The sequence below is a fragment of the Camellia sinensis genome, chromosome 7, assembly GCF_055761805.1.
Source record: "Camellia sinensis isolate YWXY chromosome 7, ASM5576180v1, whole genome shotgun sequence".
Taxonomy (NCBI): Eukaryota; Viridiplantae; Streptophyta; class Magnoliopsida; order Ericales; family Theaceae; genus Camellia; species Camellia sinensis.
The window spans coordinates 87,146,311-87,218,399 of record NC_138967.1 but is presented as its reverse complement, the minus strand read 5'-3'; the positions used below and the strand labels follow the sequence as shown (position 1 = coordinate 87,218,399).

Below are 72,089 nucleotides of genomic sequence, written 5' to 3'. Positions count from 1 at the left end.
AGTATGAATTGGGCCCAAGGCCGTTTGGAGCATGTTGATCTACGTATTGTTATGTAACTGTTATATTTGATATTATTCACTGGGCTATCGCTCACGCTCATTCATGTATTTGTAGGTGAGCCAAGGGAAGTCCAAACCCAGCCCCAGTGAAGTCTGCTAGGAACAACAGGAGTTTTGGGAGAGTCAGCCTTGTGCCTCGCGCATGAGACCATCCTTGCCCTTTTACTATGTACCTATGTTTTGTCTTGTTGGCAAGGACCTAGTGCATGTCTGTACATAGTCTGTTATAGGTTGAATCGTTTTGGACGATCCTGTCTGTAATGAATTTTGTGAAACTGTACTTTTGATGTGAGTTATTAACGTATCTGAATATGGTTTGTTTGATGTGCATATAAGCACGGCTCTATGGACAAAGTTTTTAATTTTGCTTCCGTTTGGCCCCCATTAACTCTGTTAGAATACGTTTAGAACAGTTTGAGGCCGTAGGTAATCTCATGATTACTGGCCGGTTACGTCCTTAACCCACGGGGGCGGGTTCGGGTCGTGACAATACCTGTGCATGGAGCCATATATCATGTAGACCCACTAGTTGCACATGTTTTGTGCCAACTTCCTTGAAATTAAAACCAATCAAGACAAACGAAGAAAAAATGTGACAAACCCTTGGTTGTCATTGATAGCACACAAGCTCACATATAAAGATAACATAAAATCATAATGTTCGACTAGCATTAGAAGCAAGTAATAAATGACAAATTACAGACTGCAGAATAAGCACGCTGGATCGTAGTTAGCATGTTGGACTAAATAACAAAGAAAACATATTACTGCTAGGCATATATTAAAAAAAAAAACAAAAAAAAAAAAGAAAGAAAAAAAAGGAAGCCATGAACAACTACACTAATATCAAAGCTAACAACCAAAAAGATTTGATACCTGATGGTCAGTCAGTGCTCCATATGATGCATTATGAGAATAACCCCATCGCCCATGTGGATATTGTTCCCAACCTATTGTCCTTGATATGTAGCTTTTTGGACGATTAGCCCTACCATCATTGTTCGAAACAGGTCAGACGTTTCACAAGATTTACAAAAGAATTTATATAATGCAGGATACCGTAAGTAGTGTTAAAACTATTTTCATGTTGCCTACCAAAATATTGGCCTAACATCTTCTTTAACACGGAAAACATTTGCAGGGCGTCTCCACGGTAAGGGCCTTGAAATTTTGGTTTCTTCAATCAGTCCAAGATTCTGTCAAGGTAAGTCTATCCAGTAAGGCACAACTACAGATATAGACATAGTTTATACAAACAATACTGTTGACTTTTCGAGAGAAGATATTTTTATATTGTTATCGGGAGATAAGAATAAACCATTAATATTGCCAATGCTGATTTTTCCATGTTTAACGTGTAAATATGCAATGTCTTGATTCCGTTAGCCATTATCTTCTTGCACATTTCAGTTCCGAGGTGAATTCCATAAGCTCTAACAGCTTCTTCATTGTCCTTGATAGGCTCCAAGGCAGCAGTAACCTCAGCTGGTATCTGCCAATACAATTAAATACAAGTGCATTTGTAATAAAATGGCAGGATAAACCTAAACAACCTCCATGATGCCACATCAATAACAAAATACACTTAAAAAAATGAAAGTTTTACATTTGTGGGAAGAAAATAACAAGTAGATTTGGGGAGCACATTCAAATGTCGGTTCTCCAGATGAGGCTCTAATATTTAAGCATCAGCCTTAAGATTCTCTCTGAAATTTGACAGACTAATGTTTCAATATGCTTGCCTAAATCAATGTGTGATGTATGACCATTTTTTAAAAAAAAAAAAATTATTATGTGATGTATGATCATTAGGAGGTGGTAAAAAGGCTGGTTGATGATACTTGATAATAAAGCTGAAAATGGTAGTCTAGAAGGTTTAACACCGCACTTAAATGTGCTCAATGGTGCAGATTGATGCTTTAACCATTCACTGATGGAATTGCCAGTAAACGCTTGTTGTTACCGATGATAAAATAGAGAATCTACAAATTGAGTGAATTCTTTTAACCTCGCCATATATAAAAAACACAACATGATGCAATTGCAAATAAATGTTCATATAATACTTCCCAAGTGATCAAGTATTTTGCAAATTTGATCTCAATGGTCAATACTAAATTAAAATTTTCCTCTAGCTCATTGGTCCATTAATTTAAGTTCATTATTAACAAACGTCTATCTAGTAGTAAACACATGGTAGATTAAATTTCAAAATTTGTTAGAAGATTAAGCACTGCAAGGCGGGAAGGCCAAAATTAGAAATAAATCAAGAAAGAAATAATTTATGAATTAATGCATAAATAATGTTGGAAGTAGCATACCTTAGTTCTGCAAAAACCGGTCATGCGGATGAAGCCCTTATAGTTATTAATGGGCATAATACCCGGAACGATGGGACAATTTATTCCAATTTGACGGCAATCATTCACAAACTTGAGGAAGATATCAGTATCGTAGAAAAGTTGAGTGATAATAAGATCAGCTCCAGCATCAACCTGTAAAATGAACACAATATTAATGAGACAAGTCTTAAGAGGAGGAGCATATATTTTTTTCAAATAATAACAAACAATACCTTTCTCTTAAGGTATTCAAGGTCGTTCTGATATGCCTCCGGTGTGGCCAACCCATCACTTTGGATGACATCAGGATGTCCCTCTGAAAAGAAAATAAATTATTATCAACATTTATTTACAGCTCTTTTTTTTTAAGAATTAAATAATATGAAAAAGAAAGCACTAGAAAGAAATTTAAAATTAAAAAAAATTACGAAAAAAAAAAAACCTGGATAACCAGCAACGGTTATGCCGAAGTAGTCACCATATTTGGATCGAATATGTTTAACCTGTTAAAAATAAAAGAAAAACTCTATTCATTCTATGGTACATATGCACCATATAAAATGGCATAACTCTATATTTTTGAATCATTATTAAAAAAATAAATAAATAAAATTATAGGATAAATTACAAACACACCCATGAGGTTTACTTAAATTATAAATTATCCTGTGATTCTAAAAATTACATTATGCCCCCTAAGGTTTCTAATTTCATAACAAATAAATCCTTTTATTAATAAATCATCAATTAACAATTTTTAATAATATTAAAATTTTATTTCAATTAATAATTCAGATAATTTTATTATTGTATAGATGAATAGGTAGAAATTTTATTTTTTCAATTAATTTATGTTAAATAAAAATTTCTGACAGATTACATGGAGTGTAAATTTAGTAACAGTAACAATGAAAGCAGAGGAGAAGTGAAGATTGAGAACCAAGAACTGTCTATGAGTGAACATTTTCGTTATTTAGGGTCGATTATCACAACAGCGGGAGAGATTGATACAGATGTGGCCCATAGGATTAAGGCGGGATTGTGTAAATGGAGAAGTGCATCTGGGGTATTGTGCGATAAACGAATACCCATTAGACTAAAAGGTAAGTTTTATAGAACGGCTATTAGACCAGCTATGTTGTATGGGACGGAGTGTTGGGAAACCAAGAAACAACATGTAAATAAGATAAGTGTGGCTGAGATGAAGATGCTAAGGTGGATGTGTGGTAAGACTAGACAAGACAGGATTAGGAATGAGTATATTCGGGAATGGGTAGGAGTAGCACCGATAGAAGATAAGTTGAGAGAGAATCGTTTGAGATGGTTTGATTATATTCAACGGTAACCAACAGATGCAGTAGTGAAAAGATGCGATACTGTAACGGTAGATGGAAGTGTTAGGGGACGGGATAGGCCTAGATTAACGTTGACTAGCGTTATAAATAGTGATATGAATCTACTTAATTTAACTAATGAAATGGCCTTTGATAGGGCCTCGTGGAGAAGAAGGATTCATGTAGCCGACCCCATTTGATGGGACTTAAGGCTTGGTTTAGTTTGATACATACAATAATTCATATTTTAAACAAATCTCAAAGTGTATTTGGAATTTACCCTAAATTATAACTAAACACAAAAAAAAATATAACCAAATATCAAAATAATATAATAACTTAAAAAGAGAATTTGCATAACTAAATCTGCATATAATGTGTGTGATATGTGGAGGTATATAATAGAATTCTCATTCATTCATATATAAAATTCATACAACCCAAAAAAAAAAAAAAAACACGAGAATGTGCTAGTGTCATTTTTGTAAATATAAGTAATCTTTAAAGTGTTTCTGGATCTGCAAAATTTTTAATTTGTATATCATTAATCAAAATTAAAATTAACACACAAACAAAAGCAGAGTAGAGTAGAGTAGCATCAAAAATAGAAATGAAATTTAAGCATATTCCAACAAGATAGCCAAAGATCAAATAGTGCAAGAATAGAATAGAACAGACCAGATCGAGGGCACAGGCGAAGCCGCCTTGGACTTGGACGAACTTGTCCTGGCCGTGAGGAGGGTCGCCGCGGAGGGCGAGGACGTTCTGGATGCCGTTCGATTTGATGGAATCGAGGGCGTGGTCGATCTTCTCAACGGGCATGTTGGTACAGGTGAGATGCATCATGGTCTCCACGCACACCATGTTCTGCATTCTGTTGGATATCTCCAGAGTCAGATCTGCTGTGGATCCACCTGCTCCCCATGTTATGTCGCAGAATGATGGATTATGAATCACCATTCTCTCCATCCTCTCGAACAGATTCTCCACCCCATCTTCCGTCTTCGGCGGAAAGAACTCGAACGAGAACACCACTTTGTCTGCTTTTTCAGCCTCTCTCATCTTCTCTATCACCTTCATTTTCGATCCCCGATGATCTACCCACTCAAATCAAATGCTCCACCAGATCAAGAACAAGGATTGGATTGGATTGGATTGGATAGGATAATTGCTTGCACAAATAAATAATAATGTTGATTACGCTGGCCTGGCCTGCCCTGTTTATATGCTTGGCTACAAGGGTAAACGATGGAGATCTACTTCGCGGATCCTGAGCTCTCCTCTCACTCAACAACCCCCAGAAAGTGACACGTCTAACACAGACAGAGTAAACTCCACCAACACCTAAATCAACTCTTTTTATTTTTCAAAAAAATAATTAATTACATGATATTCTTATTTTTGTAACTAGGGCACCTCTCTCGGGTTTTATTAAATTATAGATATTTTTTTTAAATTTTAAAAATTATATCTCGCCTTTTGAAATTTATATTTTCATAACAATTTATCTCATAAGTTTTATATTTTATAACAAATTATTTTTTAATTTATTATGTAAATATAACATTCAAAGAAAATTTATAATTTCTCAAATTTTAAAAGTATCTATAATTTAACTAAAGCTGTAGGAGTATATGTAATTTGCCCTAATATTTAAGGCACTCAGCGCAGAAAGTCTACTCCCTCACCAACTCAATTTGGGTTATTTACGCTCACATCCTTCATGTTTACAAAAAAAATAAATAAAATAAAAATAAGACAAATGTGTTTAGTTGGAAATTTAAAAAGAAAAAGATAATAAATAAGTGATTTTTGAATAAAATATATTTATATTTCACTTAATTTTATATATCTTTTTTAAATTTCTTCAAATTTTATTTTGATCCATAGTATTTTAATTTGAACACATTTGTCTTTTAAATATTGTTTGTTGGTGTCAAATAAGGATAATTATGGATGAAAATTAAGTTTTTAAATGGAAAATGATCACATGTATTGCATATGACCATTTTTTAAGGGCAAAATAATCTTTTTGTCTTTCCCTCTATGTAATTCATCATCTTTCTTTTTTCTACCATCACCACCCACAACTACCAACCACCACCTCCAAACATTATCACTCTATGCATAGCTACCAATGACCAACAAAACGCCTCATCTTCCACACCACCACCTCATCAAAGTAACTTTAAACCAGCAAAAAATTCAATCCAAACCAGTAGCAAATCTCATTATTCTACCAATCCAAAATTCACCTCCCACCATCCTTGAACCACTATCAGAGCATCACTATCAAACTCTCTTCTCCCAGCCTGTAAGGCCCCAGTGTCCCACATCTGGAATGATGGGGGAGTTCTTGGGTTATAAAAGTAAAAATCTGGACCTTTATATAGCATCGAGGCCTTTTCCCAGGTGGTGAAATCCCTACTAGAGCTCCCCAGTTAAACGTGCTTAGGCTGGAGTAGCTCTGGGATGGATGACCCACTGGGAAGAACAAATCCGTGCGAGCGTGGCCCAAAACGGACAATATCGATGACATGTGAAGGGTTGGGGCGTTACAAATGGTATCAGAGCCGACTCTCCGAAGTACCAAGTGTGGGCCCCTGGCGTCTCTCAGTGTATGTAGGCGGGCTTGCGAGCTGGCAGGCTACTGCACGGGGACGTGCAGCCTTATGGAGGTGGATTGTAAGGCCCAGTGTCCCACATCGGGAATGGAGGGGGAGTTCCTGGGCTATAAAAGTAAAAACCTGGACCCTTATATAGCATCAAGGCCTTTTCCCAGGTGGTGAAATCCCTATTAGAACTCCCCAGTTAAGCGTGCTTAGGCTGGGGTAGTTCTAGTATAGGTGACCCACTGGAAAGAACAAATCCGTACGGGCGTGACCCAAAGCGAACAATATCGATGACATGTGAAGAGTTGGGGCGTTACACTGCCACTCTCACTACCCTAAATCCAACTTCAAATCCTCTCATTGAAATCTGACTCTTCAACAAAGCAAACTATTGAATCCACTCTAGCAACTTGTAGTGAAAAACTTTTACATACACACAAATATATACAGATTGAAATGGGTTTGACCAATATGCTTTATTCTTTTGCTTGTCTCATATAAACACACAACATATATATATTGAATTTGTGGGGAAGAATTATGGGTTTTGTGCAATTATTTTGCTTTTGTTTCATATATATTTACACAGCGCGCGCGCGCACACACATATATATACATGTAAATTTGAATTGAATTTATGGGTTAGAATGATAGGTTTTATGCAATTACATGTAGAAATAGTTTATAAGAGCTTTAACAATTAGGTTTTAGTGGTTGATGGTAGGATCTTAGTGAAGATAACAATAGAGCAATTAGAGTCTTTCTCTCGCTGTTTCAATCGATATATACATATATATATATACACACACACACACACACATAACTCAATCCCATAATCTCAATTGATTAGAAACCAAATTTCTACCAATTTCAGCATAATATATTATGCTTGAAAAGGGGTAGTCTGCGTAAGGAGGTGGGTAGAGTGATTTGTGAATAAAGTGGTTGTGTAATGGTGTACGCAGGAAGGAGATGAAGAGTGGTTTGAGTAAGAGTGAAAAGAAATTGATGGACAATAGTTTGATCTAAGAAAGAAAGAGAGGGGAAAGTGAGGTTGTAGGTGAAAGAGATGGAACGAGGAATATGTGTTGTTGTGTTGTCATGTGAACTGGTAAATCTGGTGGTGATATGGGGTTAGTAGGTAAGCAAGGTGAGTGAGTCAATTCAATAAGTGACAAAAAGTGAATGAACTCAATAGGCCATTGTATATTTTCATTTTTGTCCTTAAAAGATTGTCATGTGCAATGCACGTGACCATTTTTCATCCAAAAAAGTTAACTTTCATTCATAATTGTCCTTATTTGACACAAAAATAAAACTTGAAGGACAAATATGTTCAAATTGAAACATCAAGGTGTAATTTGTCCAAAAAAATACCATAAATCTTATAATTTTTATGTAATTACATTAACCTCCTTTTCAATATAATTAAAGAGATCAGGATTAATATCAATAATAAGTAAATTATATAACTAACAATTATAGATGGAACTGCCTAAAGTATTATATGAATTAAAATCTTGAAGAAAATTAGTGTAAATATATCAAAAGTGTAGGATTAACTATATTTTATTTAAATATCAAGGAAAGTAAGTGTAATTTATCTAATCAATTAAGAAAATAAAAAAACTATACTATGTACTATATATATAACCAAATGTAGTTGGTATGTCAAAAGGTTTCAAAACTTGAATCTTAAATTCTCATAATTTTGAAGAGAAAAAAAATTACATGGCACATTCCTTCTCACTATTCAATTATTCTCACTCACTCTCCCTATATAAAATACAAAATAAAAATAAAATAATAAAGTATTCATTTATATTCATCACTCACTATAATATTTATCTCACTCTCAATTTAATATCACGTTATTCAAAACAAAAATAAAAAGAAATCCACAACTCCTACAACTCCCATTCATCATCGACAATAATATCGATCTCACTCTCAATTTAATATCATGTTATTAAAAACAAAAATTAAAAGAAAAAAAAGAAACTCACAATTCCTACACCATCCATCACCCACAATAATATCTATCCACTCTCAATTTAGTATCACGTTATTAAAAACAAACAGAAAAAGAAACTAAAACTCCCACAACTCTTATACACATGTTTCTCTATTCAGTTTATTATAATCAAAGTCAATTATGCTCTCTCATCTACCAATATTTTCTCAGAATAATTTATTTTCTCCATTATCACATTTTATAAGATCAATATAATATTATTTCTTACTTTAGATGCATTTTTTCAGTATTTGCTACTGTTACAATATCTAAAAGAGATTAAAAAAAATATATCATATCATGTGTATGTTCAATATTGTGTATTTCTTACAATACAATGAAGGCTCAAACTAACTAATTTATTTTTCACAATTCAAATCAAATGTGCTTACAAATTATATGTAAACTTAATTAATAATTACTCCTAAAAATGCTAGAAAAATAATATTTAATTTGATATTTTGATGTAGTTGTTTAATTTTTATTTGGGATTATAGTTTTATTTTAATTTTCTTATTCTTTTCTCTTTTTCAATAGGTTGGGTGGGTTTTTTTTTAATGCAAATTGAATTTGCTAAATTATAAAATAACACGACCAATTTTTATTTATTTTTTATTTTTTATTTTTGAGTTTGTAACAATTTTCCCCATGTCTTAAATGTGTAAGTAAATTTTAATATATAATTTTAGTGATTATATATGCAAACATAGTTTTTGTCAATAAGAAGAAGTCACCACCGAAACAGAAAAAAAAAAAACCATATTTTACTTTCCTAAAAATTAAGAAAAAAAAATCATATCCAAGTTACCACCAAACTCATCCAAAATTTCACTACTTTGTCGACTTTAAATTGAAATCTGAAGAACTCACCTTCGCTAGTTAAGATAGAAAATTGAGATTGAGGTAGTCGTCTAGTGTGAAACAAATGCATTATCCAGCGTTGGCTTTTGAATTGTGAAAGAGATTTGATGCCAAATCTTAAAATTTTGAACTCAATGGTAGGGAAGGTAAGGCGATAATGCAAAACTAGTAAGACAAATATCAAATCTAAGGCCCCGTTTGGGGACTTACTTTTTTAGCCAATTAGTCAAAAAGTTATTAAATTAGTTAAAAAGCCAACAACTCATATCAAAAAGTCAAAGATTCTCTTTTCTCTCTACTTTTTGCACATCTTTTCGTAATTAGCCAAAAAGTCATCCCAAACATACAAGTTTTTTTTACCTACTTTTTTAGCCAAATAGCCAAGAAGTTACTAAATTAACCTGTTCCCAAACGAGGCCTAAGTTAAGGACCAGATCTAGAGGATGATAGAAGGGGAAAACCACAACTGTCTCTCTTTTCCCTTACAGGAAAATTTAAATAGAAGAACTTTTTTTAATGATTATGTATTATAATCTTATATATTCTTAAAAAATAAATGAAAAAAATGTATATGTATGAATCGCATTTATCTAGTTATGGCTCGAATTACATTACTTTTAAATCTATATTATACATTTTCAAAAGTAAAATTTTGAATATTTTTTAAAAAAAAAGAAGCTTTTATACATAAAAGACCTTAATTCAAATATTTCCCCTCAAACCCCAAGGATCAAACAGCCAGTCCCTCATTAAAAAAAAAAAAAAAATAGAACTGAGATTTTAGTCACGTGTTTATAGAAGTTCTGGTTTCATTTTTAAAATCTTAAAACTCATGTGCCATTAGTGTTACAATATATGTTGGTGCCAAAGGGACCTTACCAAAAATAAGGGGTAGGTGTGTTCAACGCTGAGACGTGACATATTATAAGGGGTAGGTGTGTTCAACGTTGAGACGTGACGTATTATATTGCAAACGCTAGTTTTTTAAAGGTGGGAAGGAAGTGGGGAGCTTATTTTCACACCGTCATTTTCTCTCTATTAAAATTATTTCATTTATTTTGATATTAATTATTAAATAAATAATATCAAGTCCTCAAGTAGTTTTGTTCAGTAATTGATATTTAAATTATTAATTTTTTGTTCAATAATTGATATGTCAACAAATAAGGCAGTCTTGGGTTCCTAATTTTCTTTAAATTTCAAGACTGCTCAAAATTTTTTAATTCATTGACCGTGTTTGATTTGCAAGACTAATAGTAAAAAGATTGATAATCCAATCAAATTAGTATGGTATTCACTATCTAATTGGATTAGTAAGATAAATTATCTCACTATCCATTATTTGATATGCATTGAATTAATAGGTAAAAGAGTATTTATTTTATTTCCCAACCACCCCTACCCCCATTAGATTAATAATCTTGAAACAAATTTTCAAAACAAACACAGGATTATTAGGCTCACGGATTAATAATCTTAATCATATGCTCTAATTTTATCAATCAAACATACCCTTACAGTATTAATAAATTTAAAAATAAAAAGCTCAAACCAATTAATTTAACTTCACAAACCATATTAAATGTCCTTACAAATTATATGTAAATTTAATTAGTAATTTTACTCTTTAAAATGTCAGAAAATTAATATTTAATTTGATATTCTGATGCGGTTGTTTAATTTTTATTTACTCTTCTTATTTTTTTTCAATAGATTGGGTGAAATTTTTTTAATTGTAGATTTTGCTAAATTATAAAATAACAAGACCAAAATTATTGTTTTTGAATTTGTAATAATTTTCTTCGTGTCTTAATATATCTAAGTAAATTATAATATATAATTTTAATGATTATACATATAAGTAAATTTTGTGTGAGTACTAGTAAAATATATATGTATATATATTTACCATTTTACGCATAATTTTTTTTAATGATTATGTATGCAATAAGTTTATATATTCTTAAAAAATAAGTCAAAAATATGGATCACATTCATCTCATTATAACTCCTATAACATTAATTTTAAATTTATATTATACATTTTCAAAGTAAAATTTTGAATATATTTTTTTTTAAAAAAAAACTTTTGTGCGTAAAAGGCTTAATTCTAGATTTCCCCTAAACCCTCAAGGATCTGACGGCCAGGCTTGCCAGCGAGAAATGAGAATTTTTGCACCTATTACAAATTAGCATAATTTTATCACAAAATTTTATAATATCATTTATAAAATATATAATCTCGTCACAAACTAATATAATAAAATATACAAATTTTTGTGGTGCATGTTATAAAAGTTTGTGACTTTTTATTAAGTCAATTTGTGATAAGATTACGAATTTTTTAATTGATGTCACACATTTTTGTAATAAAATTACGTCAATTTATGATAGGATACATATGATATGTACTCCTTTTAGCGTTGCGCACCACCATAGAGTTTCCCACTAACCTTCGATCTCATTTTAAATTCTTAAAACTCATGTGCCATCGAATTTTAGTAGTGTTATAATAAATGTTGTGGGTTTGGGTTAGTGGTCTTGTAACCACACCTTGAGGTGTGGTGAGGGAAAAGTCATGAGTAATAACAACCTATTAAAAAAAAAATACCTTAGCAAAAATATTGAGATGTGGCATATTATTATATTCTTTCTTTTTTCTTTTTATTTAAAATATTATAATTTTTAGGGCCTCGATCTATAAATTCAATTTTAAATTTTTTGCTTAAAGGTCTACACTCTAAAATACTTTATCCATAAGAATAACCTCTTGTAAAATGATCAAACTATCCATATGTTTATATGTTACAAACAGTGAAAAGTTTAAACAAAACCAAACTTCTCTCTCCCATCATCATCATCATCTCTCTCTCTCTCTCTCTCCCTTCAATACCATGTCGTCGCCTCGTCATCTTTGTTTTCTACTGTCGCGACCACTGCTGCTGTAATAACCCGACCCTCATATCTGTTTCTAGTATATTTTCGATCTGTTATTCTGTATATTTACTTGCTTTCTGTGAAAAGTGATTTATATCTGTGGCATTTTTATTAGTGTATTTGGAACCTCCCTATTTTATTTTGGGGTATTGATTGTGGTGGTAATATGATGATGAGGTAAGATTGGACCAAAAACTTTAATTCGACCAAATCGTCTACGATCAGCTGTTACTCTTTTGCCCTTTTCTTTTTTCACATTTAGAATTTGGATGTGAGGTTAGAACCATTGGAAAGCTTGTTTTCGGGGCTACAATTTGGACACAAGAATGACCTTAAACGGAGTCCGGATGAGAGAGTTACGCCTGTTTGAAGTTTTCATATCTGTGCTGGAAGCAGGACCGCACGTGCGGGAAATGCGGCGCACGTGCGGCGATGTGCGAGGCAGCAGCTCAAAAACGTGATTTTTGAGTCATTTCTTAGATTTTCTTTTCCTCTCTTCTTCTTCCCTCTTCCATGTCCGAAACCCTAGCTCCCAAAACCTTGATTTCCTCCACTTTTCTCAACAAATCAACCATGGATCTTGCATCAAGGATGGAGAATAAGAGGAGATCACCACTTTCTACCGAATGAAATTTCAAATTTTTTGAGGTATGTTAGGATTCTATTATGGGGTTTAGAGTATGGTTTATGGGTTATGGACCTAGGGTGCCTAATAAATGGGAAGATTTGAAATAAAAAGTAATGGGTTAAGAAGATTTAAATTTTATTTGAAATTTGTAAATTTCTTAGAAACCCTAGGTTGATTTTTTATGATAATCCATGATTTGGCCCAAATTGATAGTTGAATCATGAAAGTGGTAGGTTGAATTAGATGTGTTCAAATTTAATTGGAATTTGGTTATGTTTGAAAATTATGTTTAAACTTTGCGATTGAGCTTTGTTAAATGCATTGTGAATTATGTTTTAATAAAGGGGAAATTTGGGGGAAAAGATTTATTGATAATGTGGATGATATAAATTCGATTATGGAATGTTGAAGTGGAATTTAAGAATTCCTTTTGAGATATGTTGAATTGTGATGATTATGTGGGATGGTATTAACTATGTTGATATTAATTTTTGTGACCTAAAATGTGAAGTTTTCAAGAATGGTTTTAATCTCAAATCATTTTACTAAATATTTGTGGGCTTGCTTAATTATTAAATCAAGAGAATGATTTAATAGGATTTCTTATGGGGATGGGGAAATGTTTGGTTTTTAGTGGAAACACTAGAAATTTAAGGAGTTTTGGGGAACATGGAAATGTTCATAAAAATCCTTTCTTTCTTTGAATAGAAGAGGAATGGGTATAAATTCCATAATGTATTTTGTAAGACTAGTAATCTTTTATATATATATATATTGAGTTGGAGAAGTAGGTTTGAAACTTCATGCTGCAAAATATTGTTTGCTCTGTTTTACGTGCTTAACCCTCTAGTATTTCTGGAATTTGTGTTTGATGCCCTTAATGTATAAGTTGCTTACATGTGTAGGGCATAACCTGAGAAGGACAAGCACACCGTTATAGCACTGTGAGTAGTATTACCATTATCTGCTTCATATATATAGCTAATGATTGTCATTAACACCTTGTTTATACACGATATGTAATTACGTTATGTTTTGATGTGTGTATATAAAGAAATGAGGAAAAATGAAGTGTTTTCATTCTTTAAGATTATGGGCCTTTGGCCATACGATGGAAGTAACTACGTTATGAAACAAAGTGCTACACGGGACTAAGTGCTACATTGTGAGTCACCGCTAGAACCCGTGTGAGACACCTCTTGAGTTCATACAAGAATTTACAAAGGCATTCTTAATGCCAATTTACAAGGGCTTAACGCCAATTTACAAGGGCATTCTTAATGCCAATTTGCAAGGGCTTTATGCCACCTTCCAAGGGCTTTATGCCAATGTTTAAGGGCCTTATGCCACCTTTCAAGGGCTTTATGCCAATGTTTAAGGGCTTATGCCACACCATTCAAGGGCTTTAAGCCAACCATTATGTTCAAGCTGATATGTTTCAAGAAAGGGCCTATAAAGTGAAACAGACTCAGACAAATCATGTGGACTTTGCATTGTATGCTTAACTATATGTTTTAAAGTTTGATAAGCATATGTTTTAAAGATTGATAAGTATATGTTTTAAAGTTTGGTAAGCATATGTTTAAAGATTGATAGGTATATGTTCTGAAGCTTAGTAAGTATGTGTTTTGAAGCTTAGTAAGTATATGTTTTGAAGCTTGGTAAGTATCTAAGGGCCTTGCGCCACTATGTTAGTGGGCTTCGTGCCACCATGATTAAGGGTTTGTGCCACATTATACAAGGATATTAATCCAAACCATTATATTCAAGCCAATATGTTTCATGATAAGATCTAAGTCTATAATGAATAAGAACAGATTCAAACTCGCATTATGAATGTTGTATTAGTATACGAAAGTACATGTTTGAAGCTTTGAATACCAGGTTGGAACTTTACTTGGCATTGTAGAATTTCAGAAATTGCATGGTCCGCTCAAGCGGAGACCCATTTTCAGGAACATTTGAAAAGTTGCATTTAGTTCGTATGTCTATCTTCACTTATTTCCAAAGCATATTAGACACAATTTATGGTTCAATAAATATTGAGATGTTACGAATCCATGTGTATTTCTATTATACAATGTTTCAAGTTAAGCAGTATTTTATTTATGTATTACTATTCACTGAGCTTGGCTCACCCTCCGTATGTCTGTTCCTGTAGGTAACCAACCAGGACGTTCGTCCCTTTTTGTCAACCTTTATGAGTCCAGGCACTAAGCGAGATCACTCAGTTTTATGAAGCTTTATTAAGACATTGTCTTGTTTTTTTTGATTACTCATTTAAGGTTAAATGTACATGACTTCAATGTTTTTGCATATGCCCAATCTTAGGGCTGGGGTTGTATATGTATATCTATATGACTGATGCTCACAGTATAATTTTGGCCTGTGACTGGTTATTATAATGTATATGATGCATGTGATCCTGGCATATTAGAGGTAGCTCAATGGAGTTTGTTATTATGTTAAATTTTAGTGATTTCGCCAAGGCCCCATATATTACGTATAGCAGGTTAAGTGTCCGTTTCTGTATGGGTCATGGCCGAACTTTTAGGGGCGAGTTTGGGGCGTGACAACTACCACCACCTTTGTCTCCGCTGACTAATCACCACCTTCTTCGTTGTCGCATTTTCTCTATCATTTTGTCCTCTTTTCATCTCCATCGCCACCGATTGACTACCACTACCGTGGCTATTGTCGTTGATCTGAATAGATATGTCACTGATCTTCACTGATTGTCCATTGAATTTGTCACCGGCCATAGAAGTGTGATAGCGGTTGAGTATATTCGATCGTCGTCGTCGTCGTCGTCGTCATCGTCTCTTTCTATCTCTCAGCAAAACCCTAGCTTGTTTTACCACTAATCATCGCTACCACAACATCACCGTCTTACTGTATCCTTTCTCTCTTTCTTTCTCTCTCTCTCTCTCTCTCTATATCTCTTTCTCTCCATGTATTCTCATAGCTGTGTGTTGTTAGAATTGGCAAACCCTTTATATAGTGATATATTTATATCTATTGTATTGTTAGAATTGATATATGTACTCTGCTACCGATTTGTGTGTTGTATATTGATGTATGGATTTAAGTTTTAAAAAATTGTTAGTGTGAACTCTCTTTCAAATCTCTCTCAGATCTATCTCAAAATCACAGATAGAGGTCCTCTGCTCCTGGCACTAGCAATCGAGTTTTTGAAATCAAATTATGTGAAAGAACTGCAAGAATAATATTGAAGATGGAGGTGATGATGTGGTCGAGGCACTATCTGTTGAAAAACAATAGATCTGTGTTTGTTATTATTATTATTATTAATTTTATTATTTTGATGTGTATGTGTTTAATTTTGAACAGATAATTTTCTTTGTCATTGTTAACAAATAATTTTGTTTTTGTTGAATAACATTTGTTTATATATCTGTGAGTGTGTGTGCATAAGAGTTTCATATAGTTAGAAAGCATTTTGAACAGATAAAATTATAAGACCCCCCTTGTCTCTGTCTTTGTATATGTATGAGAATTTGAACATATAAAGATAAAAATTTGAATAGATAGAAAAAAAAAAATTTGAACATGTAAATTTTTTGAATAGAGAAAAAATTAAACAGATAATATTTTTTAAAGAGATAAAATATTTGAATAGATAGATTTATAAGTTAAAAAATTGAATGGAGAATAAAATTTAGACAAATATTTGAACACATAAGGAATATCAACTGATAGATATTCCAACAGATAGATACAGATTTGACAAATAGTCAAAAAATTAAATAGATAAAAATATTTAAATAGATAGTCAAAAAAATTAATCAGATAAAATATTTAAATGGATAGTTAAAAAAATTAAACATATAGTTAAAAAAAATTAAATAGGTAGATTAAGGGATAAAATTGAAAACAAAATGTCCTCTAAAGTAATAAATGAACTTCTCGCCAAACTATGGATGGATCTCTCACCTATAAAAAAATATCCACTGAATCTAATACCTTAGACAATTGTTAAATTGAATTTTTCGACAAAATTTTCTCTAATTTTTTTTATTATACTATAAAATTTATTTTTGGAATATGCAAATTAAAGGGACTTGATAGGACAAAATATGAGTGTTGCTACATTTTTTCTTTAACCCATTCATTTTTTTTAATTATAATTTTATTTTAATATTGATAATACAGTTACGATACAACGGGTTCCAGGTAAAACAGGTTGGACCGATCCACACTTCTCGAGTCGGTAATGAAGGATGACCAAATCCACCGGAGAACCTGCACAAAAGTTCAACGGGGAACGGGGAGTCCCCCAGCGAATCCTCCGACGAGCAAGTTAGAGAGAGAGAGAGAGATGGAATGTGGAGATATGGGTTAGAGATAGAAAAGCTTAACCTTCTTCTTGTCTTTAACGTATGCTTATATCTTCTAGTAGTCATTTCGTTGTCCCTTCCGACCTGCCACATTGGCCGAAAGTCTATGCTTTATCTTACCTTGTTCGTGGTGAAGGCGTTCTGCCCCAGCGGAGAGGGCTTGTCGCAATAAATGCTGTGAGGGGCTTCATTAATGGCGATGTGCAGTGGCAATAACTTTGCAGATCTTTGTCTGCTTATGTGTCTTGTCCTTCTCTTCACATGTGTCTTGATGCCATTGGTTCTTATTGTTACATGGAACTTCGGCAGTGTTGGGTTTCATTAATTGAACTATGTATTGGGCCCTAAGTAGTGGGTTGTAGCCTTTATGGGCCTATCCATGTCAGTAGTCCCCCATTTCCAAGTGCAGCTTTAGTCCAACGAAGGGAATAATGAAGAAAATGAAGGTGTGAGAGATTTGCAAGAGGGGGCCGACCGATAGGAGTGATCGAGTGTAGGGGCCGAGTAGGAGGAGAGGCCAATCGAGTGAGGAGACCAGCCACGAGGAAGGCCGACCGCGAAGGGTAGCCGAGTGGAGTGGCCGACCATGAGGAGGGCCGACCGCGAAGGGTAGCCGAGTGAAGTGGCCAGCCATGTGGAGGGTCGATCGCGAAGGGTAGCTGAGTGGAGTGGCCGACCATAAGGATGGTCGGGCCGACCGTGAAGGGTAGGCGAGTGGAGTGGCCGACCATGAGGAGGGCCGACCGTGAAGGGTAGTCGAGTGAAATGGCCGACCATGAGAGGAGCTGACCGTGAAGGGTAGCCGAGTGGAGTGGCCGACCATGAGGAGGGTCGACCATGAAGGGTAGGCGAATGGAGTGGCTGACCATGAGGAGGGCCGACCGCGAAGGGTGAAGAGTAGGGGCGGGGCTCGAGAGGTGGCGAGTCACGTGGTGACTGGAAGTAGAAAAAACAGGGTAGGGGAAGGGTGTAGTGAATCGTGGTCGTACGCGTGGCATCATCTCGCGGTGGAGGAGGTTAGGCGTTGGGCCAGAAGTGAGACAATAGATCATAATGGGTGTTAAAAAGAAAGTTTTGGCGGATGGTTGGAAATTTTTCAGACTGTCGGCAATTAATTGTGACCCCTGGAATACAGACAAGCCTTGGGCTTTTGGGATTATACGTTTTACCTACCTTGTTTCAAAAAATCAAAACACTCCAAGCTTAGACTCCTTCATTGCAAGTAATACACCCTTGCGACATTTCTGGAATTTTCTCGCGCCTGCATCTGAAGCTATTCAAAGATATACAAGAGAGATGGCACAAGAGGAAACAAACACCGCAAAGGTTGATCCCCTAGGGGATGATGACGTGGTTGACCTGGTGGAACAATATAGGAGGAAGAGGCAAGTGGAGAAGTCGGGGGAGCCAGCGGTTTTACCTCGTCCGTTGACCATGATAGCGGCTCCTAAGCCAATTAGCCAGGCTGAGCCAGATCACTGGCATACGAAGGCCGACAAGTCAACCGTGACGGCAGAGAAGTTGAAGGGTATGCGGAAAAAATACTAGGTGCCTAAAGAAATAGAGTTACTGTTGCCGATAACAGCGAAGAGGCCATCCGACGCCCGGCCGGAGGAGTTTGCCCTTTACGATGAGGCGTTGAAGGGAGGGTTGAGGTTGCCGCTTCCACAGGTGGTAGTGGATGTCCTCAACCGATTGGAAATGACGCCAGGCCAGTTAATGCCAAACGCATGGAAGAGTGTACTGGCTTGTGCGAGTGCATGGCCGCAGGCGAACGAGGGGGCGGCTATGACGGTGGACGAGTTTTTTGCCTGGAACAAGGCCTTGGGTCAACAAGAAACTTGGGTCACTCTACAGGCGGCGACAGAAAGGGGTTCAGTAGCGGGGTTGCCGTCCTCAATTAAGGGATGGAGGTCGCGGTGGTTCTACGTATCCGCGAACGGTGGGGTTGGAGTATACACGGTGTGGAGAGTACCCACCAAGTCTATGGAGCCAAAGCTGGGGGCCGCAACGGAGGAGAGGGTCAAAAAGGTAAAGGCATGAAGGGAGAAAGAGGGCGTCAAGTGGGACGACCTCGTCCAGCCGTCTGTATTGTTTGCCGTGAGACTGGGCCCTCAGCCAACCGGTGGGGATCTAGCCCCGGCAGAACTAGAAGCGAGAAGAAAGGCGCAGGAGGTGGAGGATCGAACCATTTTTGCCAGAGCCCAAAAATTCAAGGAGGCCCAATTAGGTCCACCACCAAAATCAGTCACGATGAAGAGAATCCGACCACGCCCCGAGCCACTGGGGGAAAAAGACTTGGGTAGTTTTAAGCCACGACCGCTCCTTGTGGATCCGGTGAAGGAAAGGGCAAACAGGGAGGCAGAGGCTTTGAAGAAGAATAAGAAGATGAGGGTTCGTCCTAAGGGGGCCTCAGGTGAGCCTGGGTTGAAAAGGGTGAGGGTTGGGGAGGAGGTTGCCCCCATGGTGGAGGAGTTGACTGTAACAAGGGAGAAGGGAGTGAAGGCGATCCCAGAAAATATGGTTGTCCCAGACATGGAAGGAGAGAAAGGCCAAGGAGGCCAGGAGGAAGAAGAGTAGCTGAGTGCCATGGCTAAAGTGCCAGTGGAGAGTGCGCCAGCTGGTCCTAAGGAAGTGATGGTGCAACAGCCAAATGAGGGCCCTGTGCCCCAAGGAGAAGGGGCCAGGCTGACGACTGCTATCTACCACGCTCGTGCAGTATCTGTGCGGCTGGAGGGAGAATAAGGCCCAGCCAGAGCGGCTACAGATCGCCTTGTGGGGATTGTGGACGACGCAGTCGTGCGCTCGGTGGCCAGGTTCAATGAGGCTGAGCTGCTAAGGGGGTTGTGCTCTGCCCAAATGGAGGTAACCACCTTAGCAGGAGCTCTGCTGAGAAAGGCGACGACTGCGAAAGTCAAGTCGGAGGAGGCTACGGCCTAGCTTGCCAGGTTCAAGAGGGAGAGTGCAGGTTGGAAGAAGGCTGCACGAAGTTCGTGTGCCAAGGGTTGGCAGGAGGCTGAGAAGGCGAAGAAGAGGGAAGTGTTGGCGATCGTGTAGCGCAATGTTACCGATCAAACCCACGCCGAGCTGCTCGCGGTCCAGTTGGAGCTAGAGGACGAACGTCGCAAGGTAGTGTCGCTCGAGTTCTAATTGGCTGGCGAGCAGAAGAAGCTGAAGGATGCTTAAAATGCCTGCACGGTCGCCAACAAGCGGTTTGAAGAGGCTATGACTAGCAATGAAGATCTGTGCGCCCAGCAGATCAAAGAAAAAGAGGAAGCAGATTTGAAGATTGCTGGGCTGCAGAAGGAGCTGGAAGATGAGCGTGCGAGGGCCACGGAGGAGAATGAGAGGCTGGAGAAGGAGTTGGCAGAGGAAAGAACCAAGGCAGCCTCTGAAAGGGTAGCATACCCTGATCTGGTCGTCGCAGCAGTGGAGTTTGCTGAATTTCAGATGGCAGTGGATGCCGCGGTCGCCAGCCACTTGGCAAGGGAGGTGTCTGGGGGGCGGGCCCGTCGGGAACGACCGCTGGGGGCAGGACTGAAGTAGAAATTATTGAGAGCTTCCAGCGGTCGGACTTCTACAAACACGAAATAGCTGAGTTCTGGGACAGTGGCTGGAAGATGTTTAAGCAGAAGGCAGAAGAACTGTTCCCAGACTTAGACCTGAGTGGTATAAGGATTGAGGAAGACGACGTAGCCCAGACCCCCCTAGATGAGGGCGTAGAAGAAGAGGACCTTGCTTCAAGTAAGGAAGAGTGATGAGGGTGAACCAAACCTGTACTTAGGAAGAGTGATGGTTGGCACAAGTTTTTTGTTTTTTTTTTTTTGAATTGATGTAATGAACTGATGTACAAGTTTGTGAATAAATAAAATTTAAGTTTTGTTTTCAGTCCTTTGTTTTTGCTTGTGTATCTGGGATGAATGAAAATGTTGACTTGAAACTCAATGCACAGCCAAGGATGAAATAAACAAAAACTGAATATAAAGTAAAGTTAAGATAACGTAATGCTAAGTGAAATTGAACTTATAAGAAAAATTTCATGCAAAGTGAAGTTAAAAATGGAATAAAATTATAAGTTTGTGTTTGGCACACTGCTGTCTTTATGTTGGTGGGTCTGAAGTGAGCGAGGAGGGGCTGATTTAAGTTAGGTTTGATTTGTAAGGAAATAGTAAGAAAATAATCTGACTTATAAAGGAAACATATAAGAATGTCAAAGATGTGGAGTTTCAAATTATTCCCAAAAATGGAGTTGTAAATCATGTTGCAAGAGTTTTGGAATTTGACTAAGTGTAGAGTGGTGTAATAGCATGGACCTGGAATGTTGACCAGGTGTGTCTACTAATGTCACAAGCATGAATTCTACATAGATGGCATTGACCGAGTTCGGCATACGTGCTAAGTTGGTGTCAAGCTATGATTGACTGACTTAGCAAGTAATTTAGTAGCGTGAAGTAACTCAGTCTAGCTGAGGCTGTGTAGGCTCATGTTGACCGAGGCTTTGTATGCTCGGTCTGAAGCTGGTCACGCTTAGTCTGGCTAAGGCTTTTATGCTCAGTCTGGCTAAGGCTTTGCATGCTCGGTCTGGTTGAGGCTTTTATGCTCAGTCTGGCTGAGGCTTTGTATGCTCGGTCTGGTCGAGGCTTTTATGCTTAGTCTGGCTGAGGCTTGTCATGCTCGGTCTGGTCGAGGCTTTTATGCTCAGTTTGGCTGAGGTTTATTATGCTCGGTCTGGCCAAGGCTTTTATGCTTAGTCTGGCTGAGGCTTGTCATGCTCGGTCTGACCGAGGCTTTTATGCTCAGTCTGGCTGAGGCTTGTCATACTCGGTCTGGCCGAGGCTTTTATGCTCAGTCTGGCTGAGGCTTGTCATGCTCGGTCTGGCCGAGGCTTTTATGCTCAGTCTGGCTGAGGCTTGTCATGCTCGGTCTGGCCGAGGCTTTTATGCTCAGTTTGGCTGGGGCATTGTATGCTCGGTCTGGTCGAGGCTGCAATTAAAGCATTATTTGGAAAATCACACATGTATTTGGAATATAAGCTTGTCATCATTAAAGTGTAACCCATTTGACCAAAAATTTACATCACGGAAGATAATGATGAGAGCAATGAGGTGTGCAAGTTGTCAAATGGAAATATAGCAAAAGATTGATACAAGAATTGAACTTTTATTGAAAATAGCGCTTCAAATGTTCGGCGTTCCATGGGTGGGGGAGATCGCGGCCTTCCATGTCCTGAAGCCGGTAAGTGCCTGGACGAGGTCTAGCAGTGACGATATAAGGTCCTTCCCATTTGGCCGCCAGTTTACCTTCAGTCGGGTTCTTGGTGGCGAGGGTTACTTCGCGCAAAACAAGGTCCCCTATGGCGAATTCCCTTGGTTGGACTCTGCGATTGTAATGTGCTCTCATTTGCTGTTGGTATGAGGCCCGTCTGACTGCAGTTGTTTCTCGGAGCTCTTCGATCAGGTCTAGGTCTGCCCGACGCAGCTCTTTAGTGAGTTTTGGATTTGGATGTAGAACCCTGGGGGTAGGAAGACCGATCTCCACTGGGATGACCGCCTCAGCGCCGTATGTTAAGCGAAAAAGGGGTTTCCCCAGTGGGAGTTCGAGCGGCAGTGCGGTAAGCACAGACTACATTCGGTAATTCTTCAGCCCAGAGTCCCTTAGCAACTTCCAGGTTAGTTTTGATAATCTTGAGGAGAGAACGGTTGGTGATCTCCACTTGGCCATTGGCTTGAGGATGGCCTGGGGAGGAGAAACATGGCTAGATTTTGAGCTCTTCGCAGAATTTCCTGAATTTGTCATTGTCAAATTGTTTGCCGTTGTCAAAGACGATGGCTTGGGGATGTCAAATCTGCAGACGATCAACTGCCAGATGAATCTGGTTGTGTTCCGCTCGGTAATGGTGGCAAGGGGTTCTGTTTCAACCCATTTGGTGAAGTAATCGATGGCGACAATGACAAATTTGGTTTGGCCTCGGCCAGTGGGCAGTGGACTGACCAGGTCGATCCCCCATTTGGCAAAGGGGTAGGGACTGCAGAGTGTGATCAATTCTATAGGAGGGGCGTGGGGGATGTTGGCAAAGCGTTGGCACTTGTCACATTTGAGCACAAAGTCTGTCGCATCTTGATTGAGAGTAGGCCAAAAATAACCAGTGCGAAGTATTTTGTGGGCTAGGGACCTGCCGCCTAAATGATTGCCACATATGCCCTCATGGACTTCACTCATTACGTAGGTCGCCTGAGCAGGATTGAGGCAACTCAGGTATGGGTGTGTGAAGCCCTTTTTGTATAAGAGTCCGCTGACCAGAGTGTAATTAGCCGATCGGGCCCTGACTTTGCTGGCTTGTTGCTTGTCGTCTGGAAGTCCCCCTGTGGTTAGATACAGGAAGATGTCTACTGCCCAAGGGATGGGTTCATTTTGGAGGAACTGGACTTCTTGCTGATTGGGGGAAATGACAGGGTGGGCTAGGTAGTCAAGGCGGACACCATGGTTGAGGTCGGACTGGTCTGCAGAAGCCAGCTGAGCCATTTCATCCGCTTTAGCGTTTTCCGTCCGAGGGACGTGCTGGATGTGGAAGGTGTTGAAGAGGCCAACAAAGGGGAGTGCTATATCCCTGTAAGCTCGCATTGTGTCCTCCTTGGCATCGAATTCCCCCGTAATTTGGCCGACAATGAGCTTAGAATCGCTGAACACCCGGATGTAGTTAACACCAATATCCCTGGCTAGGCGGAGTCCTGCTATCAATGCCTCATACTCGGCCTTGTTGTTGCTGGCTTCGAACAGGAAACGGAGAGTACATTTGAAATAACCACCCTCAGGGGCGGTGAGGATGAGACCAGCCCCGTTGCCTTCCCTGCGGGATGACCCGTCGACGTTGAGAGTCCAAGAGTGAGGGTCTTTTGGATCGGTAGGGGTTGGTGGGGGTGGAGGGGCCATGGTTGGGGTAGGTTTAGTGAACTCCAGGATGAAATCGGTGACATCTTGCCCCTTAATCGCCGTTCAAGGTCGGTAGAAGATGTCAAACTGGCTGAGTTCCACTGACCACTGCATGAGTCTGCCTAAAGAGTTTTGGTTGCTACATTACCTTCTTCAAAGGTTGGTCGGTGAGGACCACTATGTAATGGGCTTGGAAGTAAAGACGAAGTCGTCTGGAGGCGGTGATCAAGGCCAGGGACAATTTTTCTAATAGTGGGTAATTCTGCTCTGCTCTCCTAAGAGCCCTACTGATGTAGTAGACCGGCCGTTGGACAGAGTCGTCTTCCCTGATAAGAGCTGCACTGATTGCGGTGCTTGACACGGCTAAATAGAGGAAAATGGGTTAGCCCGTGATTGCCTGTGAAATGAGGGGGGTTGGCCATACACTGCTTTAACTGTTGAAAAGCCTTTTCGGATTCGGTCGTCCATTCAAAAGTTTGCCGAAGAACTTTGAAAAATGGGAGGCACTTATCCGTTGCGCGGGAAATAAAGTGGTTGAGGGCGGCAACTCAGCCAGTGAGTCTTTGAACCACCTTAACCATTCTGGGTGATTGCATTTCAATCAAGGCTTTGATCTTTTCAGGGTTGACTTCAATGCCCCGCTGACTGACCATGAAACCCAAAAACTTCCCATATCCTACGCCGAATGCGCACTTTTCTGGGTTGAGCTTCATTTGGTACTTTCGTAGGGTGGCGAAGGTCTCTTACAGGTCGGTTAGATGATCAGCAGAGAGTTTGCTCTTGACTAGCATGTCGTCGACATATACTTCCATATTCCGACCTATTTAATGATGAAAGACGGCATTGACCAACCGTTGGTAGGTGGCCCCAGCATTTTTCAGTCCAAATTGCATCACACGGTAGTGCTAGGTACCCCGGTTGGTAATGAATGATGTGTGTTTACGATCAGATGGGTGCATCAGAATTTGGTTATACCCGGAGAAGGCATCCATGAAGCTGAGCATTTGATGACCGGCGGTGGCGTCAACCACCAGATTTATAGGGGGGAGTGGATAGCTATCTTTGGGGCAAGCTCGGTTGAGGTCGGAGTACTCGACACAGAGTCGCCATTTACCATTGTTCTTATGGACCAGGACGACGTTAGATAACCATCTAGGGTAGTCCACGTTTTTGATGAATTGTGCCTTAAGGAGCTTGTCGACCTCTGTGGCAATGAGAGTGTTGCGTTCCGGATGAAAAATGCGCTACTTCTGCCGGTAAGGTCGGAAGTGGGGTTCAATGCTGAGGCGGTGGGTAATAAACGAGGGGTCAATACCCGGCATATCTGAGTGGATCCAGGCAAACACATTGTTGTGCTCGATCAGGAGGGCAGTAAGATCGGCCTTTGCTTGGGGGGTAGTTCACTGCTGATTTTGGCAATTTTGGTAGGGTTGTTGGGGTCGATGGGAACCTCAACGAGCTCCTCCACAGTCTCCCCTCTGACCAGCTCGTCCTCATCTCCGACGTCAAGCCCTTCAATGATCATTGCCTCATTCAGCTTGACTTCTTTGAGTGATGTGACATAACACTCCCTGGCAACTGTCTGCTCTCCCCTCACTGTCCCAACCCCCAGCTCGGTGGGAAACTTAATAGCAAGATGGTAAGTTGAGGTGATAATTTGAAAAGCATTTAGGGCGGTGCGACCAAGGATGATGTTGTAGGCGAAGGGGCAGTCGACAACAAAGAAGGTGAGCAACTTTGTGGTCTGCCGCGGGCATTCGCCGATTGTGATAGGAAGATCGATGGAGCCAATGGAGGTCACCCGGTCACCAGTGAAACCGACCAAGGGGGTTTGGAGAGGAGAAAGACTTTCCTCCCAAATCTTGAGCTAGCGAAAGCAGTTGAGGAAGATGATGTCTGAAGAACTGCCATTGTTGATGAGAACTCGCCTGACCTTGTAGTTGGAGAGGAGGACAGAAATGACAAAAGGGTCATCATGAGGGTAACGGATGCCTGCACAGTCGGCGTCCATGAAGGTGATAGGCTCGGTCCACTACTTGGGCTGTTTGGAGGGTCGATTCACCGTGACAACTGCTTTGTTTGAGCCATGCCTTATCTTTCTAAGCTCTTCTTTCTGAGCGGAGTGGGATGGTCCCCCATAAGCAAGGCCGTCTGAAATAACTCTGATTTCTCCGACAGGTGGGGGAGTTACCTTGCGGTCGAGGTTGCTGGGAGGGCGATCAGGGCCTGGATTAGGTTGGGCTGGCTGCCGGGGAGGGGTGCGCTGGCGGTTGTTTCCGAGGGGCTCATTCCTTTGCCTCTGCTGAGAGCGGGTGTCGATGAACCGGCTGAGACGTCCCTGACGTATTAAGGTCTTGACCTGATTTTTGAGGTTGATGCACTCGTCGGTATTATGGCCGTGGTCCTGGTGGAAGCGGCAATATTTGGACTGGTCTTTCCGATTGGAAGGGATACGTGATGGTTGGGGCCATTTTAGGGGGTAATCCTGCTGGATCTGATGGAGGACTTGTTCCATGGGGGAGTTAAGGAGCGTGTACCGCTCAAACCGACTGGGCGGTCGACCTGGTGCCGACCGGTCGATTCGGGGGGGTCGGTCTGTATAGTGGGGTGTTTGGTTATTGTACTGGGTGTTTCTAGTTTCTGAGTCTTTTCGCTTTTCTCGGGGGGTCAGGTTTTTTGCTGGAGGGTCTTGACGAGCGGGTAGGGAATCCTCTGCATTCATATATTTTGGGGCTTTGGAGAGTAGGGCTGCCATAGAGGTGGAGTGGATTTTTAGAGAGGGAGAAGAGGAAATCAGATGACCGTAGTCTGGCCATGAAGGCCGTTAGAATGACCTTATTATCATTTTCCGCCACTTGTAAAGCTTCGGTGTTGAAACGGGTAACGAAACTGCGCAGAGACTCCCCCTCGGTCTGGCGGATATTGAGGAGTTGGGTTGCCGGACGACGTTGACGTTGGGCTCCAATGAAATGGCTGAGGAAAGAGTCACTGAGATGCTAAAAAGTGGAGACAGAGTCTGCTGGCAACTGGCTAAACCACAGCCGAGCTGACCCCTTTAATGTCACGGGGAAAACTCAACACATGATCTCGTCATGGAATGCATAGAGGATCATGAGGGTTCTGTAGGTCTCCAGATGGTCGACCGGCTCCGTCGTACCGTCAAAAGAGTCGATGGTGGGCATTTTGAACTTGGGGGGTAGAGGTTTGTCCCGGATGGAAGCGACGAATAGTGAGTTTGCTGTGGTAGAGGGTTTATGCTGGATGTTCTGTATGACCCCTTGGAGTTGGAGCTTCATGACTGGGAGCTCCGTATCCCAGAGAGGGATGTTATCACCACCAGAAGGCAGTGGGGGTTGGACGCTACTGGCCTCCCCTTTAGGGGCTGGTATCATGAGCGATGGATGCGGGGGCCGGGGTGGTGGACTCATATTAGGAGGAGGAGGTTGCAAGCCTTCCAAGTTGGGTGGATGAGGCTGCGGGATAGTATGGCTCGGGGCTCGTTCTTGGTTGGGCGGAATATCGGGAGGTGGTAGAGGGGGCATAAGAAGGTTCCTTTGGAGTAGGGCATTTATCAAGGCTTGGTTTTGCTCGGTCATGCGGTTAATGCTGTTGGTAAGCTCGATGAAATACTGTGGTGGGTTGTTTGGATTGGGGGGGTTGGCTTGGTGGTCGGGAGCATTATAGTGAGAAGCCATGGATCTAGTTGTGACCATACACTTTGATGGGTAGTAAGAAAAAGGTTAATGGGACAGGGTCTCCGACAATGAGCACAACTGGCGCGCGGAGCAAGGCGTTCCCACAGACGGCGCCAACTGATAATACAGTTACGATACAACGGGTTCCAGGTAGAACGGGTCGGACCGATCCACACTTCTCGAGTCGGCAATGAATGATGGCCAAACTCACCGGAGAACCTGCACAAAAGTTCAACGGGGAACGGGGAGTCCCCCAGCGAACCCTCCGACGAGCAAGTTAAAGAGAGAGAGAGATGGAATGTGGAGATATGGGTCAAAGATAGAAAAGCTTAACCTTCTTCTTGTTTTTAACATCTGCTTATATCTTCTGGTAATCATTTCGTTGTCCCTTCCGACTTGCCACCTTGGCCGAAAGTCTATGCTTTAGCTTATCTTGTTCGTGGTGAAGGCGTTCTGCCCCGACGGAGAGGGCTTGTCGCAATAAATGCTGTGAGGGGTTTCATTAATGGCGATGTGCAGTGGCAATAACTTTGCAGATCTTTGTCTGCTTATGTGGCTTGCCCTTCTCTTGACATGTGTCTTGATGCCATTGGTTCTTATTGTTACATGGGACTTCGACAGTGTTGGGTTTCATTAATTGAACTATGTATTGGGCCCTAAGTGGTGGGCTGTAACCTTTATAGGCCTACCCATGTCAAATATAAAATTGTAATTCTACATTTATCCTTAACCTTTTTAGTCCTAATCCTAATAGTAAAGTCATTCACTACCAACTAATCCAATCACCTCTCCCAGCCCTTTCTTTAGCCTTTTTTTGCTGCCCTTTATACTCGTGACATCCAGCACATACATTCCACCTTCGCGATCCCCACTCTACGACCATCGCAACCCTTACCTTCTGGCTTATTCTTTTTCTTCTTATTATTCGATCTCTCTCTCTCTCTCTCTCTCTCTCTCTCTCTCTCCTATTTACATAATTATAGGGTTTCGTAAAGCAAAATCGTAGGGAGACAATAAGCTATTAGGGTTATGCAAGTGAGAGAAAGACGTGTGGTAGTGGTGCATAACAAAGAGATAAGGCACTAAAAGTAGCGCTAAAGTATCTCTCTTCTTTATGTAATTATAGGGTTTCATAAAAACAACATCGTAAGGAGACGATGAGCTATTGGGGTTGTGCAAGTGAGAGAAAAACGTGTGGTGGTGGTGCATAACTGTAACAACCCTCATACTGTTTACCGACTACTGACTGATTGATTACCGATAAACACCGATTACCGTTAAACTGAATTGATTATGACTGATAATTGGACTGATTAAAGTACTGAACTGACTGATTGAAATTGGAAACCAGATTGATTGAGTATATGTTAGTTAAATTGCATTTTATCTGTTTGACCGTATGATTATCTGTTCATGCTTATATGTTTAAACTGCTAATTGAAGGCCATATCGGCGGCCGAATTAGAAATTGATTGATGTTTTATGATCCACATAATTAATGTGATTTTATGGTATATTTATCTGAAAACTGATTAGGTATGATTAAATTAGATAAAATAAGCTAATTAAAGAGTTTGGTTTATTTACCATATTGCCACCCTTAGTGGCCCACTCAACATACATGTTTGAGCCTCATTACACCTTGTATCAAAAACACATTTCCATCAGCCATTTCTCCCGAGCTTAGCCGACCTTGAGAGGAGAGTTAGAGAGAGAGAGAATTGTTCTTGTTGATTTGGCTTGAATTGCTTGGAATTGAAGTGTAGATTGCTATATTGAACCTCTAGACTTGCATTCGAGGAACCTAGGTATGAATTTCATCTTTTGATTTTGTCTTTAAGTTGATTCATGCATGGTTCATGCCTCATTTGTAGAGCTAAGTCATGATTTGGTTCATTAATGGTGGATTGAAGCTCAATCTTTGCATGCATGTTAGTATTGTTGAAGTTTTGAGGTTGTAGTTCATAATGCCTCACATGCATGTCCATCTTTTGGTCATACTCCATGAGTTCATCTTGTTTTTGAAGGCTTGAGTTCTTTTGAAACAGCATTAAAGCTTTGAAAATGATTTAAAGATCATGCATGTCATGTTTGAGGATTGTCCTTGGAAAAATGGTTTAAATTGAGTTTGAATTAAACACCCTTGGGCTTTGATTTCTTAAAATTGAGCTTTGAAACATGATATTCTATGTGTTTATAAATGTTTTCCAGAAAATGGGCCCAAGAGGATTGGCTTTGATGCTTTTGAGCTTGGTTTTGAACCTGGAGCTCGAATCTGGGATTTCCAGATTTCAGTCGTCCGCTCGAGCGGGGGAAGTGCCGCTCGAGCGGGAAAATCGAGCTTCCAGCATCTTGCACTGTTTTACAGTCCGCTCGAGCGGAGGATTGGGCGCTCGAGCGGAGTCATGTCTCAAGCTCGAGCGGGCGTCGAACGGGGATTTCACCCATCCAGTACTTTACAGTACGCTCGAGCGGGAAAATTTACGCTCGAGCGTGTACCTTTGTTGCATGACCGCTCGAGCGGGGAAACCTGAGCTCGAGCGGGACTCTGTTTTACTGAAAATTCTGTAACTGTTTTCTGATCGCATTTTTGCATCCTCATCCCATCCTAGGCATTTTTAGGCCTAGTTTAAGACATCTTGATGAGGATATCGTGGTAGAACACACCAAGGCAAATTAGGGATTAAGTTATGATGTTTCCCAACTGTGTAGCTTAGTGTGTTCAACCTGTTAACTGTGTAGGGTTGGCAACTGGGGAGACACGCTCTAGCATACTGTAGCCCAGAACTCTGTGAGTAACAATTGTGTAAAGATATGTTCAACTGACTATCTTTTGAATACTGAACTGAACTGTTTACTGAACTGGTATTATTTACTGAATGAATGTATGTCCTTTATTTCTGAACTGTACTGTGGCATCCTTAGTACCTACTGTTTACTGTTACTGTTACTGCGACAGAATTCTCTGTCGGTTCCCTCGTGGAGCCACTACTGTTTACTGACTGATGGCCATCATTACTGTTCGGTCTTTTAAGACCTACTGTTACTGTTATACTAATGGATGTACCACATATGACTGTTTACTGTACTGAACAACTGAAATACTGATTGAATTGAACTGTTTTCATTACTGTAAGGACATTCATCTTAAACCCCTTTACGCTTTATGTTATTCACTGGGCTTTAGCTCACTGCTCATATATATATGTAGGTGTACAGGCGCCAGATCGGAGCTAGGAGCGTCAGGGTTAGACTCCAGTTTTGTCAAGCCAGCCTTTGTGCCTCACTGCGAGGTTCCGAGTTGCCATGCTATGGCTTGGGGGTGTTTTGTCTGTTTTTTTTCCCCCTTCTGTACTGTTTTACTGTTTTGGTTAGACCGTACTGTTTTGTACAGACGGAACGTTTTCTGTACTGTTCTGTAGGATTGAGTCCCTAGTTGAATGGACGTGAATATTGTACATACTGTTCTGTACTGTTTATGTGTGAATATATGAAAAGCCTTTTCGCATACAGACTGTCACAGCTCAATGGACACTATTTATTTACTGTATTGGCTTCCGCCAGGCCCTGTACTCTGTCTTACTGTATTACTGTTCTGCAGGCCTTCGGTAATCTCGGATTACTGGCCGGTTACGGTGCTAAACCCATAGGGCCGGGTTTGGGTCGTGACAATAACAAAGAGAAAAGACACGTTTGTTTTGGTGGATATGGGTTTAGAAAGGTATTAATAGTCTAATAAAATTATTAATCTGATGTTTGGTTAAATGATTAAAGTACGGACTAATAATTTATTCGGATACGGTATTTCACACATGATGGACTATTCAATTCCACAGAGTGAGATATAAATTGGAGGACTAAGCCTCCAAACGGACTATTCAATCCCACAGGGTGGGATATAAATTGGAGGACTAAGCATCTAAACATATGATAGGATACACAATCTAAAGGGATTCGTAGTTTTATGACTATTAGCGATAGAAACACTAATCTAACTTAATCTAGTCTGCCAAATAAACATGACCTAAAGTTAGCGCCAAAGATGGGCTAAAGTACTGGGGGCATTGGGAAGGAGGGGGGCTAGGGAAGGATTGTAATAAGGGCAAGGTTCATTGGAATGATAATGGAGGGTGGCCGGAGATGGGGGATGAGAGGACTGTTGGATAAATGATGTTGTAGGGTTGTGGGCCCAAAGAAAAGGTACAGTTAGGATTATAATGGGTGCTCAAATAAAGAAAAAATAATGCAGAGGAATTTTGGTATGGGTAAAGAAAAAATGTGGAGATTATAAAAAGATCTAAACTTAAACAAGTTTATAAAATAGGACTTGTCACTAAATCTTTTTTTAAAAAATTGGATAAATTACACTAATCTTCCTTTAGATTTGGAAAGAAAAAAAAAAGAAGTGAATACTATGAATTTGTTATAATTACACTTCTTTAAGACTTTAATTTGCTCTGTACAACTGAGACACTTCCATCCTACAGTCTGGTAGATGAAGACTAATTGAGAGTAAAATGTCCATATTGTGAAAACTTCATTTTTTTTTTACCGATTCTAATTAGGGTTGGGCGTAGGGTTATTCGAACCGCCCAAATCACCCTATCCAACCCAAACCGTGCACGTATGGGCAGTTTTACAAACACATTGGGTAGAGTGCGGTTTGAATTTTATCAAATTTTCGGATTACGGACCTGCACTCGCCCAACCCACCCGAATAATATATATACTCCCTCCGTCTCAAAATATTGGTCCCTTTTGGGGAATCCAACTTTTTTTGATAGTACACTTATTGCATTTGAAAAAAGTTGGTTTTCCAAAATTATCCTTTTGATAGTACATTTTTTGGGAATATCAATGTCGTAATTGTACTTTTTAAATTGTTTATTAATTTAAAAGAAGGGCAAAATAGGAAATTTACATTATTTTTGTACTTGATTTATAAAGAGGGACTAATATTTTGGGACAATGAAAAATAGAATAAGGGACTAATATTTTGAGACGGAGGGAGTATATTTTTTTTCCAAAGCTGACCGTTCAAAAAAAAAAAAAACCTTTTTTTTCCTTCAAATCTGACCGTTCAAAAACCAAAACCATAATCAATCGTTATCTATCTCTCATCTCAAACTCAAAGACAAAACAGAACTCACTCACTCACTCTCACTCTCACTCTCACTCTCACTCTCGCGATTCTCATCTACACTGCATGCACCCACTGATCGACCTCATCGCACACCTCACAGGTAAGCCCCTCTCTGAATCTCAGTCTCTATCTATGTCTCTTTCTCCTCGATCTTGAATCTTTATATCTCTGATCTGTCTCCCTCACTCTCTCATCTCACAGTCTCTCACTCTCTGGTTTTGCATCTACACCGATCGACTCTCTCTCATCGCAAAATCGGCCGATCGACCGACTCTCGCATCGCACCGATCGACCTCACAGGTAAGCCTCTCTCTCTTTCTCTCTCTCTCTCGCCCCGATCTTTGATTTATTTTGCAACATATCAGATCTGTTAAATCTATGTACATAACCTTGAATCTGTGTTAAATCTGTGTGCATAACCTTGAGTTTTTGAATCTGTGTTGAATCTGTGTACATAACCTTGAGTTTTTGAATCTGTGTACATAACCTTTCTTTTGAATGCATTTGTTTTAAATAAATACTGAAGTTCCTTTTTATTCTAGCAGTTTGGATGACTGAGTGGATTTGACTCAACAATGGAGCTTAGTTTTGTTAATCTCAATGCAGGTTTGGGACGTATTGCTGGAATTTTATCTCTTGAAGTAGAGGATGGGAATACCACACTGGATTCTCTCCAGCATGTTGGGTCAGAACTAGCAATGCATGTAGTTGCTACTAAGCCATTGTTTCTGAGAAAGGATCTTGTGTCTTCAGATGCATTGGAGAATGAACGTAAGATTCTTAAGTCTCAGGTACTTATTAATGGCATTATTTAAGTTTTAACCATGCGTTTTATGTTATATTTATTGTGAAGTTTCCCTGGATTGAAGTCTGGACTCTCTGCCTTGTGACTTATGGTTTTCAATTATATTTGTTTTGGGAATCTTTAATAGAAGTATTATCCATTACAAGTTGAAGTCTGTTTTTTGGTTTCCAGATTCTAAAGAAAGAAATAGAGTACAGAGAATGGCGATTACTACGGTTATTTTATAAGTGCTTTATAAGTTTTAATTAATTAATTATTAATGTTAGAGCATTTTAGAAAATGGGAGGAAAAAGGTCTAAAAGAAATATTGACAAAATGGGGAAAAAAAAAGGGTTTAAAAACAACATATCTGTGCAGATGCAACCACTAGAATCAAAACAAATGGCAATCATAAATCAAGGTTCTAAATTATATTTGGTCTGGCCGTGAATGAAGGAAACTAAAACAAACTTTTCAAATACAATTAGCTCTTAAATTGTAACAATAAAGTAACATACAAGTGGTGATATGTTTTGGTAACAAATGAAATACAAAATCAAACATGTCTGATAGTTTGAAATTTAAATTCCAATTTTTTGTTTGTGATGAGCTAAAATAACTCATCATATACTACAATAGTCAACAAAATAAAACACTCATTACATTACTCTTTTTATTTTTTTACACGTGTTTTTATTATTCCCAAACGATACCATGTAATAAATAAATAAATAAATCGGATCTATATCTAAGCCATAGTTTGAATAGTTTTTATTTTTATAATCTGTAACTTGAGAAGTTAACTATATACAGGAATTGATTGTTTTTAGAGAAATACTGTTTAGCACTGTCTTTTCCATTACATCGTCCTTTTTTACTCACTTGATTTCGGTGAACATAGGCCAATTCCATTGACGTATCCTGATTGTTAAATCATGAAAGAGTGAACGGATGTGAAACAAGCGAAAATCTTAAAATTCAAGGAAAATGAACAAATCGTAGTTTTACTTACCATGAAATGTTGGTGAATTTGAATATGCTCCTTCAGAATCCATAGCTATGAAATCAACAATTAATCATCACTATATAACACCAATGACACATCTATATATCCGTACATATATATATCATGTATTTATGTTTGTGTATATGTGATGAACTCATATCACATCATAACAATTAATCATCACAGTGAATGGATGTGAAACAAGCGAAAAACTTAAAATTCAAGGAAAATGAACAAATCGTACTATTACTTACCATGAAATGTTGGTGAAATCGAATCATCTCCTTCAGAATCCATACCTATCAAATCAACAATTAATCATCACTATATAACACCAATGACACATCCATATATCCATACATATATATGTATATATATCATGTATTTACGTTCGTATATAAGTGATGAACTCATCACCATAACACATCCATATATCATAACAGTCTAACAGATCCATATAGTATTACTTTGCAGTTGCTGTGTTTTAGTTTTGCGAGAGAGAGAATATGTGTGTGTTTGGTTTTGAAATGCTTTTGAATGATAAACTCATAATACCACATTATAACAGTCTAACAGATCCATATAGCATTATCTTGAAATTGTTGTGTTTTGGTTTCGCGCGCACACGAGGGAGAGAGAAAGTATGTGTGTGTGTTTGGTTTTGAAATGCTTTTGAATGATAAACTCATAATACCACATCATAACAATCTAACAGATCCATATAGCATTACCTTGAAGTTGCTGTGTTTTGGTTTCGCACGCCCGTGTGAGAGAGAGAGAAAGTATGTGTGTGTGTTTGGTTTTGAAATGCTTTTGAATGATAAATCCATAATACCACATTATAACAATCTAACAAATCCATATAGCATTGCCTTGAAGTTGCTGTGTTTTGGTTTTGAGAGAGAGAGAGTATGTGTGTGTGTTTGGTTTTGAAATGCCATTGAATTGAATTCTAAAGCGCGAGGGGTTTATAAGGCAGTTTCTATTTTTTTATTTTATATTTTTTTTATCGAAGTTTTTAGCACAACACCAATCCCATGGGAGTGGTGTGTGGCAGCTGTTGGTTGGTTATATGTGTTTGCCATCATGGTTTTAGATGCCATATATACTGTACAACAGGTACTTAACAGCTTTCTGAGGTGCCGAATGGGATACATTTCATGTGAACCGATTTCCCCCCTCGTATCGGCCAGTTTTTTTTTTTTTTTTTATCAGTCAGTTCTCGTATCGGCTAGTTTACTGTAACAATTACAAATTAATATGTAATGAGAACTGACTGATAAAAATAAAAACTGGAAAAAAAACTGGCCGATTCGAGGGGGAAATCGGTTCACACGAAATGTATCCCATTCGGCACCTCAAAAAGCTGTTGAGTACATGCTGTATAGTATATATGGCATCTAAAACCATGATGGCAAACACATGCAACCAACCAACAGCTGCCACACACCACTCCCATGGGGTTGGTGCTATGCCAGAAACTTTGATAAAAAGAAATAAAAAATAAAAAAAATAGAAACTGCCTTATAAACCCCTCGCGCTTCAGAATTCAATTCAATAGCATTTCAAAACCAAACACACACTCTCTCTCGCAAAATCAAAACACAACAACTTCAAGGTAATGCTATATGGATTTGTTAGATTGTTATGATGCGGTATTATGAGTTTATCATTCAAAAGCATTTCAAAACCAAAACACAGCAATTTCAAGGTAATGCTATATGGATCTATCAGATTGTTATGATGTGGTATTATGAGTTTATCATTCAAAAGCATTTCAAAACCAAACACACACACATACTCTCTCTCTGGCACGCGCGTGCGAAACCAAAACACAGCAACTTCAAGATAATGCTATATGGATCTGTTAGACTGTTATAATGTGGTATTATGAGTTTATCATTCAAAAGCATTTTAAAACCAAACACACACATAGTCTCTCTCTCGCAAAACCAAAACACAGCAACTTCAAGGTAATGCTATATGGATCTGTTAGACTATTATGATATATGGATGTGTTATGGTGATGAGTTCATCACACATATACGAACGTAAATACATGATATATATACATATATATGTATGGACACATAGATGTGTCATTGGTGTTATGTAGTGATGATTAATTGTTGATTTGATAGGTATTGATTCTGAAGGAGATGATTCGATTTCACCAACATTTCATGGTAAGTAATAGTACGATTTGTTCATTTTCCTTGAATTTTAAGTTTTTCGCGTGTTTCACATCCATTCACTGTGATGATTAATTGTTATGATGTGATATGAGTTCATCACATATACACGAATATAAATACATGATATATATATGTATGGATATATGGATGTGTCATTGGTGTTATATAGTGATGATTAATTGTTGATTTGATAGCTATGGATTCTGAAGGAGCAGATTCGAATTCACCAACATTTCATGGTATAAGTAAATTACGATTTGTTCATTTTCCTTGAATTTTAAGATTTTCGCTTGTTTCACATCTGTTCACTCTTTCATGATTTAACAATCGGGAGACATCAATGGAATTGGCCTGTGTTCACCGAAATCAAGTGAGTCAAAAAGGACGACGCAATGGAAAAGACAGTACTAAACGGTATTTCTCTAAGAACAATCAATTCCTGTATGTAGTTAACTTCTCAAGTTACAGATTATAAAAATAAAAACTATTCAAACTATGGCTTAGGTATAGATCCGATTTATTTATTTATTTATTTATTACATGGTATCGTCCGGGAATAATAAAAACACGTGTAAAAAAATAAAAAGAGTAATGTAAAGTGTTTTATTTTGTTGACTATTTTAGTATATGATGAGTTATTTTAGCCCATCACAAACATGAAATTGGAATTTAAATTTCAAACTATCAGCATGTTTGATTTTGTATTTCATTTGTTACCGAAACATATCACCACTTGTATGTTACTTTATTGTTACAATTTAAGAGCTAATTGTATTTGAAAAGTTTGCTTTAGTTTCCTTCATTCACGGGCCAGACCAAATATAATTTAGAACCTTGATTTATGATTGCCATTTGTTTTGATTCTAGTGGTTGCATCTGCACACAGACATATTGTTTTTCTCTTCGCACTACCTCATATATGGAAAGAAAATTGCACAACTTCCTTTTCCCTGTTTGCAACAATAGATTTGAATATGACAATACTGTAGTGGCACCATATATTTTCTTCTTTCTCTTTGAAATTAAACATGTTCCTCTGTGTTTGTGTTTTGTTATAATTTATTTCTCTACCATTTTAGAGGTATCATCATGAGTTGTGTTCTTCCTTGACTGTTAGTAACATGCTCTGACTAGTGAATAATAGATTGTGACTATCGATTTTGTGTGACAAATTAAAAAATTAGTAGATCAATTTGTTGTGACAGTTGGTCATACAGTTATATTCTTTTGAATAGCTTTTCCTTTGATTATAGGTTTTTTTGAACAAAGGCATGCATAAGAGTGGTCATATTAGATTTGAATAGTTTCATCCTATTTCTCAATACTATATTATTCAACTCAAGGTCTAGAATTATCCACACACTCTCAAAAACTCTCTGCTGCTGTGGTACATACACGGTCTCTCACCATATACTTGCAGAGTGTTTTCTTTGATTGAAAGATCATGGAGTTAAGTATAGACTCTTTTGTCACTTGTTGGAAACGTTCTAAAGTATGAATACATATTTATAGTGGCTAAGTTTTTGAATCCATAGGTTTTCTTTTATATGTTATGAGTTTTGATGCAAGTGAGTTATATAATTTTTTGTATTATGTGTGATGTTTGAACAAATCGGTGAATACTTAAATTTTGAATAGATATGGATACTTTTGGATAAATAATATATTTTTAGTGTAAAAAAATAAAAATTAAACTAATGTATTGACACAATAAAATATATAATTGTTGTTTCTTCTCTTATTTTATCAATTGTGTTTTGTGGGATGCTCGTAAACGTTGTTTGTTAATAAATATTTTTAGACAAATTACAAAAGTAGTCTTGTATTTTAGTTTTTATGTCATTTTTAATTTCTATAATTTCAATTGACTCAATTTCAATAATGAATTTGTGATTTTGTTTTAATTTGGTCTAATTAATTACAACTCTTAGCATTTTTGTTATGAAAAATATACGTACAAGTGGCATCTATCATATTTTTTAAAAGCAAAATTATAAAATTACTTAACTCAGTGAGTTAACTTAAATCAATTTATTGATTATTTTTCGTCAACAACACTAATAACATCATTAATTGGATTAAATTGACACAAAATTTAAAATTAATGGTAAAAATTGAGTCAATTGAAAGTGTAAAAATCAAAATGATACAAGAGATAAAATGTAAGACTACTGTTATAATTTACCCAATATTTTCAGTTGAATTTATGACGTGTTCGGTGTAAAAAAAAGTACAAGAAAATAATTAAAAAAAAAGTCATAACTTTAACAGCTGAGTAGTTAAAAAAAAAAACAACTGACCGACACCCGAGTTATAAATAATTAAAAAAAACAGCTGAGTAGTCAAATTATCACATACTTTTATTTAAGAAAAAATAAATATATAATCTAAATTCATTCAGTGTTGGTCTAACATAGATAAGTTAATTTTGAAAAATGCTAATCTTTATGAGTAAGATTCGTGACATAAATCTTAGGGCGAAATATTAATAAATCTCTAATAATAATCCATTAAACTTAGTTTAGTTAGTCACCATACTTTCCTCAGAGCATCACAATGGGTGTGTCAGTGGGTGTGCTAGTGTGCCAAATTTTGGCCAGCTAAAAACAGTGTTTTGTGCTGCAATGAAGTTGCTAACTTGTGTATTAGTGTCAGCCATTAGCATTGTATATTAACTTGTGTGTTAACTGTGATTAGCATTTTAGCCAACGAGAGAAAGAGGGCATTGGGTTTCCTGCAAACCCAAAAAATATAGTATTATTTTTCAATTACAACATAGAAAATAGCATAAAAAAAACAAAAATGCAATAAAAAAAAAAAACACATTAAACATTAATGTTAAAAAAACAATGTCCAACAAGTTAAAAAAAAAAAAAAAAAAAGTTAACCAATGGACCGGCCGGACTTCTAGGCGGATGTCTCGGCGGACGACCCAATCCGTTGTGGTGCGCATTTATATATATATATATATATATTCTTAACACACCTTAACATATTCATTGCACCACCACTCACTCTCTAAAATTAACAAACTCTTAACACACTTTACCACACATTTTTTAGGCCTCACTTTTGTTACTTTTTATCATATAACACACTTTAACAAACAATTTTAGCCATCCATTGTGGATGCTCTTAGGGCTTAAGTCCCTAGGGAGGTCATGGGTTCAATTCCTAGTTGAAGGAGTTGAATTAAGGGAGTACAAGCATTTAGATGTTTTGTTAAGGATTGAGAGATTTTTTTCCCATAGGTACTAATCTAGCAACTAACATTTACTGATAATAAATAAATAAATAAATAAATAAAAATCTCAAATAGTGATTTTAAGAACTGTTTGGTCTTTTTTTTTTAATTTTGTTTTTTAATTAATGGATTCAAAAGTCATATTCTAATGTGAATTACATAAAGGGTTAAGTATGAACGGGCATGTGTTATGTGTTGAGAGACAAATGTGAGTTTTTCTAAACGTAACATTCCAATGTAACATATTAGAAGTTTATTTAGTGTACTTTTTTCAAACATAACAACGTAACATTTCAAAAAAATTCGTTAGTGTATTTTTTTTCCAAACGTAACACTTCAATCAATGTAACACATAAAAACTCCTTAGTGTATTTTTCCAACGTAACAACGTAACATTCCAAGAAAACCCCTTAGCGTATTTTTTCCAAATGTGACACTCCAATCAATGTAACACATGAAAACTTTTTAGTGTACTTTTTCTAAATGTAACACTCCAATCAATGTAACACAAAAACTCCTTAGTGTACTTTTTCCAAACGTAAAAATGTAACATTCCAAGAAAATTCCTTAGCGTCAAGGTTTTAAAAAGCGGTTGCGGTTGCCGTAACGGTGGCGCGGTTGCGGTTGCAGGGTGTAAAGGCCGTAGTGTAACGGTTGCGGTAACCGGAACCGTGAATTTTTTTATTTTTCGCACAATTTGAAACAAACTTACGGATACGCATATTTTTTTTCCATGATCATATTTATTGGGTTAAAAATAAATATTGATCAATTTTTATAAATTTTTAAGTATGATCTAATATATTTCATATTTTTAAATTATTATAAACTGAGTTTTTTTCATTTTATTTTAATAATTAATGATTTTATATTATACAAAAAATCAATCACTAACTATTATATATAAGATAAACAATGACAAAAGTAAAAGAATAAATAAAAGCCTAAATATATATATACATATTTTAACCAACCCAAATAGATAATGACCACACTCATTATTATTATTATTTTCAAACAATATATAGATAGACACACACAAACAAAATGGTTGAGTGATAGCAGCTGAATAGAATAACATAGGTCTTACAACTTCAACGAATCAATAACATGTTCTCCATCTTCCTTCTTCTCTCTTTCTATCTCTTGCTTCTCTATTTTCTCTCTTTATCTTCTCTCTTCTCTCTTCTCTCTTCTCTCTTCTCTCTATCCCTCTTCCCCCATTTTCAGCTTTTTTTTGTGTGTTTTTTGGAAAGAAACAGTTTGGAACCGTTACGTAACAGTGCGTAACAGGCCGTTACGGCTGTTATGGCACCGTTAAGACCGCTACGGTAGCCGCTACGGCCGACACACCTGTGAATCTCAATTACACTGCAAAAGCGGCCGTAACGGGTGGCGGTAACCGCCAAAACCGTTACGTAACGGCGTTACGTAGCGGTTGCGGCCGCTTTTTAAAACATTGCTTAGCGTATTTTTTTTCCAAACGTAACACTCCAATCAATTTAACATATAAAAATTCCTTAGTGTATTTTCCTTTTCCAAATGTAGTACTCTAATGTAGCACTTCAATATAATATCAAAAAATACACTAATAAAAATGTATATTTCCACGCTTGAAAAGAATTTTCCACAACCTTACCTTTCCGTTCCCATGCCAAAAACGAATTAGAAAATTGAAAAAATGAATCATAAAGGGCATTCACTTAAATTCAAATAGCACCAAATCAAATAAATATAACTTTCTAAAACAAAAAGGACTAATTGATTCATAAAAAAAACTTTTAATACTAAATAGATCATCAACATTCACCATATTAGATTTATAGGTAAATTTTTCTAAATTTTAATCCCTCTCCTAGCTCACGGTTGTGTTAATTAACAGATTGAAGTAATGTCAGTACACCCTCCGTCTCAAAATATTAGTCTCTTATTCTATTTTTATTGTCTCAAAATATTAGTCTCAAAATATTATTAACAAGTGGGCATCATTGAAAGCAAGCATAGCTAGTTTGACAAAATTAAATAATTGCACTTGTAATTTCTTTTTATATAACGCTACACGTTGACATGAATTTTTTTAAATGTCAGCAAACAAAACTTGAATTATTTGAGCTCCCCTCACAAATAGTTGTGTACTCGGTAGAAATTGATTATTTTTTCAACACGATCTCTAATTGTTTTGTTTTGTTTTGTCTAGTGGCAGAGATAGATGGTGGCTTGCTCGGCCCGATTGGGCCACTAGGATTCGGTATAGACCTTAAATTTTACTAGTTTTTTTGAATTATGGGTTACGAGTTCTTATGTTTTTGAATATGACAAGCAAAATTTAAATTGTCTGACATTGCTCAAAAATAGTTTTTTACGGGACAAACTGATTTTTTTTTGAACGCGTCTTTTGTTTTTTCCAATTGTAGGCATATATGATGATCTGCTTGGCCCTCCGATTGACTGTAAGAATTAAAATTTTGTCAGTTGTAATGAACGGATTACGAGTTTTGATAAATAGGTTAAGTACTAATTTTTAATAATTGCATTTATGCACAAAAATGGCAAAAAATATTATTAAGAATAGGGCATTATGGGATGCAAGTGGAGATACTATATTGACAAAATTAAATAATTACACTTGTAATATCTGTGCATATAACATTACGCAATGACATGAATTTCTTTGAATGTTGAGTTGCAAGAGTTGAATTATCTATCCTCCCCTCATGAATAGTGCTTTGCAGAACATAAATTGATTATTTTTTCTGAACTATCTTTTTTTTCCTTAATGGCAGGCGTATATCCTGGTCTGCTCGTTGCACCTATTAGCCCACCAGAGCTTGGTATGAACTGAAATTTTTTAAGTTGTAGTCAATGGGTTGCAATTTTTGATCAATGGGTTGAAGTTATAGTTTTTAATAATTGACTTACCATACAAAAATGGGGAAAAATGTTATTAAGAATAGGGTATTATGTGAAGGAAATAGAGATACTTAGAATCTCAAAATTATATTATCTCACCGCCGTAAATTCTTTTCATGTAACGTTATGCAATGACATCAATTTTTTGAACGTCAAGAAACAAAACTTGAATTATTTGACCTTCCCTTACAAATAGTTGTATACTGGGTTGAAACTGATTATTTTTCGACACTATCTTCTTTTCTTCTTTTTTTTTTTTTTTTTTTTTTTTTCCCTTGCCAATGGCGTGCGTAGATTTTGGCTTGCTCGATGCGCCAAATGATCCACCAGCATTCGGTAATGATTGAAATTTAGTAAGTTGTAATAATTTGGTTACAAGTTTTGATCATTTGGATTTTACTTTATAAAAATTGCAGAAAAAATTATGAAGAATTGGGCATTGTCGGAAGCAAGTGAAGACAACAGGTTTGACGAAATCGAATAATTGCACATCTAATCTTATTTTTTTGTAAGATTATGTATTTGACAAAATTTTTTTTTGAATTTTATCAAGTAAAACTTGAATTATTTGACCTCTCCTCTGAACAAGGTCTTTACTGGATAAGAAATTGATTTTTTTTTTTTTTAAACACTATCTTTGTTTTACAATGGTAGGAGCTGGTGCTGGCCTACCGGACATACCGATTGATCCACCAGCTTTCGGTAACATTTGAAAATTTTATAAGTTGTGGTCAATGGGTTTCAAGTTATTGCAAACAGGTTGAAGTTGTATCTTTTAACAATTGCCTTTTCCACAAGAAAATAGTAGAAAATATTATTTCAAAAGTAGCCATCATCGACAGAAAGCGGAGATAGCTAGATCTACAAAATTAAATAATTACGCTTGTAATTTCGTTCCATATAACATTATGCAATGACAAATATTTTTGAATGACGAGCAAAACATGAATTGTTGCATCTCTCCTCACAACTTGTGGTTTACTAGATGGAAACATATATATATATATATTTTCTAACTAAATCTTTCTTTTTCTCTTTTCCATAGAGGCTAGCGCAAATGCTGGCCTCCTCGTCGCGCCCGCCTCTAGAGAAATATTATTAATAAATGACTTAACCACAGAACAATGAGGAAAAATATTATTAACAAGTGGGCATCATTGAAAGCAAGCACAACTAGTTTGACAAAATTAAATAATTACACTTGTAATTTTTGTTCATATAACGTTACGCGTTGACTTGAATTTTTTTGAATGTCAACAAGCAAAACTTGAATTATTTGACCCCTCCCCTCACAAATAGTTGTGTACTGGGTAGAAGTTGATTATTTTTTCTACACAATCTCTTTTTGTTTCGTTTTGTTTTGTTTTGTTTTTTTCTAGTGGCAGAGATAAATGGTGGCTTGCTTGACCCGATTGGGCCACCAGGATTCGGTATAGACCTTAAATTTTACAAGTTTTTTTGGATTATGAGTTACCAGTTCTTATGTTTTTGAATATGACAAGCAAAACTTGAATTATCTGATGTTGCTCAAAAATAGTGGTTTGCGGGATAGAAACTGATTTTTTTTTTGGACGTCGTCTTTTGTTTTTTTTCCAATTGTAGGCGTATATACTGATCTACTTGGCCCTCCGATTGACGGTAAGAATTGAAATTGTCACTTGTAGTGAACGGGTTGCGAGTTTTGATTAATGGGTTGAAGTTCTAATTTTTAATAATTGCATTTCCGCACAAAAATGGCAAAAAATATTATTAAAAATAGGGCATTATGGGATGCAAGTGGAGATACTATATTGACAAAATTAAATAATTACACAGCTGTAATATCTGTTCATATAACATTATGCAATGACATGAATTTCTTTGAATGTCAAGTAGCAAAAGATGAATTATATGTACTCCCCTCATGAATAGTACTTTGCAGAACATAAACTGATTATTTTTTCTGCACTATTTTTTTTTCTCCCAATGGTAGGCAATGCTGTCCTGCTCGTTGCACCTATTAGCCCACCAGAGCTTGGTGTGAACTGGAATTTTTTAAGTTGTAGTCAATGGGTTGCAAGTTTGGATCAATGGGTTGAAGTTATAATTTTTAATAATTGGCTTGTCCTACAAAAAATGAGGAAAAATGTTATTAAGAATATGGTACTATGTGAAGGAAATGGAGATACATAATCTCAAAATTAAATAATTTCACCGTCGTGAATTCTTTTCATGTAACGTTTTGCAATGACATGAATTTTTTTGAATGTCAACAAGCCGAACTTGAATTATTTGACCTCCCCTTACAAATAGTTATATACTGGGTAGAAACTGATTATTTTTTCAACATTATCTTCTTTTCTTCTCTTTTTTTTTTCCCTTCCCAATGGCATGCGTAGATTTTGGCCTACTCAATGTGCCAAATTGTCCACCAGCATTCGGTAATAGTTGAAATTTAATAAGTTGTAGTTATTTGGTTACAAATTTTGATCATTAAGTTGGAGTTTTACTTCATAAAAAATGGCAAAAAAATTATGAAGAATTGGGCATTATCGGAAGCAAGTGGAGATGTAAGATTATGCAATGACAAAAATATTTTTTGAATGTGATCAAGCAAAACTTGAATTATTTGATCTCTCATTAAGACAAGCGCTTTACTATATAAGAAATTGATTTTTTTTTTAACAGTGTCTCTTTTTGCAATGGCAGGAGCTGGTTGTCACGTATCGACTTATTGAGGATGCGAGTTCTACACTAAGCACCTTGCATGCGCATTAGTTTGTGAGCAGCAAGGCAGGCAGGGTAGATGCCTATCACTTCTCTTGGGTTGGTCCTTGGGCATAATGCATGAGGGTACGTTGTACCACTCGTGGAGCCAGCTTCTCGGGAGGATGACAAGCGCCCAGTCAGTGACAAGTGGTATTAGAGCCAACCTAGAGCCACTGTGATAGGGACGGTACGTGGGACTTACACCAAGCGCCTTCATTGTGGGGTCTGCGCCAAGGGTGGTGTTCGCACGGGACGGGTTTCGTGGGTAGGGGAATGGACAAGCGTGGATGTAGGCAGGGTAATGTCCCCCTGACGAGGGCGTTAGGGACTGGCGGTGGTAGTGTGTCACGTACCGACTCATTGGGGATGCGAGTTCTACACCAAGCACTTTGCAAGCGCATTAGTTTGTGAGCAGCAAGGCAGGCAGGGTAGATACCTATCGCATCTCCTGGGTTGGTCCTTGGGCATAATGCACGGGGTACGCAGTACCACTCGTGGAGCCGGCTTCTCAGGAGGATGACAAGTGCCCAGTCCGTGACAACCAGCTCCAGTCATTTGGTGCATCGAGCAGGCCAAAATCTACAGATGCCATTGGGAAAGGAAAAAAAAGAAAAGAAAAGGAGATAGCGTTGAAAAAAGATTTAGTTTCTACTCAGTATACAACTATTTGTAAAGGGAGGTCAAATAATTTAAGTTTTGTTTCTTGACGTTCAAAAAAATTCATGTCATTGCATAACATTACATGAGAAGAATTTAAGGCAGTGAAATTATTTAATTTTGAGATTCTTTGTATCTCCATTTCCTTTACATAATACCTTATTCTTAATAACATTTTCCCTCATTTTTGTATGGTATGTCAATTATTAAAAATTATAATTTCATCCCATTGATCCAAACTTGTAACCTATTGACTATAACTTAAAAAGTTCAAGTTCACACCAAGCTCTGGTAGGCTAATAGGTGCAACAAGCAGGCCAGGATATACACCAACCATTAGGAAAAAAAAGATAGTGTAGAAAAAATAATCAGTTCATGTTCTGCGAAGCACTATTCATGAGGGGAGGACAAATCATGAGGACAAATAATTAATCTTTTGCTACTTGACATTCAAAAAATTTATGTCATTGCATAATGTTATATAAACAGAAATTACAGTTGTGCAATTATTTAATTTTTTCAATATAGTATCTCCACTTGCATCCCCATAATGCCCTATTCTTAATAATATTTTTTGCCATTTTTGTGCAGAAATGCAATTATTAAAAATTTGCACTTCAATCCATTTATCAAAACTCGCAACTTGTTCACTGCAACTGACAAAATTTCAATTCTTACCGTCAATCGGAGGGCGAAGCAGATCACATATATGCCTACAATTGGAAAGAACAAAAGATAGCGTTCAAAAAAAAAAATCAGTTTCTATCTCGTAAACCATTATTTTTGAGCAATGTCAGATAATTCAAGTTTTGCTTGTCATATTCAAAAACATAAGAACTTGTCACCCATAATTCAAAAAAATTTTAAAATTTCAGGTCGATACCGAATCCTAGTGGCCCAATTGGGCGGAGTAAGCCACCATCTATCTCTGCCATTGGAAAAAACGAAACAAAAAGAGATTGTGTTGAAAAAATAATCAATTTCTACTCAGTACACAATTATTTGTGAGGGGAGGTCAAGTAATTCAAGATTTTCTTGTGGACATTCAAAAAAATTCATGTCAACGCATAGCGTTATATGAAAAGAAATTACAAGTGTAATTTTTTAAATTTGTCAAACTAGCCTTTCAATGATGCCCACTTGTTAATAATACGTTTCCTCATTGTTTTATGGTTTAAGTCAATTATTAATAATATTTCTTTAGAGGCAAGCGCGACAAGTGGGCCAACATTTGTGCTTGCCTCTAGAGAAAAGAGAAAAAGAACGATTCAGTTAGAGAAAATATATATTTATATATATGTTTCCATCTAGTAAGCCACAAGTTGTGGGGGAGATGCAATAATTCATGTTTTGCTCGTCATTCAAAAATATGTGTCATTGCATAATGTTATATGGAATGAAATTATAGTCGTAATTATTTAATTTTGTAGATCTAGCTATCTCTGCTTTCTTTCGATGATTGCTACTTCTGTAATAATATTTTCACCATTTTCTTGTGGAAAAGGCAATTGTTAAAAAATACAACTTCAACATGTTCGTCATAACTTGAAACCCATTGATTACAACTTATAAAATTTTCAAATCTTACCGAAAGCTAGTGGATCAATCGGTATGTTCGGTAGGCCAGTATCAGCTCTTGCCATTGTAAAAAAAAGTGTTAAAAAAAAAAAAAATCAATTTCTTATTCAGTAAAGACCTTGTTTTGAAGAGAGGTCAAATAATTCAAGTTTTGCTTGATAACATTCAAAAAATATTTGTCATTGCGTAATCTTACAAAAAATGAGATTAGATGTGCAATTATTTGATTTTGTCAAACCTGTTGTCTTCACTTGCTTCCAATAATGTCAAATTCTTCATAATTTTTTCTTTAATTTTTGTAAAGTAAAATCCAACTTAATGATCAAAACTTGTAACCAAATGACTACAACTTATTAAATTTCAGCCATTACCGAATACTGGTGGATTATTTGGCGCATCGAGCAGGTCAAAATCTACGCACGCCATTGGGAAGGGAAAAAAAGGGAAGAAAAGAAGATAGTGTCGAAAAATAATCAGTTTCAACCCAGTATGCAATTATTTGTAAAGAGAGGTCAAATAATTCAAGTTTTGTTTCTTGACGTTCAAAAAAATTCATGTCATTGCATAACATTACATGAAAAGAATTTACGACTGTGAGATTATTTAATTTTGAGATTCTATGTATCTCCATTTCCTTCACATAAATACCCTATTCTTAATAACATTTTCCCCCATTTTTGTATGGTAAGTCAATTATTAAAAATTATAACTTTAAGCCATTGATCAAAACTTGCAACCCATTGATTACAACTTAAAAAATTTCAGTTCATACCTAGCTCTGGTGGGCTAATAGGTGCAACGAGCAGGCTAGGATATACGCATGCCATTAGGAAAAAAAAGATAGTGCAGAAAAAATAATCAATTTATGTTCTGCAAAGCCCTATTCATGAGGGAAGGACAGATAATTCATCTTTTGCTACTTGACATTCAAAGAAATTTGTGTCATTGCATAATGTTATATGAACAGATATTATAGCTGTGTAATTATTTAATTTTGTCAATATTGTATCTCCTCTTGCATCCCATAATTTCCTATTCTTAATAATATTTTTTTACCATTTTTGTACGGAAATGCAATTATTAAAAATTAGAACTTAAACTCATTTATCAGTACTCGCAACCCGTTCACTACAACTGACAAAATTTCAGTTCTTACCGTTAATCAGAGGGCTGAGCAGATCAGCATATATGCCTAGAATTGGAAAAAACAAAAGACAGTGTTCAAAAAAAAATCAGGTTCTGTCCCGTAAACCACTATTTTCGAGCGATGTCAGTTGATTCAAGTTTTGGTTGTCAAATTCAAAAACATAAGAACTTGTAACCCATAATTCAAAAAAACTTGTAAAATTTAAGGTCTATACTGAATCCTAGTGGCTCAATCGGGCCGAGCAAGCCACCATCTATCTCTGCCACTGGAAAAAAACAAAACAAAACAAAAGAGATTGTGTTGAAAAAATAATCAATTTCTACCCAGTACACAACTATTTGTGAGGGGAGGTCATATAATTCAAGTTTTGCTTGTTGACATTCAAAAAATTCATGTCAACGCAAAGCGTTATATGAAAAAAAATTATAAGTGTAATTATTTAATTTTGTCAGACTAGCTGCGCTTGCTTTCAATGATGCCCACTTGTTAATAATATTTTTCCTCGTCGTTCTGTGGTGAAGTCAATTATTAATAATATTTCTCTAGAAATCCATTGACTACAACTTATAAAATTTGAAATCTTACCGAATGTTAGTGGATCAATCAGTACGTCCGGTAGGCTAGCACCAAGCGCCCAGTTTGTGTCAAGGTGCTGGTCTATTGGACGTATCGATTGATCCACTAGCTTCGGTAAGATTTGAAATTTTATATGTTGTAGTCAATGGGCTTCAAGTTATGGTGAACGGGTTGAAGTTGTATTTTTTAACAATTGCCTTTTCCAGAAGAAAATGGTGGAAAATATTATTTCAGAAGTAGCCATCATCGGAAGAAAGCAGAGATAGCTAGATCTACAAAATTAAATAATCACACATGTAGTTTCCTTCCATTTAACATTGTGCAATGACACATATTTTTGAATGACACGCAAAACATGAACTATTTCACCTCCCCTCACAACTTGTGGTTTACTAGATGGAAACAATTTTTTTTTTTAACGGAATCTTTCTTTTTTTCTTTTCTCTAGAGGCAGGCGCAAATGCTGGCCCGCTCGTCGTGCCTATTGGTCCCCCAGTGCCTGGTAAGAACTAATTTTTTTTTTAAGTTGTATTCAATTAGTTACAAGGTCTGAAATAATTGACTTAACCACAGAACAATGAGGAAAAATATTATTAACAAGTGGCCATCATTGAAAGCAAGCACACGTAGTTTGACAAAATTAAATAATTACACTTGTAATTTCTTTTCATATAACATTATGCACTGGCATGAAATTTTTTTAATGTCATCAAGCAAAACTTGAATTATTTGACCTTCCCTCACAAATAGTTGTATACTAGGAGTGCGCAAAATACCCAAAAACCCATTTTTTTTTTTTCCCTTCTATACATTGGTTTTGTTTTCGACCTTAAAATATCAACTTGATAGGATTGGATTGGGTCTTGATTTAGGTTAATGGCTACACCGAACCAACTTGGGACCAAAACCCATATCTACTGTAAAATATTCTGATTATATTCACGTATCTTCATGTATTTGATTTGTTGTAAACAGTAAGGTGGACTTGATATTTTTTTTTCTTTCTTTCTTTATTTCTTTTTTTTTTTTTTGGAAAACTAAGAAGGTGGGACTTGAATGCATCTGATCGTTTTATATATAAGACAAAAGTTAGGGCTCATTAAATTTCATTTCTTATCTTCATCCAGTCAACTCAAATTGTTGCTATCTACCCCTACCTTTATTCTTTGGACCCCACCTCTTTTCTTTCCTTTTTATTGCAATTTTACCCTAACATAAATTCCATCTTTACCCCATGCCTATCCTCTCTAACCCTAACCCTACCTAACCTTAGCCCCACCCGTACCCCACTAGCTCCAGTCGGGACCTCATCAATGTCCATTACTACAAAAATAGTTAAAGATCACACTTTGACAAAAAAAAGATCTCACTTTTATTGGAAGTATGATAAAAAAAATTAGATTGATATTTTAATCACACTTTAATTTGATTGAGTGATAATATTTATTTTTTATGTCACTTTTCAATTAAGTGTGATTATATATACACTGCTATTTTTTAATCACATCTTCTAATTAAAGTGTGATTATATATACACTGCTATTTTTTAATCACACTTTTTAAATAGGTGTGATTATATATATATTTTTTAATCACACATTCTAATTAAAGTGTGATTATTTATACATTTTTTAATCACACTTTTTAAATAAGTGTAATTATATATATATTTAATCACACTCCCTAAATAGGTGTGATTGTATAAAATATTTCAATTTAATTTTTATATAAAATATACAATTCCCAAATCCGCGCCTCTATTCTACTCATGAATGACAAAGGACGACTAACTACTAGAAAAGAAGGCTTTAGACATAGAACTTTTTTCAACGGTTTGAAAATCATCGCAAAAAGCAATATTTTGTGACGGCAAAAAAAATCGTCGCGAAATTAATTTTTTTGTGATGGCATTTGACTGTCACAAAAAAGGCATCGACTAAATACCATTATTAGAAATAGAAAATCCAAAGCCGTGACAAAAAGTAATATTATACACTACGGTACATTACCTGTCTTTTTTTTTTTTTTTTTACAGCACCTTTTGTTAATCCGTTGCAAAAGATTTTATTTTGCTCATTAATGATGGTCCTTAAACTCGTCGCAAAAACTTAATCCCTAATTACCTTCGCGCCCTCCCCCACCCCCTTACTTTTTCTTGCTCATCCCTAAACTTTTAGACTTCTCTTCGGATTTTTTTTTTTTAAAAAAAAATACCAGTTGTATTGGTGGTCATATTTGGTTTAATTTTCTGAAACTTGTTTAAGATTTTTTTAAAAAGACTAAAAATTAGTTTCGTGAAAAAATTAAAAATATTTATCAATTTTATATAACTTTACAAAGGATATGAGTAATTTTTAAAAATCAAAAAATCGATCCCTATAAATAAAGCATGAATGCTGGGTGTTGTAATTCCAAAATGACGTCGTTTTGAGCCGTAACTCTGAACAAAACCCTTTCACTTTCTCTCTATCGCACTATCTGTGTGTGTGTGTGTGTCATGTCTCTGCAAAAACTCTTCAAACCCCTACCCTCACTCTCCATCAGACCCCAAATCCCAAACCCTCCTCTCTCTCTTTTGCAAAAACTCTTCAAAACCCTCACTCTCTCTCTCTCTCTCTCCATCAGACCCCAAATCCAAAACCCAAACCCTAACTGACATAACAATGAGTGAGAAGGAGAATATGGACAAAGAAAATACACACAGACAGAGCTCTGAACCAGAAGAAAAGAACAAAGAAAGAGAAGTAACGGAGAGAGAAGACGGCCGAAAGGAGACGGAAGAGACGAACCCATGCAAAGAACACTTCCACCCTTCAACCAGGTTTGTAGATTCAAACTAGGGTTTTGATTTGGGGATTTTCACTAAAAAATCAAGGTTTTGATTGAGCAATTCCAAAATTATGTAAAATTAGTGAACCTTAAGGAACTCTAGGTTCTTGAATTAATTCTGAAAGCATGTGATTATATTGTTTTAGATTGTGAATTTTTCTCTTTTTTTATAAACTTCTTGAATCTGAGTTGGGAAAAATATCTTTAATGTCAATTACTTATTGTGAAATTGGGTTCTTTAATGGGTTGAACACAATTTTTTTTTTTAATTTGTTATTCTAAAACAATTGATGTTCTGTTACTAAACTTAGGATCCTTTAACTTAGTTGTGATTGTATAAAAAAAATTAAAAAAAAAAAAATTCTTGAATCTAAAATTAGAGAACCCTAAAGGAATTCCAAGTTCTTGAACTAATTTTGAAAGCATGTGATTGTATAAAAATTAGTTTCTTGAATTAATTTTTTTTTCTTTGGTTTAAGTTCAATTTAATTTGCAGCGAGTTGAAAAATTAGCTTAAGTGGTTAATTCATGTTAGTTGAAAATTTTGTTTCAATAGTTCTTGCTTATGAGTACATAATTTATTTGCTACTAATTTTCTTCACAAATCTCTGTCTCTCAAATTATTATTTCAGTGTTTTTTATTTTAATTTGGACTTGGACAATTAGGGATATAGTTTATTGCCATTGATTGATTGGTGTAGCTCCATTTTAAAAAATAAATTGGTACAGACACACTTTGGTTATACTTTAATGGGACGGTTGTTTTGGATAAAACTAGAACCTAGATCACAAGTATTCTTGAAAAGGAAGATATGTACATTTAACAATATTTACTTGCTCTACACCTATGATCTATTAAAAAGTTTAGCAATGAAACTCAAATCCATTTGCTTGGACTCAGCTAATAGTGTCCTTTCTCCTCATTATCTTATGTTATTCTCGATGAAGTCAGCCTGTGTATTTGTAACCAATTGATACATTCTCTTTTTTCAAATTCTCTCTTCTTTCTTTTTTAAAGCTTTGCATTAATAAATGGGTGGGGATTGTTGGGAAAATGCTTAAGCTCCAGACCAAAAAACCACTTCATAAGCATGTGGTGGTTGTAAAACAGAGTGAGTGAGGAAGGTCTAAAGGTGAAATTTCATGGTCAAATTCAACTTCCTTTGCTTGGCTGACTATATCATAAATGTTCATATTGTCACTTCTTTCAGCTCTCAACTAGGTGGATGAAAAATGTTTATCTTTAGCAAAGTTATTTTTTCGTTAAAATTTACAGAGATATGGAAGCCTTTTCTTATAATAATGTTTTGTTTTCTATTATTTTGTTACTTGGTTTCCTGTGGTTTAACAGGTCATAGGGAATTACTAGTTTCAATTCGTTTCAACGAACCTGGATGGCAATGGTCAGGATGCTTTTTACCAGATCATCTGGGTGATACTCAGGTGAAAATGCAGAATCATGTTTCTGGTGCAATCAGTATGATACGTGTAATTACCACATTATGTTGAATTAGCATGAGGTAGTGCCTCTTTTAATTTTATTTTTTTAGCTTGCATCTTTTAAGGCCAGACGCATTGTTTTGTGAATATACTTGTTTAGTGTTTACCTGTAACAACCCACATTTATGTCTTAGTCATGTTCATGAGCATTTGCATGATTATGACTCGTCAAGCTTGCATTTGTATGTTTGTGACTTGTTTTGCCTAAGTAAGGTCCATGCCTTGTTTTGTGTTTATGTAATTTGCCTAAGTGTTGTGTGCATGCTTTGTTCCTTCCTTGGTGTCTCAAGCCTAAGTCATGTTAAGCCTAGATCATTCCAAGCCGAGGTCACCTTCAGTCTAGAATTATCTTGGAACCACTTCGTTTGACCTCCACCTTCGCCTTGACATATTGGCCGAGATGTCATTATCTAGGCCAAGGTGTTCATCACCAAGGCCGAGATGTGTATTATCTAGGCCGAGATGTTACCTTTGCACCTAAGTGATCTTGTCCTGGAGTGGTATGACCTAGACCGAGGTGTGGCACATCTAGGCCAGGGTGTGGCAGAGCTTAGTCAAGTGTTGTCCTTCCTAACTGCGGTCATTGTCACCTTAGTTGCCGAAGTCTTGTTCTTAGCCGATGTCATCACTTGCCGGAGTACCTTACCGAGTAGCTTGCTAGATACATTTTGTCATAGTCTTGTCTTGTCAATCTATCACCTTTTTAAGGAGAGCCAACTAGCCGTTGCCACGTGTCCGAGTTGAGTGTTAAGTCAGCTGATAGAGAGAGAAAACCTATCATTTCTATATCTTTGTTTTGAAGAGGAGAGAGAAGCTCTAGAAGAGGGAGAGAAGTTCTTGAGGGAGAGTAGATTTCCAAGCTTGATCCCTAGAGATCGAACCGTTAGATCCGTGTTCTAAGGTTAGATTCTTGATCTGTTCTTGTCGTTCTTCATGTTTATGTTATTGCATTGTATGATTGAATATGATTTGTAAGCCATGGATTGCTTTGAAGTTCGATTTTAGAAGAGAAAATAGCATTCATGTGTTCTTCAAGAAAAGTCATATTTTGATCTGAAATTTCATGCCAAGATCCATGTTTTTGTGTTTGTTTTCACATGATTTTCAAGTATGGATACCCAGGTCCATGTTTTCGAACTCTTAGCATGAAATCCCAGATTTTGTAATAAAGAAGTTATGATTTTAGCATTCATGTTCTTCATGGTCTTCATGTTCATGTTCTTCTTGTTCTTCACGGGTGGAAACCCAGATCTCCAGACCTCACTTCCCGAGGTGTAGTCGCCGAGATCACTCTTACCTAGACCTCACACTTAGGCCAAGTATCGTATCTCACCTTGGCCTACCTTGCATGATCATTTACACTTTTAGTTTGTCTTGTGCGCACCTCGGCATGCAGCCGCATGCCGAAGCCTAGGTAGCCACATCTCGGCCAGGAGGTGTGGGACCTCGGCAAAGACCTGGTTGGTACCCAGCATGTCTTCCTGACATGTAAAACAGTGTTTTGACTTCCAGCATGTTTTCCCGAGATCATTTGCATGCATGTAAGACTTGTTTTGAGAAGTACGTTCAGTAGACTTTGCCATGTGTTTGTAGGACTTGGACCTTTGCCTTGATCCCGACGTCCCAAGAACTAGGTGAGTGGTATTTTTAATAAAGCTATGTTATAAGGTTTTGATAAAGCTTTGCCTTGTTTTGATAAAAGTATTTGTTAAGCATGAATGATATCCCTATTTTATGTATCAAGTATAAGCTTTGTTTTGGATGACATTCTTGGAACCGTCCTTTCGTGTTAGGGGACTTAGGCCTAAGTAACACCGTCCTTTCGTGTTAGGGGACGTTAAGCCTAGGTAACATAGTCCGTCCGTGCTAGGGGACTATAAGCATTTGTAGCACAATCTTTGGAAGTCCGTACGTGCCAGAGGGGCTCTAAGTATTTGTGGCACAAGTCCTTCCGTGCTAGGGGACTTTAAGCCTAGGTAGCACAAGTCCTTTCGTGCTAGAGGACGTTAAGCCTAAGTAGCACCCTTGTTAAGATATCAGCCACTTACGGACTATGAACGGGTGTGCTCGATGCCGAGATTATGCTTTTGTTTTGCCAGAATGTCATCACCACATGTTTTAAGTTGACGTATGTTAAGTAAGTAAGTAAGTTTTGAAAGACCAAGGTTCGATGGATGTTTTATTTCAAGTCAAGCTAAGCTATGTTATGTATGGTTTTGACAAGGATATACTATGTATTGTTTTGAAAAGACCTCGGGAATCATTCATTTAACCCCTTTATTACTTGTACCATTCACTGAGTATCCAAGCTCACCCTCCCTATGTATGTATGTAGGTAACAAGCAAGAAGTCGGCTACGCCGAGATGTGTGTTTTGTATGTTTGTTATGCGGCAGTGAGGATGTCGGCAATCTGGAAGATTATGTTTCTTGACTTGTATTTCATGAATTTTGTTTATGTCGGCTTGAGAAGCCTTTTATCAAGATGTAAAGATGTATGCCATTCCATTTGACTTATGCACTGCTCTTATGGACCACTTATAATGTAAATTATTGCTTCCGCACATGTTAACCCCATATATTTATACTCTGATTGTGTGTGAATTTTGTAAGTGGCCTTCGGTAATCACAGATTACTGGCCATCACGGCACCATCCTACTAGGGGCGGGTTGGAGTCGTGACATTACCCTTTCTGTCAGAGGGATCCAATATCACATTATTTATATCTCAATGTAGTGTAATCCAAGGGTCAACTTCTTTCTTGTTTCTATATGTAATATATTCTTTAATTAGTGGATGATTATTTGTTTTGCAAGATGGCACCTAAGGTTATGGAGCAATTACATGGTTATGACTTCAAGTCTGTTTACATGTTTCTTGCAAGTGTTCTTTCTTGTTTTTTATTTTTTTAATTATATACTGTGAAGTGTTCTCATTTCAATAATATTCCTACAAGGCTGATATTTGGTCTTTTGGCATTACTGCTTTAGAGCTTGCCCATGGCCATGCTCCTTTTTCAAAGTATCCTCCAATGAAGGTGCATACATTATGTGAAGTCACATGCTTTTATCTGCATCTTTGATGGAAGTAACATCTCATAATCCAATGCTAATTCACAATTGTCAGGTATTGCTTTTGACCTTGCAAAATGCTCCATTTGGCCTTGATTATGACAGAGACAAGAAGTTTTCCAAGGTATGTGCCTATAAATGTGGCTATAATTTTAGTGTTACTGTACTTTGCCTTAAACACTTGTATGTTTATAGCAGAGGAAAGTGGTTTTCATTGTTGATTTTCCTTAATTTATAATCATGTTTCACCTATATATATGATTCAATTACTTCCTTTTGTTGACCTTTCATCCAATAAAAATATAATAAAATTGTCCTATTAGAATTCTTGATTTTCTTATTAATGTTTTTTTCCCGTTTCAAATTTGTCTATATCTATTATCCATTTTTATTGATGTTCAAATTTTTTTCAGCATTGTCATTTTTTCCTGTACTCAAAACAATTGAATTTTTTGATTTTCCTTTTGTGTTTGTTAGTGTGTTTAAAGTCGAAGTTGAAGAGATGAATCCAGAAGTTTTACAACCTAGATTTGTTAAGGTAATAATGGTTATCCTTCGTATATCATTCTTTCTCAAGCTCCATTTGTTTGATCATCATATAATTGGATGATTTTTAAATTTTTTTTTTTATATTTATTTATTTATTTCATTTTTCAATGTTTGGTTGCATGAGAAATGGGTAAAAAGAATTTTCTCAATGAAAATATTTGATGACCTTGTAGCGATGGTTTGTTGCGCAACAATAAAATAATGTTTATGATTATGACATTGTTCTCTCATCCAACCAGTTGACAATGTAAATGCAGATGACAAACAATCACAAATTCGTAAGGTAATTGAATTAACAAAATTATTTTTATGGTAAACAGAGTAACTAAAAATGTCCTTTACTTAAAATTATTCTCTTGGTTTTGGTTGTGATTTGTTTCTTTGCTTTGTGATTTGTTGCTCTTATTTTTTTTTTTTTTGGGTGTGTGTGTGTTTGTTTGTTTTATAGGTGTGATGGTAGAGAAATGAATCTTTTCACTCACTCTCCGTTGATGTTTACTCCTCAGGTCAGTTCCTTCATATTCCCTCTCTTTTAGTTCATATCTTGCATTGTTTTTTGTATACAAATCTGTGCTTTTGGCTCCTAAGTTGGGATTCAGAATATATATAACGTATTTATGAAATTTGGTCTTTTTAGCAAATGGTTGATTTATTAATGTGTCAATAGGATACTTTATATGTGAAAATGCTACTACTTAGGTGATTAAGTTGATATGATGAAACCTTTTTGGTTGGGGATTATTTTTTTCCTTTTCCGTTTTTCTGTAGTTGGCTATACACACTACTTGTTTGATGGAGGTCTAAGAATAGTTGAAGAAGCTATTGGAAGATACATTGTGTGACGCTTGATTCATGTATATTTACGAAATTGTGGATTCTTCTATCTTAGAACTATGTATTTGTTAAGCTTTGTGTTGTCATATTTTTCTTTATCTTTTTTTTTTTTTTTTTTTGCTTTTGTTGTGGTAGGAGTTAGTTGGTGGAAAGGAATATGATTCCCAGTTAAGGAAGCATTTTCCTTTTAAAAGGTGAAATCCTTCTAAATAATAGTTGCATATGTTTTTCTTATATTTTGGGTCTGCATTTTGGTGCTTTGTGCTCATTTAAGACTCTGTGTTTGTTAAGTTTTGTATCGTCATTTTATTTATTAATTCATTATTATTTTTAAATCAAGTAAAAAAGTGCCCAAACAAATTTTTTCTTGGGGGCGACAATATGAGGTGGGGTGGGCATTGCATCAGCAGTTATATAATTGTCAAGATGCCCTAAAACATTAGGAGCATAGAAAATCCAAATAGAAAAAAAGATAGCAAAGTTTTGCTCCATGTGTGTGTGTGTGTGTCTTGGCTTCGTAATGTTGGTGGAAAGGAATATGATTCCCAGATAAGAAAAGCATTCTCCTCTCAAAAGGTGAAATCCTTAAAAATTTATTAAGTATCATGTTTTTCTTGTGTTTTGGATCTTTGATTTTGGTGCTTCGTGCAAATTTGTCAAGTATCATGTTTTTCTTGTATTTTGAATCTTGATTTTGGTGTTCCCGTAAAATTGATTAGTTCCACATTTGCAATGATCTAACAGTTTCTTTTTTGTTATGGTCTGCTGGAAATTTGTGTTAGTGCATATAATATGATAGTGGTGTTGGTGGTAGATAGTGGCATGTATAGAATATGATAGTGGTGTTGGTGGTAGATAGTGGCATGTATATAATATGATAGTGGTAGATAGTGGTAATATATAATATGTAAGTGGCATATAATGGGTTATAATGATGTTTGTAATATCTCCTATATAAGGAGTGTCATTTGGTCTTGTAAAATAAGAAGTTTTGAATATAACAGAAATATATTCCTTTTTCCTCATATTTTCGGAGTTCTTCTTTCTCATATTTTCTAAGTTGGTATCAGAGCAACAAAAAACGCAGCAGCCCTAAAACCGTCATAGCCATGTCGGAAGTCACGTCCGAAACCACTTCAACCCCTGCCGCTGCCATTCCGGTGAAAACGTCCAACTCTCACTCTGTCCAAATCACCACCATCCGCCTAAATGGTGATAATTTTCTCCGCTGGTCACAATCTGTCCGGATGTATATCCGTGGGCAAGGAAAGATCGGTTACATCACTGGTGACAAGAAGGCTCCTGTTGTTAATGATCCGCTGTTCGACAGTTGGGACGCTGAAAACTCCATGGTTATGACATGGTTGGTCAATTCTATGGAGGAGGATATAAGCTCTAATTACATGTGCTATCCTACTGCACAAGAATTGTGGGATAATGTTAGTCAGATGTATTCTGACCTAGGAAATCAATCTCAAGTTTTCGAATTAACTTTGAAGTTGGGAGAGATTCGTCAAGGAGATGATTCTGTCACCAAATATTTCAATTCGTTGAAAAGGTTGTGGCAGGATCTTGACATCTTCAACACATACGAATGGAAATCGGTTGACGACTGCAACCACCACAAGAAAACTGTGGAAGACAGCCGTATTTACAAGTTTCTTGCCGGCCTCAACATTGAGTTCGATGAAGTGCGAGGAAGAATTATTGGCAGACCTCCTCTCCCATCCATTGGCGAAGTATTTGCCGAAGTCAGAAGGGAAGAGAGCCGAAGGAGCGTCATGCTTAAGAAAAAAGGTACTGGTGAATCAATTGAAATTTCTGCTTTAATTAGCAATGCTGCGGCCAACAAGGCTGCAAATTACCAGCGCAGGTTTGATGATAAGCCACGGGTCTGGTGTGATTTTTGCAACAAGCCTCGCCATACACGCGAAACGTGTTGGAAGATCCATGGCAAACCTGTCAACTGGAAAAGCAGCAAACAAGGAGAGAAGAATCGTGGCTTTCCTACCGCTAATGAAGCCGATTCAGGTCCCTTCAACAAAGAGCAGATTGATCAACTCTTAAAGCTGATAAAATCCAACTCCTCATCCGGTACTCCTAATGTTTTGTTGGCACAAACAGGTAGAAATCCTAAAGCCTTCTCTTGCCTAAACTTCTCTCCGTGGATCATAGATTCCGGTGCCTCCGATCACATGACTAGTTTTTCCCATTTATTTAGTACCTATTTCCCTTGTTCTGGTCATGACAAAATCAGAATAGCCGATGGTAGTTTTTCACCTATTGCAGGAAAAGGATTTATTAAACTAACTGAGAAAATTAATCTCAATGCTGTTCTTCACGTCCCCAACTTAGCCTGTAACCTTTTGTCTGTCAGTAAACTATCTAAGGATTCTAATTGTCGTGTTATATTTTTTGAATCCCATTGTGAATTTCAGGACCAGAACTCGGGGATGATGATTGGGCGTGCTAGGATGCTTGAAGGTCTTTACTACTTTGATGAAGTACCTGTTAGTAATAAAAAAGCTCAGAGCTTTAATAGTACTAGTTCAATCTCTGTTCGAGAAAAAATAATGCTATGGCACTATAGGCTAGGACATCCTAGTTTTCTTTATCTGAAACATTTATTTCCAGAATTATTTAAAGGGATTGATTGTTCTTCTTTTCATTGTGAAAGTTGCATTTTTGCAAAATTTCATCGCTCTACTTATTTGCCAAAACCTTACCAGACTTCCAAACCTTTTTATTTGATTCATAGTGATGTTTGGGGCCCTTCTAAAATCACTACTCTTTCTGGTAAAAGATGGTTTGTTACATTTATTGATGACCATACCCGCTTATGTTGGATTTATTTGATGAATAAAAAATCTGACGTGAAAAATTTATTCACAAATTTTTACAATATGATTGAAAACCAATTTCAAACCAAAATTGGTATTTTACATTCTGATAATGGAACAGAATATTTCAATGAGCAGTTGGGTGAGTTTTTGGAAAAAAAAGGGATTTTTCATCAATCTACATGTCGGGATACCCCTCAACAAAATGGCATTGCAGAACGAAAAAATAAACATCTACTTGAAGTTGCACGTGCTATAATGTTTTACATGCATGTTCCTAAATATTTATGGGGTGAAGCAATTTTAACAGCCTCTTATTTGATAAACAGGATGCCTACAAAGGTGTTAACATACAAAACACCTTTCGATTGTCTCAAAGCTTTTTTTCTTGACACGAGGTTATTTTCTGATTTACCCGCCAAAGTTTTTGGATGTACTGCCTATGTTCATGTTCCTAGTCAATTTCGTTCAAAACTTGACCCCCGTGCTATAAAATGTGTTTTTTTGGGTTATTCTTCAAACAAAAAGGGGTATAAGTGTTTCGATCCTCAAACCAAGAAATTTCATGTGAGTATGGATGTGTCATTTGTGGAAACAAAATCCTATTTCCCCAACACTTCTCTTCAGGGGGAGACAAGTGGAGTAGAAGACCGTTTTTGGGATATTTCTATCCCGCTCCCCAATGTCATTTATCCTACACAAAAATCACATCTGTCTGATAATGATCACCTAGGAGAACCAAGTTCTATGGTGCCTAGTCAAGAAGATTCTTGTTTAGGGGGAGAAGTACTACAAAATGATCTAAATCCTGAGCTTCAGGTTTATACTAGGAAGCGATTTCATCTGAGGAATAATGACCTGAATGTCCATCCTAATGACCCGAATGTCCACCCGAGTTCTGGCATCGAAATTTTAGGTAATCCTATTCCTTCTATTTCCGACCTTGATGTTCCTATAGCAATTAGGAAAGGTGTCCGAAATTGCATTAAACATCCTATTGCAAATTACCTCTCCTATCAAAGACTGTCTAAAAACCATAGAGCTTTCACATCTAGGATTTCACACTTGTTTGTTCCAAGAAATATACAGGAAGCATTGGATGATCCGAATTGGAAATTAGCAGTCATGGAGGAGATGAATGCTTTAAGGAGAAGTGGTACTTGGGAGATAGTTGATCTACCCAAAGACAAGAAAACAGTTGGGTGTAAATGGGTGTTTACGATAAAATGTAACGCAGATGGAAGCGTTGAGAGATACAAGGCGAGACTGGTGGCTAAAGGCTTCACTCAAACTTATGGGATCGACTATCAGGAGACGTTTGCTCCTGTTGCTAAAATAAATTCCATCAGAGTACTGTTATCTCTTGCAGTAAATTCAGATTGGCCTCTACATCAACTTGACATTAAGAATGCATTTCTCAATGGTGATCTTGAAGAGGAGGTGTTCATGAGCCTACCGTCGGGATTTGAGCAGAGACTTGGAAGCGATAGAGTATGCAGATTGAACAAGTCATTATACGGACTCAAACAATCACCAAGAGCGTGGTTTGAACGCTTTGGGAAGGCAGTTATCAGTTGTGGCTTCTCGCAGAGTCAAGCAGATCACACAATATTTTATAAACATTCAAAAAACAGTAAAATTGCAATTTTGATTGTTTATGTTGATGACATCATTTTAACTGGTAATGATGAAGCAGAGTTAGCAGCCCTCAAAGAGAAACTCGCAAAAGAATTTCACATTAAGGATCTGGGAGCTCTCAAGTATTTCCTCGGAATGGAATTTGCAAGATCCAAGGAAGGTATATTCGTTAATCAGAGAAAATATGTTCTTGATCTCCTTGGAGAAACAGGTATGCTTGGTTGTAAGATGGTGGAGACTCCGATCGAGCCTAACTTGAAGTTAAGTCTCCTTTTTTTTATTTTATAGCTTTTGGTCCCTGTTTTGTGGCTAGTGTATGACTTCAATTTGTGAACCTCTGTTTCGGTCATTGGAATTGTATCAATTCTGTATGATTTTAACAAGCAACTTACTTTTGATGTATTGAAGGCGAGTGCCTCAGCACAGATGTGGGCTAGCACCCACAATGATACTCTCAAAGAGAAAATGTCTGCACTCGTCTCCGCTTTGTCTGCCTGTCAAGATAAAATGGGTACAGGATATCTTTCTGCTTTTCCTCCTGAGCTATTTGATTGTTTTGAAGCTATAAAACCAGTTTGGGCACCATATTACACCATTCACAAGGTATAAACTACTATAGTTGTTTACTAATTTGTTTATTATATACCATTGATATTAACACTTCCTACATCAACAGATACTGGCAGGTCTTTTGGATCAACACATATTTGCCAATAATGATCAAGCTTTAAAGATGGTGACATGGATGGTTGACTACTTTTACAAGCTGTTCAGAATGTGATAGTGAAGTACACTATTGAAAGACACTGGCTATCATTAAATGAAGAAACTAGCGGCATGAATGATGTCCTTTATAGGTTGTACACAATAACGGTGCATAAAATTCATCTAGGAACCTCCTTAGCTCTTCATCGTGGTAAAGTAGCATGATTATCTGTTATATTTTTTGTATCAAATATCAGCCTGAATGACTGGGTTCGTAAGGCATTTGGAAATTCCACATAATAGCAAAAGGAGTCATAAACATCATATATTCACTTCCTATAGAGCATTAGGGCAATCTGCAAAAGGAGTTTCATCCAATCTGCAATTATGCAAAGAATTTGGCACCTTCTTTTGCTTTGAATATCTGTAGTGCGATTATGCCCTTAATTCCAACAAATATTGCATTGAACAAACGAATGTCATTTAACAATCCCAAATACCCTATATAGAGCTGTAAAAGCTGATTTGATAAGTGGCAACACTTAATGAGATTTTTGTAAATTGTCACAATTGGTCAGGGATTTTGGTTTAATAGGTCTTTTTCATTGGGGTTGGGGGGGTTGGGAAGAAGGGTTACTGAAGTGTTGTTGGCCCTTCGTAGATTATCACTACATTGTTTTTCCCGTATATGCAAATTCTCTTATAATTTCAAACTTATTTTTTGACAAGGCCGTTTGTTTGTTGTGACTATGTGTAGGGAGATTCAAAACATTTATTGTTGGCTCACCTTTTTGACAAACCCTGCTTTCTAGGATTGCTTGCGATAAAGGTAATTATTGTTTCTTTTGTTTAATTACTTTAAACTTGTATTGGTAAATAGATTGTATTAAATTTTTGAGGCAATGTGGTGATGGCATACAAGCAGTGAATAGGGCTGTCCAAAGGTGCCACTAGATTCTTGAACTATTTGTGCATAAAATTGATCACATGGAATAATAGTTTGTTATGCATACATGTCGTAGTTTGCCGGATATAGAAATAATGGAGATAAATATTGAGTTGGACTTTGGATGTCGAGAGTAGTGTACATTCCAACTTTAAAGCAAGGATGCGGTAAAAAAACCAGCTGCCCTTGATTATTGAAATATTGCACTACTTGAACAATTCTAACATGAAAAATTGATGGGAAATTGATGCGAAAACCGTGCTCCTTAGATAGCCAATTACTTAATGTCAACTAAGTCAATCAGTTCTCTAGTCACCTCAAGCAAGAATTTTGGTTCTTGATGAAGCCACTACTTCAGTTGATTCAACTACAGATAATCCTATCCAGAAGATCATCTGAACAGAGTTTAGGGACTACACCGTGTGCACTATTGCTCATCGTATCCCAACTGTTATTGACAGCGATCTAGTTCTGGTCCCCAGTGATGGTGCATATACTAATACTTCCCATTTCTTCTTCCATTTAGTGGACATAAGTGTTGCTGCAATCTGTAGAACTTTTTCCTAAGAATTTTAGTATAATCTGCATTTGGTAATGTTTTTAATTTTCACGGGTATCCAAAAAATTTTCATTTCTTTTTCTTTTAAACTTTTGACAAGATAAATTAAATTAGTAAAAGGCTCTAGAAGAGAAAGCTGCCCTTGTAGATCTGTAGGAACAATATCAACACCCACAACTCTTTAGATATCTTACGATGAATAATTCCTGACTCTGCATCTTGTTTTTCACTAGTAACACCAAGCACAATGTGTTTGCATTGAATCAAATTTTCCAAGATTCATCAAATTTTTTTGATGTTCTTGAAATGATGGAAACTCAAGGAGATTATGGTATACAAGAGTATATATCTAAGCTTGATTCTCAGGATATGCAGGTGAATATGTATCTTGATTAAGAGTTAACTTTTAGAATGTAAATATGGGTTTGAGAGAGTTGTTGGTCTTCGAAGTCAAAGTCTTAGGTTTGATATTTTACACTGTAAAAATATTAGAGAGTTTTGCTTCTCATTTCTCAACTTGAGTATGATGGTATGGCAAGTATTATCTAAAAATGATTCACTCTCTTTGGCTCACAGTAATTGCTGGAAGCTGAATGAAGGCCGTTGCTTCTTGATCCTCTTGTGACTTGTCCCATCAAATTTATTAACATAATGTTTCTACAACTCCAAGGTTGTTTGTACAGTCGATCTTTGTTTTTATTTTCATCTCTCTCTCTGAAGTATCTAAGTATCAAAGTCACTTATAGGTCATATTCCATTACAGTTCTGTTTTCATTTTTCTTTTCGCTTTTCACTTCTATGAATTTATGCATTTGAAATACCCAGAATTTATTAGATTTGGAATCCATTGATGCCAAGTTTTAACCGGTAATCTTTCTTATAGAACATCAAAACTTGAGTCTAATATTTGGAATTTGTTTTAGAACAATTTCTCAGTTTTTTTATCATTTAATTCCCAGTGAAATTTTAGTCTATGTTGTGTTTCTGCTGCACACACTAACAGAAAGCTCATGAAACTTAGTTTTGCAGGTCAAGTGACACAGTTTGATAGTCCAGCAAGGTTATTAGATGACAAGTCTTCCATGTTTCTTAAGTTGGTGTCAGAGTACTCATCTAGATCAACTAGCTGCTCTTTGCATAACCATTTAGCCTTGTTTTATAGATGGAATCCTTCACTAATAGCTTGGTTCTTTCTTTCCTTTGATCACTTGAATTTCTAAATTCTAGGGCGTATTTGGTTTCTATTTTAGTCAACCAACACTTCACCCCTAAAGAATTCAAGTTTCTTTCTCATCAAAAATTGAGTATATATATATTTATTTATTTATCAGTACGTATTTCTGGGTAATATAAAGTGTATTGAGTGCGAATTAGCTTCTTGTTGTTGTAGATGTATTGGTTAAATTATCAATTTTAGTGCTAAATCTGATTCTCTGGCCATTTCTGTTGTTGTTTGTTATGTTTAGCCATTTGTTTATTTTGGGTACTTGGAACTTTAACTTGTTTATAAAATACTCTCTTTGGTTTATGTGTCTTTTGGTTTATTTTTCTCTTTGGCCATTTCTCTTTGGTTTATTTTTTTGTCACTAGTTTGCTTTTTTAGGTGTGCTATTGATGTGTAAGTAATGGGTTTGTGACATTCATTTCAAAGGTTGTTTCTTGTAGTGATTGATTTATCTTAATCTATTATGGTTTAATGGTAAGGGAGGGTAATAACAGCTGACTATTTGCAAAAAAATTGTGCTCTAGGTAGTAATGTTAATGTCTGCCCTTTGTGTAAAAGTGAAGTTGAATCTAGCAACCATTTCTGTTGCTAAGTCTGAGCTACTAAATTGGTGGGGTTTTCAGTGGGCAACTCCAGATTCACTCGAGGGTGTGCTCCAATGGTGGTCTGGAGTGAAGCTAAGTAAATGGGAAATGAGTGCTAGATGTGTATATAAATACTGTCATATTTATATATGGTAATCCAAACATTTTATACTAGTAATAATCAAAGTTGTTATTCATTTTCTATTGATGTAGGAGATGAATAGTCAGTATGGTGAGAAAATGTCCGATTTTGTCTTTTGTAAGACAACAACAGTCTCTACAAAAATAATAAGTTTATTCATATACTTTTAGCAGTTTCTGAATTAATTTGTATTTTTATTTTTCAGGTCAGAAATTTCTTAGAGTGATGCAAAATATGGTCAAAGAATTCAAGAACTTAGTTTTTCAAGTTTTTTCATTTTTTAATATATATAATCACAATTAAAAACTTTTTATTAATTCCTTTGTATATACTTTTGAACATTTAACTTTCATTTATGAAATATATGACGTTATTCCATTCAATATATGGTTGTGATTCAAAAATATAGTATATAGTGTGTTTTACATTCTTCAAATGTGTATACAAAAATAATATTATCATAGGTTTTATTAATTATTAATCATATTTAAAAGATGTGATCTAAATGTTATTAATCACAATTAAAAGATGTGATCTAAATATTATTAATCACTGAAAAGATGTGATCTAAATGTTATTAATCACACTTAAAAGGGGTGATTAAAAATGACTTTTTTTAATCACACTCCTAAATATCACACTTTAATAAAATTTAAAAGGTGTGATTAAATAACATACATCGCACAAAAAAAATGTGATCTTTATCTGTTTTTATAGTAGTGGTCGTCCGCTGCTCTGGCAACCCCCTTTCCCTTCTCTCTCTCTCTCTCTCTCTCTCTCTCATTGTTCTTTATTTTTGTTTTGTTAAATCATCATCAAGACTTGTTTTTAATAATGTATTGTTGATTGATTCCTTTATGTTTGTTTAGTATAATAGAACTGTGATTTTCATCCGAACTACATTAGAATGGTTTGATTTGTTTTGATTGAGTTTATTCTAATTTGGTGCTAACTTGAACCAAACCGCTTCATAAACACCCCTAACAATATCTACTTTTTCATTTTGTTTTCTAGTTTCGTATTACTTGGAATATTAACTGTCTATAAATTGCAGGACCAGTAAGATGCTTGTTATTTGTGAAGAAGTTGACTATTTCAGATTTGTTGGAAGCTTTGTCAGTTCCGGTGGATCATGCTAGCGATATCAAAGAGATTCGTGAGAGGTGCCACATAAACATTGGGACTCATGGATTCATTTTTTCGCTGCACACGGCTGTGGGGGTTTGAGATGTAGTCATGTTGTTACAGGATATAAGCAGGATTCCCTTGATTCACTGGAGGGATTTCTTGTTTGAGTTTCCAGATGTAGTTAGGGTTACGTATTACTAGGAGGACATAGCTGGGGAGAGTAGGTTGCATCTCATTGTTAGAGATGTCGATGATGATGCAAGCTAGGCATTGCAATATGTAAAACATATATACATTTTTTCATTTCACTTGGGAATGATACATGCTCTCTTAATATAGTGGAAGTCCAATCACTCTCTCATTACTTTTTTTGAATAAGCAGTGTCTCATTACTTGAAAGGAAGTCCTTGAAATAACACAGATTATAAATTGAAATTTTTAACTTAAATGTAAAATTAGTTTCAGATTTTTACAGGGCAAATTTTAGTTTACTCTCTTATAGTGTGGCTCATGTGTGGATTACTTACCTGTCATTTGGAAATAACAATACAATCCTCTTGTGTTTTATGGATTGAAGTGGATTGTTAGGCCGTTAACGATTTAATAAAAAAGACTAAAATACTATTATACATAAGTAACGTAAGTGTGAAAATTGCGGATCTTTTTGTTTTATTTCATGTGCAATTTATCCCATTGAAATTTGAAAATGAGCATATAATCTTGTTACGTCTTTTCACTTTTGAAGTTTTTGATGAAATATTTAACGAATCACAAAAGAATTATGTGATTATTTTCAAATGAGAGGGGGTAAGCAACTCATGGGCAAAACAAGGTAACATGAAATTTACCTATATTTTTTAAACGCAAAAGTAAACACTGAAATTTAAAAATGATAAAAATAAAAATAAAAAGCTTGAGCAAGCAAGTGTTTGCTTTGAATATGCCAAAAATGACTTGAAATGGTCATGTGAATAGTATATTTATTTTTTTCGTATAAATTACACTGACATTCCCTAACAAGTTACACTTAGGTGCCGTTTGGTAACACTTACGTCTTCAGATTTCTGTTTATATTTATAAAAATTTTAAAAACTCAAATAAAAACTTGTTTGGTCAATTTTTGATTTATAAATCAGTGGTCTTAGTTTATAAGTTTAGCCAAAAAATGTAAACTCAAAAAATGTGTTTCCGTTTTGAGTTTTGAGTTTTTTTTTTTTTTTTTTTTTACCACCTACCGTCTTCCGCCTCCGCCACCACCACCCACCCCCCACCACTACCTGCCACCACCACTCATCACCCACCTGCCACCACCACTCGCCACCACTACCCACCTGCCACCCACTCGCCACCACCACCCACCTCTTGCCACCCACTCGCCACCACCACCCACCTCTTGCCACCACCGCCGCCACCACCCACCCGCCACCACCAACCACCTGCCACTACCATCCACCGCCCGCCACCACCACCCACTACTCACCACCTACCTGCCACCACCATCCACCACCCGCCACCTACCCACCACCACCACCCACCCGCCACCCACCTGCCACCACCACTCACTTGTTACCACCCACCACCCGCTACCGTCACCCACCTACCCACCACCACCACTACCCGCCACCACCCACCACCATCCGACATTCGCCACCCACCTGTCACCACCATCCACCACCCGCCACCGCCACCACTACCACCCACTCGCTACCACCTGCCACCACCACCACCCACTCGCTACTATCCACCACCCGCCACCGTAACCCACCCATCCACCGCCACCACCCACCCGCCACCACCCGCCATCTGCCACCACCACCCGCCACCACCCACCGCCACCCGCTACCCACCATCCACCGTCACCACTTTCCACCACCGTCTTCTGCTGCCACTTTTCGCCACTTACCATTTCTCACTCTTTTTTATATTTTTAAATTTTTTTAAATATTTTGTCAATTACCAAACGCGTTTGTAGTTTATGTTTTTTTAAAAATAAACAGAAAATAAACAAAAACCAGTTTATAAAATTTTTGTAAATATAAACTGAAAACGTAAATATTACCAAACAGACCCTAAGTGTTACCAAATGACACCTAAGGTAGCGTTTGGTAACGTTTACATTTTTTGTTTATGTTTACAAAAATTTTATAAACTAGTTTTTGTTTATTTTTAGAAAAACATAAATTACAAACGCGTTTGGTTTGAACAAAATGTTTAAAAAAATTTAAAAACATAAAATAAAAAATATGTTTATTCAGGCCTAAAATATTTATATTTATTTTTATTATTTATGACAATGGGATCACACATATTATAATTGAAAAAAAAATAATTAAAAAAATAATTGAAAAAATTTTAATTTAATAAAAAATTAATTAAAAAAAAAAATTATTTGAAAAAAAATTATTTCAAAAATATTGGTCTTAATTTCATATAGTTGATTATTATTTGCTATTATAAATTATTATATATATATATATATATTAATATTGGTCTTAATTTTATAAAATAAAATTTATATATATTAAAAATTATATTGGTTTGGTGTAGGGGTGAAATCGGTGCGGTTCGGTCGGTTTTTTCCCAGTTTTTGGGCCGAACCGATTTATTCGGTTTTGTAATTATGTAAACCGAACAGACCGAGATACACATATAAATCGCACCAAACCGGTCTATACGGTTCGGTGCGGTTGTTACGGTTTTGGGATTTAGGAAAGATTTGACAAATATATACAATGATCTAGAAAAGATTATATATATAAAATACAGTATGAGAGAATGCACCATGAAAAATCAAATAGCAAAGAGGAAGAAAGAAGATGAAGGAAGCAAAAATATGAATCGTAGAAGCATGAAGCGAATGGCGATGCAGATTCAAGTCAGCGAGTTTTTGATTCGGCAACAAATGGTGGTGCAGATTTGGAAGCATGGAGTAAAAATATGGAAGAGGGAAGTGGGATTGAGAGAAACCCAATTACTGAATCAGTGAGAGAGAGAGAGAAGATGAATCAGTAGAGAGAGATGATAGAGATTGCTTGTTTACCTGGGGAAGACAAAGGGTTTTTTCAACTTTTTATTGTGGGAAGGCTAAGAGATGAGAGAGATGATGTTATATTGTGTGAACTCTAGGATTAAAACACGTGGACAGCTAAGATGAGAGTTTATTTTGGTGCGGTTCGGTGTAAAATTAATCAAAACGTGGTCCGAAATCGAAAATCGAAAAATCTGAAAAATCATACCGACTGACCGAATTAGAGAGAAACAAACAGACCGTAAACTGGCGGTTCGGTTCGGTGCAGTCGGTCGGTTCGGTTTTGGTGATTGTTCTTTCACCCCTAGTTTGGTGTGTGTGGGGTTTGGTGTGTATGTGTGATAAGTGTTTGTGTGAGAGAGAGAGAGAGAGAGAGAGAAGAGAAGAGTGAGTGCGTAGAGTGGATGAGTGGCTGGTATGAAAGCGTGATTCCAAATTACGTTTTCTCAAAAAAATTTATAAAGCGTGGTTTGGAACCACGTTTTATGAAAAAAAAAAAAAAAATCTTTAAAAGCGTGGTTTGTAACCACGCTTTCTTAATTAAAAGCGTGGTTTGTAATCATGTTTTTACTATTTCATAAATTTTCCACGGGAGGGTCCTAGAAACAGTGAAAGCGTGGTTTGTAATAGCGCTTTAGCCTAATTTGAGAATTCCGTCCAAACTTGGCTTAGTTTGGGAATTAAATTACTAATTTGGTTTAATTTGGAAAAAGTCCCAAAAAATTGGCTTTTTTGTAATTTTTTTTGACTTTT

At 36.7% G+C, this 72,089-nt stretch overlaps 2 protein-coding genes across 51 annotated transcripts in view; one reads left to right on the top strand and one right to left on the bottom strand.

Annotated features, from left to right (window-relative positions):
• The window catches only part of LOC114286270 (methylenetetrahydrofolate reductase (NADH) 2), a 19,526-nt gene extending 14,169 nt beyond the window's left edge, over positions 1 to 5,357 (bottom strand). The window contains exons 1-7 of the mRNA XM_028229419.2: positions 4,415 to 5,357; positions 2,845 to 2,905; positions 2,636 to 2,718; positions 2,382 to 2,555; positions 1,379 to 1,552; positions 1,156 to 1,256; positions 937 to 1,048 (exon numbers count right to left, since the gene is read on the bottom strand). Coding sequence (XP_028085220.1) covers positions 937 to 1,048; positions 1,156 to 1,256; positions 1,379 to 1,552; positions 2,382 to 2,555; positions 2,636 to 2,718; positions 2,845 to 2,905; positions 4,415 to 4,816 — 1,107 coding nt within the window. The 5' untranslated portion in view covers positions 4,817 to 5,357. The remainder of the gene's footprint in view (positions 1 to 936; positions 1,049 to 1,155; positions 1,257 to 1,378; positions 1,553 to 2,381; positions 2,556 to 2,635; positions 2,719 to 2,844; positions 2,906 to 4,414) is intronic.
• Positions 5,358 to 32,857: 27,500 nt separating this feature from the next.
• On the top strand, positions 32,858 to 68,669 carry LOC114286266 (uncharacterized). 50 transcript variants are annotated; one of them, XM_082878437.1, is made up of 20 exons: positions 32,858 to 33,014; positions 33,116 to 33,214; positions 33,521 to 33,685; positions 42,341 to 42,391; positions 42,558 to 42,593; positions 42,927 to 42,974; positions 43,348 to 43,389; positions 43,470 to 43,518; positions 50,208 to 50,261; positions 53,940 to 54,032; positions 56,904 to 57,124; positions 57,214 to 57,282; positions 57,636 to 57,696; positions 57,947 to 57,990; positions 58,156 to 58,213; positions 58,677 to 58,735; positions 63,428 to 63,622; positions 63,706 to 63,935; positions 64,482 to 64,553; positions 68,195 to 68,669. In XM_082878437.1, the coding sequence occupies exons 1-10, from the start codon at positions 32,978 to 32,980 to the stop codon at positions 53,944 to 53,946; spliced, it is 588 nt and encodes a 195-aa protein (XP_082734563.1). In that variant the 5' UTR covers positions 32,858 to 32,977; the 3' UTR covers positions 53,947 to 54,032; positions 56,904 to 57,124; positions 57,214 to 57,282; positions 57,636 to 57,696; positions 57,947 to 57,990; positions 58,156 to 58,213; positions 58,677 to 58,735; positions 63,428 to 63,622; positions 63,706 to 63,935; positions 64,482 to 64,553; positions 68,195 to 68,669. The 50 variants fall into 50 exon arrangements, with proteins under 50 accessions (XP_082734563.1, XP_082734541.1, XP_082734560.1 ...); XM_082878415.1 differs by lacking the exons at positions 43,348 to 43,389; positions 43,470 to 43,518 and adding an exon at positions 55,682 to 55,722 and having other exon boundaries at positions 53,940 to 54,031; positions 57,078 to 57,124; XM_082878434.1 differs by lacking the exons at positions 43,348 to 43,389; positions 43,470 to 43,518 and having other exon boundaries at positions 56,904 to 56,934; positions 57,078 to 57,124.
• The last annotated feature ends 3,420 nt before the right edge of the window (positions 68,670 to 72,089 follow it).

Bases quoted from the DNA above. Each gene is read 5' to 3' on its own strand.
- LOC114286266 (XM_082878417.1), top strand. From the start codon at position 32,978: ATGCACCCACTGATCGACCTCATCGCACACCTCACAG. The intron at 33,215-33,520 runs GTAAGCCTCTCT...ATCTCAATGCAG, and splicing joins CGCACCGATCGACCTCACAG to GTTTGGGACGTATTGCTGGA. The intron at 42,594-42,926 runs GTAAGAATTAAA...CCTTAATGGCAG, and splicing joins GCTTGGCCCTCCGATTGACT to GCGTATATCCTGGTCTGCTC.